This window comes from Nicotiana tabacum, chromosome 22 (genome assembly GCF_000715075.1).
Source record: "Nicotiana tabacum cultivar K326 chromosome 22, ASM71507v2, whole genome shotgun sequence".
NCBI classification, from domain to species: Eukaryota; Viridiplantae; Streptophyta; class Magnoliopsida; order Solanales; family Solanaceae; genus Nicotiana; species Nicotiana tabacum.
In genome coordinates, this window is record NC_134101.1 from 76113506 (window position 1) to 76185594 (window position 72089).

Here is a 72089-nt window from a genome sequence, read left to right on the forward strand (position 1 = left end):
TAATAATAATAATACAATGTATGTCTAGAATGTAAATAAGACAAGATAAAATAAATAGTATGATGGAGACTTGGTGGACTGCGATGCATAGCCTAGACTGTAGCTCACATAAAGTCTCCTCAACAGGTGCGCCTATGCGCCAAGATGATCACCAAATGAACATGTTAGATCCTGCACATTTAGTGCGGAAGTGCAACATAGGTACATAAATCAACGCGTACCCAGTAAGTATCTAGCCTAACCCTGGAGAAGTAGTGACGAGGGGTCAACATCGACACTTACTAGAGGTCCAACAAAGCAATATAATAATTCATAACAGATATAAAGTGCACATCGATAGTGGGGTAAATCTGTAAATTTCATAATCTTCCAAATATTTCTTTTAAAGTTTAAATTTCTCGCTCTTGTATTATACCTTAATAGCTCAGAAAATGCCAAGTGCCAATATTAAATAAATAAGGAATACCATAAAAATGTCGGGCATTAGTGGAAGCTTTATCTCGCGAATATTAGGACTACTAGCGATATAACGCACGATTCTGCCGAGGTCGTTCGGTCCGATCCAGAATAATATGTACACTGTCGGGGGTCGAGCGGCATGAACCATAGATGTATCTATTATACTACTGAGGCATTCGGCCTGCTACACAAGAAAGGAAGGAAGCTACCAAATTACGAGACACGTGTTTACAATACAGTACATGAGCACAAAATAAATATAATCTTTACCGTTTCTCAAATAACTCGCAACAATTCAAAGTGTTAAGGCTCGGCCTATTATACATATATTTATTTCTAAATCAAATTCCGCTATAACTTTAATTAATTAAGCCGGTAGAACGAGTTCAAATAATGCAATTATTACATGATAAAGTCCTAAGTCTACCCGGACATAAACATGCTTTAGCTACGAACGGACTCTCGTCACCTCGTGCGTACGTAGCACCCACAATTTGTTGCACATAACAATAAATATCACCTAGGGGTAGTTTTCCCCTCATAAGGTTAGACAAGAGACTTACCTCCAACGCCACTCAAACACCTCAAATCGATGCCCGTCCCTCCAAAACTAGTCAAAAAAATGTGTAAATCCATAAATATATACTTTATTACCCATAATTTTACAATTTATAAAAATTTCCAACTCCACTCGAAAAGTCAACGGCGGGGCTCACGTCTCGGAATCTGACAAAATTATAAAGTTCGAACATACATTCAACCACGAGTCCAAGCATACCAAAATTAGTCAAATCCAATCACAAGTCGACCTTCAAATCCTAAAATTATAGTTTATGAAGTTTCTATAATTTTTCCCAAATTTCCATCTCAAAATACTAATTAAATGATGAAAACAATGATATATTCATGTATATTAACCAAATCCGAGTTAGAATCACTTACTCCGATGAATTTCTTGAAAAACCCACGAAACATCACCACAAATCGAGCTCCCAAAGTCCAAATGTGAAATAATACTCTAACCCTCATTTATAAAGTACAAAAATCTGACCTTCCATTGTGCTGACCGTACATTTTTTGTGTGGTCCGCACATCCCAAGTCCCGCGACCGCGATCCAAATTGTGCGGTCGCATATCCACAGTGACACTACTACCAGGCTTCAGTACATTTGCCATAACGTTTTGCACAAATATCAAAATGATGAATGGTTTATTTTTCTGGAAACTAGACTCAAAAATTACAACTTTTATTTTTGGATCATCTCCAAATTCCTTATAGATTAAAAACTATAAGCTTTTGAATTCAGACCATCAATCCTGCAGATTCCCCTTTTGGTGGCTGCAAGAAGATTTCTGCTGTCTGCACATTTCCTCTACGGTCCACACATGAGGCTTTGCCTCAGCACTCCAAAATGTGCCCTTCGTAGGTCAACTATTCCCGAACATCAGCAGAGTACCAAAATGCCCAAACTAATTCAAAACTCACCCCGAAATACACTCGAGTCACTCGGGACCCGTCCGAATATACCAACAACTCTCGTAAAATAACACGAACCTACTCGAGGCCTCAAATCACACCTAACAACATCAAAATCATGAATCTCACCTCAAATCGAACTTAATAAATTTTGAATCTTCCGACTTCTAAAACTCGTGCCGAAACGTATCAAATCAATCCGGAATGACTTCAAATTTTGCACACAAGTCATAAATGACATAACGAAGCTACTGAAATTTTCGGAACCGAAATCCAAACTCGATATCATAAAAGTCAATTTCCAGTCAAACTTATGAACATTCCAAACTTCAATTTTCCAATTTTCGTCAATCAGTGCCGAGACCTTCTAGAAATATCCAAATGAAAATTTGGGCATATGCCCAAGTCCGTAATTATCATACGAACCTATTGGATCCTTCAAATCATGATTCCGAGGTCGTTTACTCAAAAGTCAAAACTTAGTGAACTCTTCCAACTTAAAGCTTCTGAATCAACTCCAAACTTCCCAAAAATCCAATTCCGACCACACGTACAAGTCATAATACATGAAATGAAGCTACTCAAGGCCTCAAACCGCCAAACGACGCATTACAGATATAGATATAGATATTCATAGAAGAAAATCTATGAATGGATCAATATATAGATTGGAATAGATATAGATATAGATATATAGAATAGATTTGTCTAAGATCTATTTAGATTATGTCTAATATCTATTTCATTCAACTACTTCCATTAATTATGTTTCATTTATAATTCCTAATTATTAATGTTATCCTAGTAGACATATAAAATTTATTAAGTTTAATCCATACGAAATTTGGATTGAATATTAATTTTATTTGGGTTAAATAATTAATTTGGACTTTACAAATTAAATTAGTCCATTTTATTATTTTCAAGCCCAAGGTCCATTTCATCTTAAGGCCCAGACTCATGCCATGTGTCAAGTGACATGGCATATCCAGTCAAACTCAAAGCCAACAACTTGACGCCATGTGTGAAATGATGTGGGAATCCTAGTCTAAAACAATGACCAATCAAAAGTTGTCAAGTGTCTAAAATGACATGTCTTGGCCAATCAACAGCAAGCTTATCACATACTTTATGTGATAAGTTTGATGACTGACATAAGCTAATAGAAATCAAGCAAGAGAGTTCATATATAGCTGGACTGTCCATCCTCTACCATTATAAATAGAGGGGTTACATAACTCTTTGGAGGACATTCAGAGTTAGAGGAGAGCATTCCTCAAATGGTGAAAGCATCCGCAGATAGAGAGATCAATCATCAAGCGCAAAGTTCTTCAACAAAGGAGTGATCAACAGAGTTTTTCCCGGAGATCAACTAGAAACAATGAAGTGTTGCTCGACGTTCTTGGCGATTAACAACATCACAAGGGGGTTTGCATCATCCTACATTCGATAAAAATATTTCTCAAGACCTCGAATCACGGAGAATTTCAGAGAGGAGAATCCAGGGATACATAGAATTGTATTCACAAATATTCATCAATAAAATCTCTTTTTCTTCATATTATTTTTGTTGCAGTTTATTTTCTGTACTACGGAAATTTGTTGCGAACAAATTTTGGCACGCCCAATGGGACCAACTCTGCCCTTCATCTCTCTTTCTTTCAAGTTGAAAACTACAAACTTCATATCTACTTCTACAATGGCCTTCCGCAAGTGTGATGTTTCATGCAAAGATGCTACTACTGCCACATCCGCTGAGCTCAGTCATGTTGGCCCAATCACTCCAAGAAAGTTCAAGGCTAGTGGCCTGGAAGGATTTAAATACTTCGCCTCCTTGGAAATGGCAAAGAAGAGCAGATCTCACATGACGTCTGCAACCGTAATATTCGTGGGCAACACCCCATTCTCGCTATTTGACAAACTTTCTCAAACAGCCTCCAACCTTGGTGAATTTGAGAATTTGGTGGATTCTCCAGTTTCAACAAAAGTCAACGCCTTAATAACTGATGCAAATAACGTGGAGGAAAAGTTTGCCATGATGAAACAGACTATACAAGTCTTGAAGAAATCTATTAAAGACAAAGACCTTCAAATCACTCAACTGATGAACAAATTGGAGGCCTATGCACCTGGAGAATCGAGCCATGTCCCTCCTCATTCACCTGGCTATACCTCGCAAAAAATGGCTATTGAGGAATTGCTTGCAAAGTTCAACATTCAAAAGGAAAAGCAATCCACTTTAGTTGCGGCGTTATCTATCCAACAATTGCAAGATATGATAACAAACACCATCAGGTCTCAATATGGCGGACCTTTGCAAAGTTCATTGTACTACTCTAAGCCTTATACTAAGAGGATTGATTGTCTGACCAAGCAAAGCAATTATCAACCACCAAAGTTGCATCAATTTGATGGCAAGGGGAACCCAAGGCAACATATTTTCCACTTTGTCGAGACTTCTAGCAATGCTGGAACGCATTTGACTGGTATATTGACTTGGAGACCAAATCCATTGATAGTTGGGAGCAACTTGAGAAGGAATTCCTCAATCATTTTTACAGTACCCTAAGAATTGTAAGCATGATAGAGTTGACAAGCACTAAGCAAAGAAAGGACGAGCCCGTGGTAGATTACATCAATCGTTGGAGAGCATTAAGTTTGGACTGCAAGGATCGCCTTTCGAAAATATCTACTGTGGAGATGTGCATTCAAGGAATGCACTAGGGCCTTTTGTACATCCTATAAGTGATCAAACTACGAACCTTTGAATAACTTTCATCGCGGGCGCACGACATGGAGTTAAGCATCGCAAGTCATGGAAAGGCATCTCCATTTGCTGATCAGAAGGAGTTCAAGAAAAATGTTGCATCAAAGCACCAAACCAAAGAATCTATGGCAGTGAAAGCAACTTCATTGAAAGTCACGACCAAGCAAAAGGTGAAGGAGGATAAGACTTCAAGTCAATATCCCAAAGAGGAGAAACGTCGTCCCACCTTGAAGGAATTAGAGGTGAATGTTTATCCATTTCCAGATTCAGACATACCCACAACCCTTAATGAATTACTGGCTAAGAAAGTCATTGATCTCCTGGAATCAAAAAGGCCTGTGGAAATTGGTAAAGTCGGCAATCCTAAATACTACAAGTTTCATCGCGTCATTAGCCACCCTACAGATAAATGCTTCATCTTGAAGGAGAAAATCATGGCTCTTCTAAGTGAAGGAAAAATCATCATAGACATCGATGAAACAGCAGAAGCAAATCATGCAAGTATCTCGCTCAATTGTCATGACCCAAAATTCATTAGTCGTGATGGCACCAAACCCGACCCATTAGGTTAGCCAATTAACAGTTGACACAATTCTAATAAAATAAATGTGATCAACAAATGATATGACTGGATTCCATATAACATCCCAAGGACTGGTAGTACAAGACATGAGCTACTAAGACTTGATTGCTACAAAAACGGATATGAAATAAATACAACTTCTGTTTGAAACGTACTTAAGTAGAATTCAACTATAGAACTACCCAGGGACAAGTGGTAGCCACATCCGGAAGGCATGAACATCTTCAGAGTCAGCTCCCGTCATCACCCGCAGCTCTGCTCCAAAATCTACATGCAAGGTACAGAAGTGTAGTATGAGTACAACCGACCCCATGTACTCAGTAAGTATCTTGGCTAACCTTGGTGAAGTAGTGACGATGCTTTTTAGTTAAAAGATACTCACTGATATAACCTATGCAGAAGACTAGCAATAGAATAATACTATAACTTAATAGAATAGAGTATAAGGAAACAAATATACAAAGCAGTAAATGATTTCTAGAAGATTCACGATTAATACTCCTCAATATCACGACCAATCTTTTCCTTAGAGTGATAACCAGCAAATCACGGTAATAAATCTATAACTTTCATAGTGTGAGAAATATACTCAAGACATCAAATCGAATGGCACGGCAACACCTTTCGTGCAGCTATCTCATCCTCACCATATATACGTATAACAGTACCATCCGGATGAAAGAAATACCGATAACAGTAATGACAATGTAGGAAATACACAAGTAGCAATGATGAAGGCATAGGAGTGATGATATCAATTAGGAAAGAAGAACATAATTTCACCTAACTAGCATGGTAGAAGGCATAGGTGTAGATATAACAAATAGAAGGGGAAAACAAGATCTTTATAATCTAACAAGTAGAGGCATGAATGATTACCATGGTAGAAGGCTAATACTAAAGTGCAACAAAATAGATACGACATGGTTGTAGACATAACAGTAGGAAGGAAGGTATGATCTTTGCAAGTTAAACATATAGAAGGAATGGACAACACAACAACAATCGAGATAGAGGACAAAGACAGAACAACAATGATAAGTCACGTAGATAACACAGATGCAACATTAACAATTACAGATAATGGCATGAATGTATATACAAGGAAACGATATCACAACGTAATGCATGTCCCCCGTCCTTGTCTGCACGAAAATACCCTTTGTTCCATGAACTCATGATAACATAAAAGCATGGTAATATAAATTAAATGGCACGGCATCACCCTTCGTGCTTTTACTCTCAAATGAAATGGCACGGCATCACACTTCGTGCTTTACACTTTTCTTCACATGATAAAATATATGAAATGGCACAGCATCACCCTTCGGCTTTACACTTTCCCTCACATGATAATATATATGAAATGGCACGGCACCACCCTTCGTGCTTTATACTCTTCCTCACCAAGCATATGTATATCAATGACAAACAAGGTAGGAAGCATAAATAACCTCAAGGAGTGTGGTTAAACAAATATTCCAAATGAACCTCAATCACAACTTTCAAGCCAGCAATAGTTCAATAAACCCTCAAGAACCTTATTGTTCAAGTATTTCAACAATTCTCAAAATGATCTACAATTCAAGTGTAGAATCTAATATCTCAAGAATAACGGTCATGGCAATGCATTAGTGATTAAGAATAATGATGAGCAAATTAGACACATCAATGTTTCTCGACATTTCGTTAAATTTTAATCAAGTTATAATAAACTAAATCTTGGTTTCTAACACTTAATTCCATATTCTTAGTAATCTAGAAGTCAAGTAACACATGAAGCAAGAAGGTCACGTAATTCTACAACGCGCAATTTATAGTATAATTTAACCCCGAGCATGATTAACCCTAGCACATGCATATACACTCGTCACCTCATATATGCATCACCCCTGCATGTAGCAAATGATGACAATTAGTAGAAAAAAATTCCCTCAACAAAGTTAGGCAAGACACTTACCTCAAACAAGCCAAATCGATACACTAGAAGCAACATCTCGCTCAAATCATCCTCTGAACGGTTCGAAACTAGCCAAAAGCAACTCAGAATCATCAAATAATATCGTAGGAAGCAAACCCAATCGGCAAAGGTCGATTCTTTACACATTTACCCAAAGTCAACCAAACGGTCAAACCCGGGGCCGCAACTCAGAACCTGACAAAATTCACAAAATCTGACAACCCATTAAATTACAAGTCCAACCATTCTAATTTCACTCAATCCCGAGTACGAATTAATGTTCAAAACTCAAAAATTCACTTTAGGAAAGTTTGGACAAAACCCCCCCAATTTCTCTTTTAAAATCATCAATCAAATGCCAAAAAATGAAGATGGAATCATAGAATAATATCAAAACCGAGTAGAAAACACATACCCTAGTCCATATGGTGAAAATCGCCTCCAAGATCGTCCAAATCCGAGATCCATAGCTCAAAATATGCTAAAATGTCTGAAACCTTCGAAATAGAGTACTTTATATCACTGCTCCAGCAATACCCCTCACGAACGCGGTCACAACCTCGCTTTATCGAAGCACAAACTCACACTGCCACACTTTACTCTATGTGTTCGCATCAACACCCTCGCGAATGCAATGAAGCACACTACCAGACCTCCGCGATCACGAACAAACCATCACGAATGCGATGAAGAACCCATCAAGACTGACTAACCCGGCTCAACACTACGCGAATGCATAGCCATGGACGCGAACGCGAAGACAAAAAGCTTCAACCCACTGCGAATGCGATCTATAAAGCGCGAACGTGAAGAACAAACAGCTTCACTAACAAAAACACTCATCGCGATCTCGTCCCCTTTCCCGCGATCGCGAAGCACAACTGAAAAGCCAGATAACCAGCAATTCATGCAACTCCGAAGTGGTCCGAAGTCAATCCAAAAGAAAACCGAGCCCCTCGGGACCCCGTACGAACATGCCAACAAGTCCCATAACATAACATGGACTTAATGACACATAACAACATCAAAATCACGAATCGCACCTCGAATCGAACTTAATGAACTTTTGAACTTTCAACTTCCAAATCTCATGCCGAACCATATCAAATCAACTCGGAATAACCTCAAATTTTGTACACAAGTTCCAACTGACATAACAAAGATATTACAATTCCCGGAACAATAATAGGAATCTGATATTATCAAAGTCAACTTCCGGTCAAACATACGAACATTGCAAAACTCCAAATTGCCAACTTTCGCCAATTAATGCCAAAACCATCAAGAAACATCCGAATGCCAATCCGGGCATACGCCCAAGTCCAAAATCACCATCCGGACCTAATGGAACTATCAAAACTCCGATCCATGGTCAAATACATAAAAAGTCAAACTTAGTCAACTATTCCAACTTAAAGCTTCCCAGTTGAGAGTCATTCTTCCAAATCAACTCTAGATCACCTAAAACCAAAACCGACGATTCACATAAGTCAAAATGAATCACATGAAGATACTCAAGACTTCAAACAGCTGAATGGAGTGACAATGTTGAAAACGGCTGATCGGGTTGTTACATTCTACCCCACTTAAACATGTGTTCGTCCTCGAACGTGCCAAGAGTCCTTCCAAGTCCATCAAATCGATGTGTAACCTTATCATGCACATACTATGGAGTGATCCCATATCACCCTAATCTATATAATCCTGACGATACAATATAACTGAAGATCCTTAATTCAACCTTAGCCTGTAAGCCTTAGAACCCAAATTTCCAACAACCGGAATTCCTTACAAGGCCCGAATCTCACATCTACACAGTGTATAAGTCTGAACAAGCTATATTAAGTCATAACCATAACTAAAGATGTAATCACATGATATACCCCATCACTCAAATACTCACAGCAGTAACTGCTGACAACCATGGCTTCCCAAAAACAAATTTGGTACCGGTAGTAAACCGCATATCAATTAAAACCTTCATACACTGCCGATGATGAAAGAAATACACAGAAAGACAAGAACAACTATGGTGCAATAAGCAAGTCAACATCACGAGGGCTAACTTACCCATAATGCCATAAGGCCTAAACGGAATTACAACACGCGTGCGAAGAATTATGTAACTCGTCATAACATAAGAGAGAAACACTTAACATAGACCAAGGTGCGAATAACATCCATTTTACCTGATAATATACCCGTGGTAATAGCTGCACAGGAGCAAGCAAATCCGATCTGAGATAGAATACACATTCTCATTAGGCTCACAAATACTCCCCAAACCAAATTTTGATCATTCCTAAACAGGTAAATTGTAACGACCCGACCGATAATTTTGAGCTCTAGCGCATCATTTAGAGGTTTGAGGCCTTGAGTTTTTTTACTTCAGGCATTATGACTTCTACATGTGGTCGGAATTGAACTTCGGGGAGTTCGGAGTTGGTTTGGAAACAAAATTCTAATTTCGAAAGCTTTAAATTGGAAAAATTTACTAAGGTTTAACTTTTGATCAAAAGACCTCGGAATCAGGATTCAAAGGTTTTGATAGGTTCGTATGATGATTTTGAACTTGGGCGTATGTTCGAGTTGAGTATCAGATCACCCGGGAGCAATTCGGCTTATTGTGGAAACTTGGCATTTAGAAGGCTTTAGAATTTCCTAAGTTTGGTTTGAGTTGGACTTTGGTGTTGTCGATGTCCGTTTGGGATTCCGAGGCTTGGAATAGGTTAGTATTGTGATTTATGACTTGTGCGCAAAGTTTGGCATCATTCCGGAATGTTTTGGTATAGTTCAGACATGTTCGTCGAAGTTTGAAAGTTTGAAAGTTTAAAGAAGGATTTCGATCGCCGATCTATGATTTTGATGTGGTTGGTGTGATTGAAACTCCAATTAGGTACGTGTTATGTTATGGAACTTTTTTGTAAGTTCGGACGGGGTCCCGGGGGCCTCGGGTATGTTCCGGACGAGTTGCGGATGAATTTGGAACTTTGTTGTATTGTTGAAGGGCCTGAGTTCTGGTGCAATCGCACCTGCGAAAAATGGGCCGCAGGTGCGATGCTGCAAAAGTGGCTAGGCAAGCGTAGAAGCGAATCCTGGTTGGGCAGTGCTGGGACTGCACCTGCGGAGTGGGGCAGCGCGAAAGCGTAGGTTGGCCAAAAGGCCTGGGCCACAGAAGCGGGCATAAACGCGCAGGTACACGAGAGTGGAAGCGCTTGAGGCCCGCAGAAGCGGAAGCGCAAATGCGCTACTTGGGGCGCAGATGCGGGGACTGTTGAAATAAGCTGGAGCCACACCTATGATGGATTTTCCGCAGGTGCGGAGCCGTAGAAGCGGCTAATGGACCACAGGTGCAAAGGTCGGGTTGGGCAATGTGTTCTTTTAAAATGGGGGTTTGGCTCAATTCCACTTCACTTCGTCTATGGGAGCCGATTTGGAGTAATTTTGGAGTGCCATATTCATCATTTATTATGGGGCAAGTGATTTCTTCACATTGTGAGTTAAATACATGGTTTATATATGGATTTAAGCATGAGAATTTGTAAAAATTTGGGATTTTGGTAGAAAACCTAGAAATTGGTATTTTTAGATTTTGACCATGATATTGGACATGGAATTTGGAATAACTTATATATTTGCGTTTGTGGTGTTATGGGTAAAGTTTATCTTCGAAAATTCTCAAAATCCGGGCACGTGGGCCGGAGAGTTGATTTTATGGGCTTTTCGAGCGGAGTGGGAAATTTTTATAAATTGTTAAATTGTGAGCGTTGGAGTTTATTTTGATTGAATTACACGTTATCTGACTAGTTTCGAGATGTTTGGCTTTGAGTTGAGGTGTAGAGAAGCATTGTATCCGGTTATGGAACTTCGAAGCGAGGTAAGTCTCCTGTCTAACCTTGTGAAGGGAAAACTACCCCCAGGTGTTATTTGAGAAACGGTAAAGATTATATTCGTTCTGTGCTTATGCACTGTATTGTACACAGGTGTCTCGTAATTCGGTAACTTCCTTCCTTTCTTGTGGAGCGAACCGAACGCCTTGGCAGTAGTATAGATGCATCTATGGTTCGTGGTGCTCGACCCTCAGCAATGTACATACTATTTTGTATCGGGTCGAACAACCTCGGCAGAATTGTGCGTTATATCACTAGTAATCCGAATATTCACGAGATAAACCTTCCACTGATGCCCGACATTTTATGGTATTCCTTATTTATTTGATATTGACACTTGGCATTTTTTGAGCTATTAAAGTAGAATACAAGATCGAGAAATTTATACTTTAAAAGAAATATTTGGAAGGTATGAAATTTACAGATTTATCCCACTATTGTTGTGCACTTCAGATCTATTATGAATTATTATATTATTTTCTTGGACCTCTAGTAAGTGTTGAAGTCGATCCCTTGTCACTACTTCTTCGGAGTTAGGCTAGATACTTATTGGGTATGCATTGATTTACGTACGCATGTTGCACTTCTGCACTAAATGTGCAGGATCTGACAGGTTCATTTGGTGATCATCTGGGCGCGTAGGCGCACCTGTTGACGAGACTTTATGTTAGCTGCAATTCAGGCTACGCATCGCAGTCCACCATCATACTATTTATTTTATCCTGTCGTATTTACATTATGGACAGATGTTACGTTATTATTGTACTCCTTAGAAAATGCTCATGTACTTGTAACACCAGGTTTTGGGGTTTCCTATGGGTTGTTTGTTATTGTAGTTCGTGTAAATATTATCATTTAACTTGTAAATTCTATTTCATACTATTTAATTGAGGAAAATTATGATTTCAAAATACTAAAATGAGTAATTAAGTTGATAAATCACTGTTGGCTTGCCTGGCGGCAGTGTTAGGAGGCATTACCGCCTTTATTGGATTTTGGGTCGTGACAGCTTGGTATCAGAGTGTTAGGTTCACTTAGGTTTCACGAGTCATGAGCAAGTCTAGTAGAGTCTTGCGGATCGGTACGGAGACGTCTGTACTTATCTTTGAGAGGCTACAGGGCTGTTAGGAGCACTTCCTTTCTTGATTCCTCTTTGTGCGATTTGATCCCATTAGAGCTTATGCCTTTATTTCCTTCCTACTCAATCTTATGCAACGTGGATTACTTGTTATCAATTGGGAATTTAGGATTTGTAATGGTACTGCATTTATGGTGCAAGATGTTCTCTTTACGTGTTCGAGTGGGCTATTATTGTCGCCTTGCGGAAGGATGTTCTGTCACTTCAGTTCAGTATCTGTACTTCCTATGGTCTTGAGGCTATGCACAGATTGTTATGGTGTTTATGTGTTGTTATCACACAGTGTTGGTGTAATGGTAGGGTGCTTGTCTATGTGTCGAGGCAGTGAATGACTTAAAAGGAGGATTTCTCGGTGCAGGATTTAGAAGTTCGACATTTAATTCTAGCGGAGGAAAGGCAATCGGACTATGGATGTTCAGGCCTTGGTTGGTGAAGTGACGTGACATGATATTTACAGGCGTGGTGGAATTCTCATTTGTGATGTGGTGTCGCCGTCCTTGTTGGAACGCATTAAGGTTCATCGGTGTTATGGTCTTCTTCGATTTACCTTCGGGGCAGGATGTTGGAAAGTGGTGCCTAAGAAGCGGTTGTCATAGATAGCATAGTGTAGTGGTTTCAGAATCGAATTGGTGTTTCAAGTGTTGATGGCTCCAGAACGAAGATCTTCTAGGAGGTTGGGAGTCGATAGCGTTTTATCAGTTCAGGTGCTACAGGTATGGATTTGATTTGAGGCAACATTTGGGTAGTGACGTATGAGGGAGGACATGGAGGGAGTTGTCTCGCGGTGGTTGAATTACTAGCAGTCAAGTATGAAAAGCAAAGGTCGAGCAATTACTTAAAGAAGATGGTTTAACCGAATTGTGAGTGGCGGAGTAGCATGTAGATTCTGTGTTAGGATAGCCACATGCCTTGATAAAGTTCAGAGCGATTTGGGAGTCATAGTGGAAAGTGACTAGGTCTACTGACCTTATTTGAAATAGTGTCTACTGCATTGAGGAAGATCGAATATGGAAGAAAGGAGTTGCTGGAAATGAAGAGGGGTGTGAAAACTTGATTATCGTTGGGATGCATTATGACTTCGATTTTGGAATGTATTTTCGGACTTTTAGTTGATGTCAATAGGGAATGAACAGACTTGTACATCTGGTGGATGAATACGGGCTCAGGAGGGTTTTATTGATTTCGTGGAAGTGGTACCCAGTGCAACGTCATTGGGATATGTCGGTATGGAATTTCACAGGTGGGCTATCACCTGTGGACAGGTGTGCGGTTGTATGATTTTGATGAAGTTTCTACGAAGATTTCTACTTACTATCCAGCAGAAGGTCGAATAGGCAATTGTGGCTGATAATTCGGGATGTTTTATGAAAGGTCTAACATAAGGTTTCGAGAATTTAGTGGGTTAACGATGCGAGATCATGGCGATTGAGAAGAAGGAATCTTTGTGGGTTCTAGATTTTTATGATTGTACCTTAAAGCTAAGTGGGGGATCCCACCGTCTACAATTAGATCGCGTAGTTGTCTGCTTGTACGGTTTCTGGTTATCGGTGTATTGGTGGGTTATTATGACTAAGGAAAGAAAACACCAGGGGTAGTTCAAGCAAAGAAATTGATAAATGTGTGATACACTTCGCCTTATCGATTCATGTGCAGTTTTGAGAAGACACAGAGTTTATGCTTCTTGTGGATGTGATGTACAAGGAAAAGAATTCAGCCGGTTGTTTTTGTTTTTTGAGAGGGTGTTCATGTGCTAGCAGCGCGTTGGAGTTTGATTATATTCAGGACCAGATCAAAGTGGGTGACTCTCAACAACGGTTTTAGTGGGTTCAAGAATTAAAGTGCAGTGCCTAAAAATTTCGGGTTCGTTGTGTGGTTAAGGAGTGAGTTTTCACAGTGGATGACGAACGGGACTTGGAGTGTTTTAAGTTATCATCGGATATGCGGTGCAGTATTAAGGAAAAGAGAGAAATAGCTTCATATTCGCGGAAGGTCTTGCAGAGTGGGCGTACTAGTTGGAAATGATATTGTGCGCTTGAAAAGGGTATGAGATGATTCATGGGTATTGAGACGATATGGTATCGCGATTTGAGTCACTTTGGATGAGTGCGGATTGAGTTCGTTATGTTGTGAATGGAGCTACTATTATTTCTAAGACAAGTCAAGAGTAAATTGAAAGAAGTTGGGTCGGTTAGTAATGGTTGAATCGGCATGATTGTGGCAATGATCAGTTCCTTCAGTGTGTGAAGTTATACATGTGGTTTGTGGTTGTACGTGCGGGCTTGACAGCCACCATAACTTGATTGATTTGGGAGGTTTTTAATTTAAATGGCCTTGTTGTGTAAATGGATTCCGGAAGAGTCATGGAAGTTTAGATCACGACTTGAGTTTTGTATTTTCTACGGTTTGGGAATTCAATTGCGTGTTGCATTGGTTCTTCTGAAATAAGCTAAGTGAAATGTTTCTAGCCAATGAAGTGTTTATTCTACTAGTAGCTCAAGGGTTATGGTGAATACTTGTATTATGGCATAGCGGCATGATAGGTGCAGTGAGCGGCATGAGAATTTGAAAATTGAGGATCAAGGTTGTGGTTTGGTGTTGTCAAGAATGTCATGAGCTCGGATGAGCCGGGAAGAATTCAGATGTTCAGAGTAAGCTGGCATTTTCTTTTGTGTCACCTGAGAACGGCGTTATATGTAAGAGGCTTTGTGTATTTATTTGTGGATTCTTGATTTGCTTTACAGAATTAGTACGGTTGGTGGTATGGATGTGCGGACTTTGCTACCTGGGCGGAAGGTCGTGGGAGCGTACCCCCCAGGGAAATTTGTATGAGTGTGACATGTTAGCCACCTGATTGTTAAAGATTGAAACCAAGTAAGGATATTTTTGGTACTATCGTTAATGTGAGAATTTATGCCTGGAAGGCACTCTATTCTATTGGTTGTGAACTGTGGGAGTTGGCCCGGAGTGGACGGCTGCTCGTGTGTGTCATGAATGGGGCCATTGTGGATCCTTAGAAGGTTATTGGCCCAGTATGTTATGATCAGAATCGGTTTGAGGTCCGTTCGTGGGTTTAATGTGAAGATGTGCTCTACGTCAGGTCAGATGTGTTCATTCGTCATAGCATTGCTTACGGAGGAGTCATCGAGAATTGGATGTTATTCCTGTCGTCATATATTTCATGTAAATCTCTATTATGCCATATGGGTTGTGAGATGGATTGATTATTCGCACATGTGTTAGGGTCCCATGTAGCTTGTGGTGTTATATGAGCAGGAAGGCTCTCAAGATGCAGGTCATTTATTGCACCTTAGTTGTGTTTGGGTTTCGTAGCGTATGGTGCTATCTGTCTCCCCATGACTTGTATTATGCATTTGGCGTGCTTGTGGTCGATATTCGGGTATTTAGTAAGTATAAGCATTACAGCTTGATGTGCATTTTCTTCTTGATTGATATGTGTGGATTGGTTGGCACGCCGCCACGGGTATATTGTTAGGATTGGGTGGCACGCCGCCACGGGCATGTTGTATAGATTGGGTTGCACACTGCAACAGTGTCATATTGGATCGGGTTCAACACCGCAACAGTGAGATGTTGAGCATAGTTTCTTACACTTATTTCGTGTGTCTTATTTTTCATCCCTGAGGTAGGTTCATAGCATCTATTCGGTCGGTTTCTTCATTACGTAGGCTGGGTAACTCCCTGTCAGAGTTTGTTCTTCCTTATGAGTTTTATTCGAGTGGTGGCTTTTTGGCGCTTTGATGGTGCTGCATAAGATATTGGTCAGTGTTTGAGGTGACTCATTGCCTGAGCAGTTTGTACTGGGTGAGACGAGCTTATTGGACCTGGAATTAGTGTAATCAGATTTATATAAGGTATATTAAAGAGAAAATATCGTTATTCAGTTCAGAATGAGGTAGTGGTTTTTGTTAGGAGGAGAGACTCCATGATTTATTGATTCGACGGGTGGTTATGAGTTTCTACACGTCTCTTTCATCATGGCAATATTGCGAGAATTGGAACAGCATATTGCGGGCATCGGATTCGTGAGATTTCAGTTGTTGTGGTCGGAGGATGTATTATAGGCATGTGAACTATGCAGTTCATGGTGTGAATTCAGTAAAGGTGTACGATCATGTTTTGGTACAGTGTGTAGTGATTGATAGTGTTTGTATGTCAGAATCAGGCTTTGTAGAGAAATTTGGAGATTGGAATTTGGTTCTAAGGCTTTTCGACTAAATAAAAAGGGAGGATCTTCAGTCTGGCTCGGGCTAATGAGTTCAATTGGGTTGTGGTGGCATGGGTAGGTGAACAAGGTGTTAAACAGTGATTTTGGACAACTCCGGGGCAGTCCTTAACACATTCGAGGACGAACGTATGCTTAAGTGGGGGAGAATGTAATGACCCGACCGGTTGTTTTGAGCTCTAGCGCATCGTTCGGCGGTTTGAGGCCTTGAGTAGCTTCACTTCAGGTATTATGACTTGTACGTGTACTCAGAATTGCACTTCGGAAAGTTCAAAGTTGGTTTGGAAATAAAATTCTAATTTCGGAAGCTTTAAGTTGGAAAAATTGACTAACGTTTGACTTTTGAGAAAAAGACCTCGGAATTAGGATTTGAAGGTTCCAATAGGTTTGTATGATGAGTTCGGACTTGGGCGTATGTTCGGGTTGAGTATCGAATCACCCCGGAGCAATTCGGCGCCTATTGTGGAAAGTTGCCATTTGGAAGGCTTTAGAATTTCCTAGTTTGGTTTGAGGTGGACTTTGGTGTTATCGATATCCGTTTGGGATTTCGAACCTTGGAATAGTTTCGTATTGTGATTTATGACTTGTGCGCAAAGTTTGGCGTCATTCCGGAATGTTTTGGTATAGTTCGGATGTGTTCGTCGAAGTTTGAAAGTTTAAAGAAGGATTACGATCATCGATTCGTTCTTTTAATGTGGTTGGTGTGATTAAGACTCCGAGTACATTCGTGTTATGTTATGGAACTTGTTGTTAAGTTCGGACGGGGTCCCGGGGGCCTCGGGAGTGATCTGGATGAGTCGTGGATCAATTTGGAACTTTGTTGTATTGCTGAAGGGACTGAGTTCTGGTGCAATCGCACCTGCGGAAAATGGGCTGCAGGTGCGACACCGCAAAAGCGGCCAGGCAAGCGCAGGAACGGATCATGGTTGGGTAGTGGTAGGACAGCATCTGCGGTCATTTCACTGCAAATACGGGACCGGGTGTTGGGCAGCGGAAAAAAGGCCTGGGCCGCAGAAGCGGGCATAAACGTGCATGTGCACGAGCGCAGAAGTGCCTGAGGCCCGCAGAAGCGGAAGCGCAAATGCAATACTTGGGGCGCAGATGCGGGGACTGTTGTGTTGAGCGGGAGCCGCACCTGCGATGGATTTTCTGCAGGTGCGGAGCCGCAGAAGCAGCTAATGGACCGCAGGTACGAAGGTCGGGCTGGCAGTGTGTTCTTTTAAAACGGGGGTTTGGCTAAAATTCCACTTCATTTCGTCCATGGGAGCCGATTTTGGAGCAATTTTGGAGTGTCGTCTTTATCATCTATTATGGGATAAGTAATTTCTTCACATTGTGAGTTAAATACATGGTTTATATATAGATTTAAGCATGAGAATTTGTAGAAATTTGGGATTTTGGTAGAAAACCTAAAAATTAGTATTTTTAGATTTTGACCACGAAATTGGACATGGAATTTGGAATAACTTATATATTTGAGTTCGTGGTGTTGTGGGTAAAGTTTATCTTCAAATATTCTTGGAATCCGGGCAGTGAGCCCGAGGGTTGATTTTATGGATTTTTCGAGCGGAGTTGGAAATTTTTATAAATTCTTAAATTGTGAGCATTGGAGTATATTTTGATTGAATTGCACGTTGTTTGACTAGTTTTGAGATATTTGGCTTTGAGTTGAGGTGTAGAGAGGCGTTGGAGCCGGTTATGGAACTTCAGAGCGAGGTAAGTCTTTTGTCTAACCTTGTGAGGGAGAAACTACCCCCTAGGTGATATTTATTGTTATGTTCAACTAGTTGTGGGTGTTACGTACGCACGAGGTGACGAGAGTCCGTACGTAGCTAAAGCATGTTTATGTCCAGGTAGACTTAGGACTTTATCATGTAATAATTAAATTATTTGAACTCGTTATGCTTGATTAATTAATTTAAGTCATAACTTAATTTGATTTAGAAATAAATATATGTATAATAGGTCCAGTCTTAATACTTTGAATTGTGGGAGAGTTATTTGAGAAACAGTAAAGATTATATTCGTTCTGTGCTCATGTACTGTATTGTAAACACGTGTCTCGTAATTCGGTAACTTCCTTCCTTTCTTGTGGAGCGGGCCGAATTCCTAGGCAGTAGTATAGATGCATCTATGATTCGTGGCGCTCGACCCTCGGCAGTGTACATACTATTCTGGATCGGGCCGAACAACCTCGGCAGAATTGTGCATTGTATTGCTAGTAGTCTAAATATTCACGAGATAAACCTTCCACTGATGCCCGGCATTTTATGGTATTCCTTATTTATTTGATATTGACACTTGGCATTTTCTGAGCTATTAAGGTAGAATACAAGATCGAGAAATTTATACTTTAAAAAACTATTTGTAAGATTATGATATTTACAAATTTACCCCACTATTTTTGTGCACTTCATATCTGTTATGAATTATTATATTATTTTATTAGACCTCTAGTAACTGTCGATGTCGACCCCTCGTCACTACTTCTCCGGGGTTAGGCTAGATACTTACTGGGTACACGTTGATTTACGTACTCATGCTGCACTTCTACACTAAATGTGCAGGATATGACAGGTACATTTGGTGATCATCTAGGCGCGTAGGCGCACTTGTTGAGGAGACTTTATATGAGCTGCAATTCAGGCTAGGCATCGCAGTCCACTGAGTCTCCTTCGTACTATTTATTTTATCCTATCTTATTTACATTCTGGACAGATCTTGTATTATTATTGTACTCCTTAGAAAATGCTCATGTACTTGTGACACCGGGTTTTGGGGGTTCCTACGGGTTGTTCGTTATTGTAGTTCGTGTAAATATTATCATTTACCCTGTAAATTCTATTTCATACTATTTAATTAAGGAAAATTATGATTTCAAAGTACTAAAATGAGTAAATAAGTTGATCAATCACTGTTGGCTTGCATAACGGCAATGTTAGGCGCCATCACGACCTTTAATGGATTTTGGGTCATGACATAAATAACCTTCCAAAAGTCCATAGAAACCTTTCCATAACACACGCCATCAATCACTCAATCCTCAACATTTCTTCATAATTCGCAATCAAGAAATAGTCTGCCAACAAGAACATCCAGTCTCTCAAACCTCATGTATCTAGAATTTCCATATCCGATCTCAACGCCGCTACTCAAATGGATGATACGTCACTCATACTCCATCATGTTACAGAAAAATACCCACAAGTCAAAACACAATGCACCTTCCAACAGGCGAACTCTCCTCCGGCGAAAACAAATAGTGCCCGCATAATCTTAAACACCTGAAATCATCCGTGTCATCAAGAACTCATATCCTTCCCTCCAAAACTAAACCGCAACCTTGTAAATGCAACTTTTCAACCCCACACGGCGCATCGCCTCCAACATACTAACTCGTGAAACTACAAAAATTTCATAATCAACTCTAAACCATGAGCAAATTGAACATCTCATCAACTGCAAACCTTCCATTTAACTCAATCCAGGAGAAAATCACCACACATAATATAGCTTCTATACCTGTAGCAAACACCAACTTCGGCCATGGTCATAACCATGATGAATTCTTCGGAACTCATTAACACATAATCGATTCATCAGAACCGATCGCTTCTAACCCAACCGAGTCACACTGACTGCCAACCCGAAACTAACTCAATCCAATATGCTCGCTCTGATGAAACCTTCTGCGAATCCGAAGTCGTTTCTTGCATCTCTCCAATATTTCCATGTAGATTCATTCTTGACATAGAACTACAGTAGATTCGATCACCATTCGCTACCGATCCCAACCCTACCCGTACACAAATTCAAAAGTCCTTAAATGCTACATAAGACCTGGAACTCGTCAGAACCTTCTCGATAGCCACTCACCTTACTCTGATCTTCAATACACAACTAATATGCATCAAGAAACCCGTACTTCACCAGCACATGACTATTCCAAGAAACAACCAATCAATCTCTCATTTCGAAAACTGATACAATGCACGATCTTACAAATTGATCGTCATTAGCAGACTCCCCCACTTAGCCCGAAGCCATAGAACACATCATCGGCAATCTAAAGTACCATATCTTCATACATGCCCCGATTCGGCACGGCTATTTAGCTGAATAAACTCATGCAATACCGGTCATAGAACACTCTAAGACTCTGCCAAGCGTTGACCCATCATTGTAATAGTCAAGCAAACTTCCACAAATGCTCTGAAATGATCATATATGCATTCCACCGAATGGAAACCTCATACGAAACACAAGATCCAAACCCATCACGCCAAAGATGGCCTACTGACTGTACTCAAATCGACACCTTACCATGAACCCACCTTAATCACAACAGCTAGGACACCAGCCAGTCTTCCTAAGTTTGTGCTTACCAACCAAATATAAGAACCCGCCTGGTACCATAAATGAACGATTAGAAGATTTAACATTACATCTCCTCCCAATATATAAGACTAGACAGCACATCGCGATGATAATCAAGCATCCATAGCCCTTCGTAATCCATCTGCAGAATCATATATCATTGGTGCATAGCAAATACTGAGCGCGCCACATCACATATGAACGAATAAAAAGAATCAAAATCGTAGGTTTCAAGCTGAAACAAGGTCACACGATAAGGGAAAAAAAGGAAATTTTCCTAAATGCCCTAAAGCCTCTCGAAGATAGGTATGGACGTCATCATACCGATCCGCAAGACTCTACTAGACACTTTCTCGTGACTCGTAGAACCTACGAACCTAGTACTCTGATACCAACTTGTCACGACCCAAAATTCACTAGTCGTGATGGCACCTAACCCGACCCGTTAGGTCATCTAATTAATAGTTGACACGATTCTAATAAAATAAATGTGATCAACAAATGATATGACTGGATTCCATACAACATCCCAGGACTAGTAGTACAAGACATGAGCTACTAAGACTAGATTGTTGCAAAAATAGATATGAAATAAATACAACTTCTGTTTGAAATGTACTTAAATAGAATTCAACTCTAGAACTACCCAGGGACAAGTAGTAGCCACATCCGGAAGGCATGAACATCTTCAGAGTCAGCCCCCGTCATCACCCGCAGTTCCGCTCCAAAATCTGCACGCAAAGTGCAGAATTGTAGTATGAGTACAACCGACTACATGTATTCAGTAAGTATCTTGACTAATCTCTGTGAAGTAGTGACAATATTTTTTAGTTAAAAGATACTCACTGATATAAACTGTGCAGAAGACTAGCAATAGAACAATACTAGAACATAACAAAATAGAGTATAAGGAAACAAATATGTGAATCAGTAAATGATTTCTAGAAGATCCACGATTAATATTCCTCAATATCACGACAAATATTTTCCTTAGACCGATAACCAGCAAATCACGGTAATAAATCCATAACTTTCATAGTGTGAGAAATATACTCAAGACATCAAATAAAATAGCACGGCAACACCCTTCATGCATTTATCTCATCCTCGCCATATATACGTGTAACAGTACCAACCGAGTGAAAGAAATACCGATAACAGTAATGACAAGGTAGGAAATACACAAGTAGCAATGATGAACAAGGCAGTACATATGGACAACAATAATAGACTAGGTAGGAGGCATATGAGTGATGATATCCATTAGGAAAGAAGAACATAATTTCACCTAACTAGCATGGTAGAAGGCATAGATGTAGATATAACACATAAGAGGGGAAACCATGATCTTTATAATCTAACAAGTAGAGGCATAAATGGCTACCATGGTAGAAGGCTTATACTAAAGTGCAACAAAATAGATACGACATGGATGTAGATATAACACCAGGAAGGAAAGTATGATCTTTCAAGTTAAACATATAGAAGGTATAGACAACACAACAACAATCAAGATAGAGGACAAAGACAGAACAATAATGACAAGTCACATAGATAACATAGGTGCAACGGTAACAATTCCAGGTAATGGAATGAATGTATACACAAGGAAAGATATCACAATGTAATGCATGTCCCTCGTCCTCGCCTGCACGGAAACACCCTTCGTTTCATGAACTCATGATAACATAAATGCATGGTAATATAAATGAAATAGCACGGCATCACCCTTCGTGCTTTACACTCTCCCTCGCATGATAATATAAATGAGATCAGGATAATATAAATGAAATGGCACGGCATCAACCTTCGTGCTTTTACTCTCAAATGAAATGGCACGGCATCACCCTTCATGCATTAAATTTTTCTTCACATGATAAAATATATGAAATGGCACAGCATTAACCTTCGTGCTTTACACTCTCCCTCGCATGATAATATATACAAAATGGTATGGCACCTCCCTTCGTGCTTTACACTCTTCCTCACCAAGAATATGTATATCAATGACAAGAAAGGTAGGAGGCATAAATAACCTCAAGGAGAGTGGTTAAATGAATATTCCAAATAAACCTTAATTAGAACTTTCAAGCCAGCAATAGTTCAATAAACCCTCAAGAACCTTATTTTTCAAGTATTTCAACAATTCTCAAAATGATCTACAACTCAAGTATAGAATCTAATATATCAAGAACAATGGTCATGGCAATGTATTAGTGATTAAGCATAATGATGACCGGAATAGACACTTCAATGTTTCACGACATTCTGTCAAATTTTAATCAAGTTATAGTAAACTAAATCTTGGTTTCCAACATTGAATTTCATATTCTTAGTAATCTAGAAGTCAAGTAAGACATGAAGCAAGAAGGTCACGTAATTCTACAAGGCACAATTTATAGTATAATTACCCCCGAGCATGATTAACCCTGGCACATGCATAAACACTCGTCACCTCATATATATATATATCACCACCACATGTAGCAAATAATGAGAATTAGTGGAAAAAATTTCCTCAACAAAGTTAAGCAAGACACTTACCTCAAACAAGCCAAATCGATACACTAGAAGCGCCATCCCGCTCAAATCATCCTCCAAATGACTCAAAACTAGCCAAAAGCAGCTCAAAATCATAAAATAATGTCGTAGGAAGCAAACCCAATCGACAAACGTCGATTCTTTACACATTTACTCAAAGTCAACCAAAAGTTCAAACCCGGGCCCGCACCTCAGAACCCGACACACAAAATCCGACATCCAATTCAATTACTAGTCCAACCATACTAATTTTACTCAATCCCAACTCCAAATCGATGTTCAAAACTAAAAAATTCACTTTAGGAAAGTTTTGGACAAAACACCCTCAATTTCTCTTTTGAAATCATCAATCAAATGCCAAAAAAGAAGATGGAATCACGGAATATAAACAAAACCTAGTAGAAAACACTTATCCCAATCCATGTGGTGAAAATCGCCTCCAAGATCGTCCAAATCCTAGCTACATAGCTCAAAATATGCTAAAATATCTCAAACCTTCGAAATAGAGTACTTTATATCACTGCTCCAGCAATACCCTGCGTGAACACGGTCATAGCCTCGCGTTCGCGAAGCACAAACTCACACTGTCACACTTTACTCTACGCGTTCGCGGCAACACCCTCACAAACGCGATGAAGCACACTACCAGACCTCCGCGATCGCGGACAATTCATCGCGAATGCGATGAAGAACCCATCAAGACTGACCAACCCCGCTCAACACTATGCGAACGCATAGCCATAGACGCGAACACGAAAACTAAAAGCTTCAACCCAGTGCGAACGCGATCTCTGAAGTACGAATGTGAAGAACAAACAGCTTGACTGACAAAAATACCTATCGTGATCGCGTCCCCTCTCCTGCAATCGTGAAGCACAACTGAAAAACTAGAAAACCAGCAATCTCATGCAACTCTGAAATGGTCCGAAGTCAATTCGAAACAAAACCGAGCCCTTCGGGACCCCATTCGAATACGCAAACAAGTCCCATAACATAACACTGACTTACCTGAGGCTTCAAATCACACATAAAAACATCAAAATCACGAATCGCACCTCGAATCGAACTTAATGAACTTTTGAACTTTCAACTTCCAAATCTCGTGCCGAACCATATCAAATCGACTCGGAATAACCTCAAATTTTTCACACAAGTTCCAACTGACATAACGAAGCTGTTCCAATTCCTGGAACCACAATCCAAACCCGATATCATCAAAGTCAACTTTTAGTTAAACTTATGAACATTCCAAAACTCCAAATTGCCAACGTTCGCCAATTAACGCCAAAACCTTCAAGAAATATCCAAATGCCAATCCGGGCATACGCCCAAGTGCAAAATCACCATCCGAACCTAATGGAACCATCAAAACTCCGATCTAGGATCAAATACACAAAAAGTCAAACTTAGTCAACTATTCCAACTTAGAGCTTCCTAGTTGAGAGTCATTCTTCCAAATCTACCTGGATCACCTGAAAACCAAAATCGACGATTCACACAAGTAAAAATGAAGCACATGAAGCTACTCAAGACTTTAAACAGCTGAATGGAGTGCCAATGTTGAAAACAATCGGTCGGGCTGTTACATCCTCCCCCACTTAAACATACATTCATTCTTGAATGTGCCAAGATTCATTCCAAGGCCATCAAATCGCCGTGTAACCTTACCATGCACATACTCGGGGGTGATCCCATATCATCCTAATCCATATAAGCCTAACGATACAACATAACTGAATTTGAGGTTACGACTTCATAAGCCAAAAGCAAAAATAAGCAATGTGGATAAGCTACAACCATCAAGAATTATCAAATCTTGTATTAGCAAGAAGATTAACGGTGCCTTATCGCCGAAGTTCTGAAAGCCCATCACATTGAATGAATTATTTCCTGGAAAATTCCTTCATGGAGGTCACGTTGGTGCAACTCATGTAGTTTCTAGTACTGATGAAACAAAGGAAAGCAATGATGAGCTTGCTCCAATGAAAACACAAGTCACATGTTGTGCAACAATTTCCTTCACATATGATGACTTGCTGTTGGGGTCTAAGCCATATAACAGACCTTTGTTCATTGTATGGGCCATTCGGGAACAACATCTCAATCGCGTACTTGTTGATGATGGTTCGTCTATCAACATCATGCCAAGGATGGTGCTAAAAATGCTTGGGATCTCTATCGATGAGCTATCCTAAAGTAACCTAACAATCCAAGGTTTGAACCAAGGAGGACAACGAGCCATAGGTATGATCCGCGTGGGATTATCCATTGGTGAGATGAAGTCAAACACCCTAATTCACGTCATAGATACTAAAACATCATACAACTTGCTGCTTGGGCGTCCTTGGATTCATGAGAATGGGGTGGTATAATTTACTTTGCATCAATGTCTGAAGTACAGAAAAGATGGAGAGATAGTCAAAATTGATGCAGACATCAATCTTTTCACTGTGACAAAGTCATACTTTGCAGATGTAAAATTCTATCTAGGTTCTTGTGAACCGAGTGTGAAGAAACCGTCATCAGTTGACAAAGTCAATATCAATTCAAAATCAAAAAATAAGGCTCAATGGACTGGTGTCAGGAAAACGGAAGAAATCTCCATTAAGCTATCATCATCTAAAAGTTACATACAGACGAAGATTGATAAGGAGCATCTGGTTTTCCGCTATGTGCCACGTGAGCGTCAAAAGAAAGGACAACATTTGTTAGAAGAATGTACTACAAAGAAGAAAATGAGTCACATAGCGATATAAGATCTAAAGGAGCATATGACTGTCCCAGTTGCACAAATACCATCCGTGACTTGTGAGTCTGCTAAAGGCAATCTCTAAGATGATAAATAAAATGGTACTTTGATCCTAAGGCCTTCATACTGCTGGAAAAGTCTGGTTATGACTTCTCCAATCCATCAAGACTAGGAGAACTCAAATACGAAGTCACTGGTGAAAAGATACATGGGCTCAATGAGTCCCAAATGAAGTTGAGAAAGCAAGGGCACTACGTCGCCACTCCAAAGTTTGGGTTGGGATTCAGTTTGGCAGAGCCTCTTTGCATTTCAGCTAAGAGAAGTAAAAATATAACTTCATCACAACACACCTCGGTAGAGGAGATGAAGGAAGTTAAGGGCAAGAAAATAAAACAACGGGATTCAATGTTTGATCGCATTGGAGGCTCAACCCCTTGGGTCTCGGTGTTTGAAAGGCTAAGTCACAAAGGTGAACGTGTATCTTCCAAAAATCTAAAGGAAGTTTCCTCTACCTCAAAGACCTCCGTATTTTGTTACCTAGGAACCACAAAGAAGTCACCATCTGGAAAGATACTGTCAATACAGAAGGAGCAAGCCCATGAGGAGCGGGGTCATTTTGAAGTTGTTGCTGAGAAAGAAATCTGTAGTGCTTTCCCATCACGTATGAAGAGAAAGTCTATTTTGTCAATATCCACAGATGGTCCACTGAAGGTGAAAAGGAGAACAATTGTTTACACTTGCCAAACTCGTAAAGAAGCAGATAAAGAGAAAGAAGGCATGCCGACCATCCAAGGAAGTCAAAGAGAAAAGTCAGACTTTGTGGAAACATCCTATCACATAACTGTGGAAGATATTCCATGCCTTGACATTGGTGATGAAGTACAAAAGTATCCCCCTCAACTAGAAGATGGCGGGCAATCAACTATGGATGAGCTTAAGGAACTCAATTTAGGCACTCCGAAAGATCCATGCCTCACCTTCATTAGTGCGCTTCTAACACCTCAAGAGAAGGAGGAATACTCCAAGTTATTAACCAAGTACAAAGATGTCTTCTCTTGGTCGTATAAAGAAATGCTTGGTCTTAGTCCAAAGGTAGTTGTTCATCATTTAGGGATCAAAAGTGGAGTGCGCCCTGTGAAGCAGTCACAACGCATGTTTCGACCCGAGCTAGTACTACAAATTGAAGTCAAAGTCAACAAGCTCATCGAGGCGGGATTTATTTGAGAGGTGAAGTATACATCATGGATATCGAATATTGTACCTGTCAAGAAGAAGAATGGTCAAATATGTGTTTGTGTTGACTTTCGAGACCTAAACAAGGCATGTCTAAAAGATGACTTTCCGCTACCAATTATTGAACTCATGGTTGATGCTACAACAGGGCATGAAGTTATGTCATTCATGGATGGGTCCTTCGAATACAATCAAATCAGAATGTCTCCAAAAGATGAAGAGTGTACTGCTTTTCGAACTACAAAAGGGATATGCTGCTACAAAGTGATGCCTTTCGGTTTGAAGAATGCTGGTGCCACCTACCAATGACCAATGCAAAACATCATTGATGACATGCTTCACAAGTGGGTTGAGTGCTATGTCGATGACTTGGTGTTGAAGACGAAGAGTAGGCGTTACCACCTTGAAGACCTTCGAATTGTTTTTGAAAGGTTAAGAAATTTTGACCTCAAGATGAATCCACTAAAATTTGCATTTAGCGTTACCTCGGGAAAGTTTCTTGGCTTCATTGTGCATCATCATGGAATCAAAGTTGATCCCGCAAAGATTGATGCCATTCAATAAATGCCCGAGCCAAAGAACTTGAGGGAGCTTCGAAGCCTCCAAGGAAACATAGCATTCATCCGGAGGTTCATCTCTAATCTGATCGGACGGTGTCAACCCTTCAATCATCTACTGAGGAAGGATATCCCTTTTTATTGGGGTCAGTTATGTCAAAATGCTTTTGAAAGCATCAAAAGATACTTGCTAAATCCGCTAGTGTTAGGGGCACCAATGCTTGGGAAGGCATTGATACTCTACATCGCGGCACATGAATGTTCACTTGGGGCACTACTTTCTCAAGAGAATGAGGATGGAAAGGAACAAGCCTTTTACTACCTCAGTTGAACTCTAATAGGAGCTGAGTTGAACTATACGCCTATTGAAAAAATATTCTTAGCGTTACTTTATGCGATAAAGAAGTTAAGGCATTATTTTGAAGCATACACCATCAAACTCATCTCCCGAGCAGATCCCGTGAAGTTCGTGATGACTCGACCTGTTCTTTCTGGATGCCTAGAAAGATGGTCCATATTGTTTAACCAATATGAGATCACATACACACCTCAAAAAGCTATGAAAGGACAAGCACTAGCCAATTTTCTAGCTGATCACCCTCTTCCGGCGGAATGGGAGCTTTCTGATGAGTTTCCAGATGAAGATGTTTTGTTCATTGAAGAATCGCCACCATGGACAATGTTCTTTGATGGATCTGCACGTCGTAACGGTGCGGGGTCAGGTGTTGTATTGATCTCTCCAGAAAGACAAGTCTTTCAATTCTCCTTTGTTTTAGGCGAAACATGCTCCAACAATGCCGCAGAATACCAAGCTTTGTTCGTCTGTCTCGAAATGGCATTAGACATAAAGATTCTACAGTTGGAGATCTACTGCGACTCTAAGCTAATCATCAACCAACTTTTGGGGAGTTACGAGGTAAAGAAGGAAGATCTCTTGCCATACCATTGATATGCTTCTGGTTTACTTGGAAGTTTCGACCAAGTGTTCTTAAACCACGTCCCAAAAGAAGAAAATTTCATGGTTGATGCTTTGGCTAACTTGGCCATGACGATGGCACGTGGAGAGAATGAGTCAACAAAGGTACATGTGTGTCATCGATGGGCCATTCCTAGACTTCTTGATCATCAAATCAACGAAAGTCATCATACGTCCGTTCAGGTGATTGAAGAAGAATATTAGAGGCAACCATTGATAGAGTACCTTGAACATGGAAAGTTACCTTAGGATCCGCGACAAAGAACAAACATCAAGCGAAGGGCACCACGATTCATTTCTATAAGGGGACATTATTTCGCCGCTCTTTTGAAGGACTATTCTTGCGACGTATTGACAAAGAAGAAGCCCGCCAAGCGATGGAGGAAGCACATTCTGTCTCATGTGGAGCACACCAATCTGATCCTAAACTCCATTTTCGCATCAAGAAGATGGGCTACTACTGGCCGATAATGGTGAAGGATTGCATGGAACATGCCAAAATATGTCAAGTATGTCAATTCCACGCCAACTATATCCACTAACCTCTAGAGCCTTTTCATCCAACTGTAGCTTCATGGCCTTTTAATGCATGGGGACTTGACATTGTTGGACCGCTTCCAAAGTCATCAAAGGGACAAATGTACATATTGGCTAACACATACTACTTCTCTAGATGGGCTGAAGTTGTTCCACTCAAGGAAGTAAAAAAGGTAATTATTGCCGATTTTATCAAGTCAAATATAATTTTTAGGTATGGCATACCAAGATGCATAATCACTGAAACGCCATTTGACAACAAGCTCGTAAGGAGTCTATGCGAGAAAATTGGTTTCAAGCAACATAAGTCTTTAATGTATAATGCACCCGTCAATGGCCTTGCTGAAGCTATTAACAAGACGCTTGGTGACTTTTTGAAGAAAGTTGTTGCAAAGAACAAGAGAGACTGGCATGAGAAAACCGGTGAAGCTTTGTGGGCATACCGGACAACCTTCAGAACTGCTACACAAGCAACTCCTTACTCTTTGGTGTATGGCGTAAAAGCAGTCCTTCCACTAGAGCAACAAATTCCATCATTGCGGATTGCAATCCAAGAAAGACTCACGTCCGAAGAGAATGCGCAACTTCGCCTAACAAAGTTAGAGGCATTGGATGAGAAAAGATTGGAAGCACAACAAAAATTGGAGTGTTATCAAGCTCGATTAGCTAGAGCCTTCAACAATAAATTGCGACCATGATCATTCCAAGTGGGACTTGGTCCTAGCTGTTCGAAGACCTATAATCCTCAATAAATGCATAGGCGACAAGTTTACTTCAAAATAGGATGGGTCATATCTTGTGAAAGAAGCATATTCAAGTGGCGCATAAAACATCGTTGATAAGGATGGTCTCAGAGTTGGTCCAATCAACGGCAAATTTCTGAAGCAGCACTTCCAATGAAAGTCATCTATGCTCTTCGATGCACGAGCCTAAACTATAATTCATGAAGCTCCTTGACGCATGAGCTTAAACTGCAAGTTGTTTCTCTCCTTGATGCATGATCCTAAACTGCATGTTGATGCGCTCCTTGACACATGAACCTACACTGCATGTTGCTACACTCCTGGCCCGCATGAGTTTAAATTGTATACGGCCAAAAAAAAGAGTATGCAAGGTTGAAAACCTCGAAAGAGGCGGCCTAGGCAAAAGTTAAGACCAAAAATAAAAGTCTGCTAGGTTGAAAACCTCGCGAGAGGCGGCCTAGGAAAAAATTAGGACATTAAAATAAAATAAAAAAAATTACCCCTCTGAACTACGTTATGACTTGATCTTCTTCACTGAGGTACCCAGGCAACTTAGAGTTTCATTCTAAGTTCAGTTGCATGAGTTTAAAAAAAAGGGTTTGGCTTATGGGATCATCACATTAACTCTTTCAAGTAGAGAGGCATATATAAATACGAAAAATAAGACAATTTTCATTGAAGTGTAAAAGATATTTTATTGCTTCAATGTTACAAAGTTGATACATCCAAAAATGTGGAGGCGAAAGGGATCAGACATTATCCTATACAAAAGCCTAAGCAATGAAAATGAACATCAACTAGGCTTTGTTGTTGACGCGTCTTAAATGTTTTTCCAAGTCTATATGACGTCTCCACATTTAATACGACATTCTGAATGTACGTCTCTCGCCTTCAGTAGTTGTGATGATCTCTTGACCACGTATCTTATTATTAATCCTCGAGCATGATAGTTTGCTTCTCTTGTACAAGTGTTGGTTAAAGGTCCCATATATGAGAGTCGTCTCTCTTGAAAAACCTTCAATCACCATGGGAGCCGCCATTGATGAACTTCAAGATTATCAAAAAATCAAGTACAACGGTTGGTGAAGGGGTGGCTCTGCATCTTGTATGACACCTCAGTCCGATATCTTGACCCTTTGAGTTTCTTTGCAGGTCTGCAAAAGAAATAAATGAAGAGATAAGATTTGTGAATCATGATAGCTAAAGTTACTACACGCAAGACTGTAGATTCAATTTCAAGAAGGAAAAAAAAACATTTGTAGGACAACTCAGTGAGCATAGAGCTGGAAAGCAAGCTCAACGGACGACGAAAAATTACTGCGGTCCATCTAAAGACGTTCTGCCCCTAACATTTTATATTTTATATATTTGGATATCTAATTTTCAACAACACAGACCGTTTGCAATTTGGAGGCTCCTAGCTCAAGATACGATTCTTTTTGCCGGAACTACACGAATCTGAAAGTTTACTACAACTAGGTCGCAATTTGAGAATTTTCTATTTCTATCCCCAAAGGATTTCTGCCATGATCATATGTTATGCATCTCTATGAGTTTACTTTCTAACAGCTCAAACGGATCAAAATTTAGAGATTCCTAGCTCGAGATATGAATTTTTCCACTGGAGCGCGCAAAGCTGAAAAGCAACAAGGCAGACGTCTAGATCAATTTCAAGAAGTTGCTACGGCCAATCTGGAAGGAATACTTCTGTGATATTTTGAAATTTTTCTTATCTCAGAGTCTTCTTTCCAGTGGGGCAAACGTCTTGTGATTTCGACACTCCTAGCCCAAGATATAATTTTTTTTATCTAGAGTGCGCAAATCTGGAAATCAAGTGCAGCAGATGTATGCAGCAACTTCAAAATATTATGGCAGACATTCTGAAAGGATTTTTGCCATGGTATTTACAGATATTGTGAGTTTCGGGGTTTTCTTTCCAACACTATAGATGGCTCGCAATTCGGACACTCGAAACACGAGATATGAATTTCTCTATGAGAGTGCACAAATCTGAAACGCAGCAAGGTAGACATCAGGAGAGAATAAAAAATAATGTTGCTTCCAATCTAAAAGGATTCATGCCACGATATTTTCAGGTGTTGCAGGTCTCGTAATTTTCTTTCCTATGGCATAGACGGCTCATGATTTGGACGTTCCTAGTTTGAGATGTGTAATTTCCAATGATAAAGTGCAGTGCTGTGAAGTTGAAATGACAGACTTGTGGATCGCCTTCAAAAGTTCATTCCAACTTGTCCTGATGGAATTTGGCCCTAAATTTTGGATATGTCGCTGTGGTAAAAGTTTTGATTCTGTAAAACCAAGTTGATTGAAGTTTGGACATTCCTAGGTCTAGATATGATTTTTTTCAATTACAGCATGAAATGTTATGAAGTTAAAGCAGCACAGACGCGCCAAGTGCTTGCTCGCCGAAGTTGGAAAGGCCTACTCCAGTTGTCATCCTCGCCATCCTGTAATGATGCAATATGGTACATGTCGCGCTCGCCACTGATGAAATATGGTTGCTCCAAACCTCCAAGAGTAGGGATTTTGTCGCCGAGGGTGAAAGGACACTTCATATGTCTCTCTCGCCAAGCCGCAACAAAGAGACGAGTGGTTCGCTAGCAATGCATCTTCCTAGGGGTATCAAGACCATTCGCACTCCTCCATAAATATGCAAAAAGAAGAAGAAAATTATGGATTTCACGGTGCCAATGGTACGATGCTTCAATTCAGCATGGATAATAGAGATGCCATAGGAATAGCGCTCCAACTCGTCATGGTGAATTTTGTGTCACTTCAACGAGGCTTACTGATGCGTTTCTTTTTTTTTTTTTTTTGGCAGCTTTGTCTTCATTGAAAATTGAGTTAGCAATAATCTCAAGCCTATTAATGATGAAGCATTTGAGTTTGAAGCCCTTAACTCCTCTGTAATCATTGTTGTTGTTGATGGCTTGGCCATGGACTGAATAAATTTGCTACTCCATTGTGTAGTTGATGGTAGGCTAGAAACTCGTGTTCTAGCCGTAGTATTGCACTCTAATTACTGCATTTTATGTGTTTGAGCTTAAATGGTAGTGAATTACACCTATTACATATTTTATGCCTTGCAAGAAATGATTCCGAGCTATTAAGGTAATTTGGAGCTAAATCGAACAAGTTAAAGCTTTGAAGTCTGAGTAGAAGCCCGAGAAATTAAATCGAGATCACGTTCGGGGGGTTGAGAACTAAGTCTGGATGTCAAAAAATGGATGGATGAATTTACTCTGATAAAAAAGCACAGCCGCGCAGCATGGGGCACCATGAGGCACGGCGCGGCAGTGCAAAATAGGTCTAACAGACTTTTGGGAAGTTCTCTGGATTTCCCCACAAGCGCGGCGTGGCGTGGTGCAGGTGTGCAAAAATGTTAGAGTGATCTCCTAGTTCAGCTAGGAAAGGGTAGTTTCGTCCGGGCTTGTTTTTACATGGTATAAATATAAAGAAATTACAATTTTGAGGGGACTTTTGACATACGAAAGATTGGAGAATGAACCAAGGCAAGAAGACTCAAGAATTCATCAATATTTAAACCTACAATCGGTGCAATACGGGAGTTTGTATCGAATCATTAGAATTGATGTTTTCTTTGTTTTTGAACCTTATTGAGATGTCTTACTCCATTGCTATGGAGTAATTTCCATTAGGGAGTTGACAGACACGGTGTTTTGATAACTTGATTAGGGATTTGATTCTTGATAATTGTTAGAACTAATTGATGGAGCTTTAATTTGTGTTGTGGAGTTATTTATTATTTTGCTTAATCGAAAGATGAGTTTGATATTGAATTTCTTCACATATTTTCCTCTATTTTAAATTCGTGATTCAAATATGTAATCGAAAGAGCCTCTTGAATTGTTAATCTAACTAGAAAATAGGGGAATATTCATGATAAGTTACCCTTTAGATCATAACCATCGTTTTAATGTTGCAATTATTTACCATGCTTCAATTGGATTAATTACTAAAATTAACATTTAATCGAAAGAGTAACATTAACTTCAAGTATAATCTGATTATCAGTTGAATTCATGAGAATCAACCGTATTAGAGAGTGAATTAACTCATGAATTGGATCCCGAGTCAGTTATCTTGCACCTATCTAGTCAAATACCCTTATTCCTCTCATTGATATTTCTCTGTTGCTCATCTGCTGTCTTTTGTGATCAATTGTTATTTGTTTAATTTTTAGTAGTTAATCATAGTTATAGTCATCAAATCAAGTGTTAATTTTCCTGGATAGTAATCCACTGGAGATTATTTGAATACTATTTAAATTCAGTCCCTATGAAGACGATAATTAATCTATACTATCTTTTATTAGCGAAATAATTTTGTGTTGTATTTTGCGCTCGTCAAATTTTGGTGATGTTGCCAGGGATTGGCAATCAATAGTGTTTAAAATAGTTTTTAGTGCTAATTTAGGAACCAATTTTTACTTTAGTTTATTCATGTTTTCTCACTTGTGTGCAGGATACAAGTTTGGTTTATCTGGTGAATGACTCGATCCTCTTCAAAGGAAGTGATACCCTACGAACCAGAGTTGGAGAAACACCTGCGACAACTGAGAAAAGAAAGAGAATTAACAGAAAATTTCTTAGGTCAAACTTCGACTCAAGATACCATGGAAAACAAAAAGAATGATGGAGTAAACTTAGCTGCAAGAGAGGAAGCACAACAAGAAGCTACACGAATAGCAGCTGAAACAGCCAGGAAAATTGCTAATGAGACTGTCAAAGATAATGGGGGTCGAAGATTCAATCTAAACCGGCCCTTGGTTGAAGATTAGTTCGAGAATGCATCACCCAGGCCTGGACGATCATTGGGTGACTATGCTAGGTCAGTCTACAATCAAGGACTGTCAAGTGTCAGAACTCCACTCATAGAAGAAAACAACTTCGAATTTAAGCAAGGTTTGCCTCAAACTATCCAAAACAACTGCATTTTTAGAGGGAAGGTGAACGAATATCCCATCACTCACTTGATGGACTTTGAAGAAATCATGAACACCTTCCAATACAATGGAGTATCAAAGGATGCAGTCTACTTAAGGGCATTCCCCTTTTCATTGAAAGATGACGTGAAGCAATGGCTTCGGAGCTTACCCACATGTTCGATCAGGACATGGGAAGATATGACCAAGAAGTTTCTTGACAAGAACTTCTCAGTTGCAAAAACAGGGAAGTTCAAAAGGGAAATCCACAATTTCTGCCAGAAGGAGACAGAAACGATTTTCAAAGCTTGGGAAAATTCAAAAAGATAGTCAGAAAGTGTCAGCACAATGGAATTGATTTGTGGATGCAACTCCTAAAATTTTGGGATGGACTAACACCGTCCTCGCATTGAACTCTGAATACTACGTGTGGAGGTCCACTAATGAAGAAAACGTCGGAGGAAGTTGTCTTAATCCTTGATGAATTATCTGAGGATGCTAATCAGTGGACGGCTGAGAGTAATGACAGAAGAAAATCAGTTGGGGTTCACCAGGTAGACTCTAACACATCCATGCAAGCCCAGCTAGACACCATGGCCAAGGAGATAAGAAAGCTGACATTGGCCAAGGTACAGAGTGAGCCACAAGCAGCATGTGACTTTTGTGGAATGGGACACCCTACACATGAGTGTCAAGCATCAGCTGAGGAAGTCAACACAGTGGGGAACTTTAATAGAGGAAACTACTAAGGTGGGAACAATTATAATGTTATGGGTCAAAGACATCCAGGTTTTTCGTGGATTTCACCTACTAGGAGCTTGAACTCATGGCAGCAAAATAATCCTAGACCCCACGGTCAAGGACCACCAGGTTTTCAAAAATAGCAGAGGTAGCATTACCAGCCACAACAACCAAATCAGTCTAGTATGGAAGATCTCATGAATGCATTCATCAACAAATCAGATGAAATATTTGCGACTCAGGGCACATCCATCCGAGAGTAGGGCACGTCCATTCAGAATTTAGAAAGACAATTGGGACAGATTGCAAATTTGTTATCTGAGAGGGCTCCTGGGACTTTACCCTCCGACACTTAAAAGAACCCAAAGGAAACAATCAAAGTTGTATCTCTAAGAAATGGAAGAACATTGGTTGACCTAGTGGTGAAAGCAAGACCAGAGGTGGTGAACAGACAGACCAATATACTGGAAGAGAAAAAGAATGAAGATCAGAAAAGCTAGAGTAGCGGAATATAAAAGGAGATTGAAGAAAGTAGACATATGCCAGCTCTACCATTCCCACAAAATATGAAGCGGGAAAAACTTGACAAATATTTTGAGCGATTAGAGATGCTCGAGCAACTTTATGTGAAAATTCCCTTCACAGAGGTACTCACTCAGATGCCTGCTTATGCAAAGTTATTGAAGGAAATCATGTCTAGTAAGAGAAAATTAGAGGAGACAACAGTGGTCAAGTTAAATGCCCATTGTAGTGCCATATTACAAAACAAAATTCCCCAAAAGTATGGGGACCCAGGAAGCTTCATCGTACCATACTCGTTGGGGAGTGAGAAATTCGACAAGGCCCTCTGTGATTCTGGTGCATCTATAAATATAATGCATCTATTTGTGTTCAGGAAACTGGAAGGTGAGCTTGGAGTGAGCAAATCAATACCAGTGTCCCTAGAATTGGCTGACCAGACCACCATTTTACCTGAGGGAATCATTGATGATATTCCAGTATGGGTGGAAAAGTTTGTGTTCTCCGTAGACTTTATTGTGGTGGATATGGAGGTGAACAAGGAGGTGTCTCTAATTCTAGGGAGGCCATTTTTATGTACAGACAGATCTATCCTTGATATCTATGAGGGACAGCTTATGCTCAGAGTGGGCAATGAAAAAGTGGTATTCCAGATGAAGGGGATGATGAAATATCCCAGTGATGAGGTGTCTGCCTACTCGTGCTTCAAGCTAGATGTTGTTGGGAAATTGGCTGAAAAATACAAGTTTGACAAGCTTGTGGGGGATACTCTATAAAGGTGTATTACTCAGTCTAGCACAGTGGAGGATGAAGATCCTGAAATAAAGAAAGAGGATGACGCTCTTGAAACTGAGAATCAAGTGGTTGATGAGAAGAAACTAAAAGAGAAGGCTTTTAAGCCTAATGTGGAATTGAAAGTCCTACCCACTCACTTGAAATATGCTTTTCTTGAAACTAATAATTTTTCTATGATTATTTCTGCTGACTTGACAGTTACACAGGAGCAAAAGCTGGAGGAGCTACTGAAAAAGCACAAGAAGGCCATTGGCTGGAGTATAGCTGATATTCAAGGAATCAGTCCAGCCATTTGCATGCACAAAATTCTGTTGGAAGAAAATAGCAAGCCAGTGGTGCAGCCCCAACGCAAGTTGAACAAAAACTTGGAGAAGGTAGTGCACAAGGAGATCGTCAAATTGCTAGATGCGGGAGTAATTTTTCCCATCTCTGATAGCTAGTGGATTAGTCCAGTGCAGGTTGTACCTAATAAGGGGGCATGACAGTGGTGAAGAATGAAGACAATGAATTGATCCCCGCAAGAACAGTCACTGGGTAGAGAATGTGCATTGATTATAGAAGGTTGAATTATGCAACAAGAAAGAACCACTTCCCACTTCCCTTTATTGATCAAATGCTCGAGAAAGTGGCTGGACATGGATGCTACTGCTTCTTGGATGGGTACTCAGGCTACAATCAGATACCCATTGCCCCAGAAGATGTTGAGAAGATCACATTCACTTGCCCGTCAGGTATTTTTGCTTACAGGAGGATGCCATTTGGGTTGTGTAATGCACCTGCCACTTTTAAGAGGTGCATGATATCTATATTCTCTTATTTAAATGGGAAGTGTCTAGAAGTATTCATGGATGATTTCACCCTCTTTAGTGATGACTTTTGTTACATCCCGCATTTCGTACGTTAAAGTTTCATCGTAAGTTAATCGACGTAGACTTGGGAATGGGATTATTTTGAGATTATAAGCATTATGCTATTTCAAACAAGTGATGAGTAAATTCGTGAAGGTGAGAGGGGAAGCAAGTCAAAAAAAATGAATTTTCGTCCAAGTTTGACATATTGGGATAAAATACGGGCCGAGCGATAATACCCGATATTTATGGACTAGTACCGTACAAGGTACCATATGACCAGGATAGTAGGATGTATAAAGTGTATTAAAAATAAGTAGAATTTTAAGTAATTTGAGATAATTCTTAATTATGCGGGTAATTGGTTAATTACCGAATAGTGAAATATTAATTAATTCAATTAATTGATTGTCAAAATCCCCTCCCCACCCCCACCCCCACGTGGCAGCAAGCCACTAAACCAAACAAATGATCTTAGTCATTTTTTGTTAGGTGGCAAAGTAAGGTATTAAGTGCAAGACACTTCATTTCTCATTTTGAATACAAAGACTTGTAAAAGTAGTGTGTTATATACAAAACACTTCATTTCTCATATTTGGATACAAAGACACTACAGAACGTTAGCAATTCTTTCTAGTTTTCAACAAGACTTCTTGCAACCAAACGATTCCAACAAGAATTATTAGAACCTTAGCACCGTAAAGTTTTGTGGTTCTAAAGGAGTACGGTGCAACCTTATCCAAGAATATCATACGTATTTATCCCTACTCCAGGTATGTTAAGTCTAATCTCTTCCTACATTTTGGCATGATCTCGTAATTAATCGAGTTTGATAACGAGGCATAAAGAGAAATTCATATTCCGGAATTTACGTATATTTTTCGAGTCTTGTAAGTTACAATATTCTCCTTATCGGGACTTCATATTTAATTGAGTATTTCCTTTTTCCAGTCAAGAGAGCAGAGAGTCTATATATACAGTAATACAGTATTTTCATTACCATCGAGCTATAATCGATAGGTAGGCCCCTATTGGGCAACCTCTGATCAGATGGTAAGTTATATACCGAGCCTACTGTGGCCGAGCGCCTATGAGCGAGCCCAGTTGGCTGAGATACAGAGCCTAGTATGGCCGAGCGCCTATGACCGAGCCTACTATGGCAGAGCAGTTATATATATACCGAGCCTTATAAGGCCAGACAGCTATTTTACTTACTATATTGAGAGAGTTGAGTTAGTATCAGCAGGTAAGCATATCTTCAAATTATCATTGACTTCCAGTTTTTTTCAGTTATTATATTATCAGTTCAGTTTCAGTATAGTGCCTTACATACTCGGTACATTATTTTGTACTGACGTCCCTTTTCTGGGGGCGCTACATTTCATGCATGCAGGTTCAGACAGACAGACGGGTAGACCTCCTTATTAGGTGTTGCCCAAGTTCAGCTTGATCGGTAAGCTCCATACCCTTTGGAGTTGCCGGGTCTAGAGCTTTACGTACATCTTTGTATATATATATATATATATATATATATATATATATATATATATTGACTTAGTACATTCTTTTGTATAGACGTCCCTTTTCTGGGGGCGCTGCATTTCATGCGTGTAGATTCAGACAGACAGACGGGTAGACCTCCTTATTAGGTGTTGCCCAAGTTTAGCTTGATTGGTAAGCTCCATACCCTTCAGAATTGCTAGGTCTAGAGCTTTATGTACATCTTTGTGTGTATATATATATATGTGTGTGTGTGTGTGTTATGAGTAGGCTGGAGCCTTGTTCCTATCACAGTATATCCATCAGTAGAGGCTTGTAGACATATCCTGTCAGTTAATGCAGTATGTTGGGCTTGTAGGCCTTTTATGTACATTTTGTTGGATTGTCAGTTGTAGTAGTTATGACGGCCTTGTCGGCCCAATTTTTTATTAATATATAGTCAGTATTCGCAATTGTCTTGCAATGTAGCCCATGGCCAAAGTATGACATTATATGTTCAGAGTCCCTTAGTCGCAAGTTGGTACGTGAGGATAGGTGAGGCACTGAGTGCCATTCTCGCCCCTAGGTTTGGGGCGTGATAAAAGTGGTATCAGAGCAGTTCTATCCTAGGGAGTTTACAAGCCGTGTCTAGTAGAGTCATGTTTATGGGTGTGTCGTGCACCACACTTATAAGCAGGAGGCTATAGGGCATTTAAGACTGTCACTCTTTCTTCTTACTCTAGATCGTGTGGTAGAGCTCACTTATAAGAATTCAAGTCCCGAGCTTCTATTTTTATTCGTAATAAGACGATACCTACATCCTGAAAGATGGTTGGTAGAGATATAGTTGTGGAAGAGTTGAGTTAGAGAAACTCGAGTTTGCATCATTCCTATGATGGATAAATGTGAGGTCTTCAGCAGAACATATGTGTAACTTACATGTAAGCTTCTTGATAAGGAGCCTTAAGGCAAGAATATCTATCCACATCTATGGTGAAAGGCAATGAGAGGTTCAGAAGATAGATACAAGCTTCAACAAGTAAAAGGAGCAAGATGAGAAGGGTACGAGGTACCCAGTTAATAAAGATTACAGGTATTTTCAAATCCAGCAGAAAAGTATAAGCATTGTGACTTACCTTCAATAGTAACGGTCATATGTAGAATTGGCCACACCCATCTCAGTTATACCTTATTGGGGGCTAACATGTGTAGTTTAAGAAAAGGACAGGATATTAGGATCCGGCTGGGTTAGAGTAACCCAAAATGGTAAATGTATTGTTTGTGTTAGTTGGCATTTTTGAAGGATATTACAAAGGTGCTAATAGATCTCCTTGTGAGGCACCTAGAGGGTGCACTCTAGAATATTACAATTAGATGTGAATAATGCAAAAAAAAAAAATCAGAAGAGCGATAAATATTACCTTAGTGTGGCTCGCGTCTATAAGGGATAAATATTACCTTAGTGTGGTTCGCGTCCCTAGTAGAGCGAGAACGTTAAGCAACCCCAAGAGCCACTGGATAGAGCAAGGGAGCTAAAAGCAAAAGAATGTCTTGTTCGAGTTTTCAGAATAAAGTGATAGACATAAATGTTAGCGGGAAATAAGAAAAGAGTTAATGAAGTATTATGAGTAATATATGATACATGGATGACAACGGTGTATCAAAAAGATGACAGTATTATAGAGTATATAGTCAATTGAAGGAAAAGACGAGAGGTGACAGGCCTTGAGACAACAAAAGAGTATAGGCCATAAAGTCATATCCTCATTTCAAGAAATAAGTTCGTAACTCCAACGCGACTACCGGAAGGAAACGTTAGACTCCAGAAACAATAGAAATCGGTATGGGCTGGTGAACAAGATAAACTAAACATGAATTAGGGACTGAGTGATTGGATAATAGTCAGCATCATGAGAATTTCAGATTTCGTTCCGGCGATAATAGAGTGGATAACAGAAGAAGATTCATGAGAAATTCATAGAATGGTCATTCAGGAAAACGCTTCCCTAAAGCAAGCAAGGTGAGTAAAGTTAAGCTTAAGGGACTGTATGTGCCAGTTACACTAAGTGTCACCCTCGCGAGTGAGGAATTTCATTATCCTTGGTACTGAAAGATTACCGCGAGGCGAGTAAGGATCATCGATGATGTGAAAAGATGCCAAAGATGAGAGGGTAAAACATCGATACGTAGATCATCGTAGCACTAAATCTTAGTACTCCCCTAAAGGGGGGAATATGGTGTGATGTGGCATTAGGTCAGAATTAAGTGGTTCTAGTAACTATGGAGATGGTAAAGGAAGAATGTGATAAGAATCAGAAAGGGATAAAATTGTACTATTCGGGTCCTGCAGATACGCTACGATTCCAGAACATTATGCAAACACGACGTCAAGGAGAGGAGGTAAGGATTCCTACCTGAGATGTTATTGATAGATAAGGAGCCAGTGCGGGACGTAAGTTAAGATAAAGGAAATGACCCATGAAAGATTACGCAAAATAGTGATATGAGAATGAGCCAATGAGTAGTTAGTAGTTGATTCAGGAAGAGCCTAGTTATGGCTAGACAAGAGGATACAGACAAATCAATAGATCATGCAAGATAAATGGAGTGAACCCCAACATGGGGAATTCAGTCTCGCAGACATGACATCGTGACCTTGAGAAATATTCGGATAGGAGTTGGGGTAGTTAAAGATACCGTATGAGTGTTAAGGGAAGACAGTCAAAACTTCAGTTCGGGAGCAACCGTACAAGCATATAAGTATGGAGGTAAGTAACTAAGGAATTTTATATGTGAGTACGAACATCAAAAATTCCGTCAAGTATACGATGTAATAAGCTCGCAGCTTTGCAAGAATCAGAGGGTCCTCCCTAAGTACTACAATGAAAGACTAGCGGAGGAAATAAGGAAGAAGGCTTTAACCAAGCACAGTCACCTAAAGAGGAAATGGTCATGTAACAAGAGTCTCACAACAACATTGTATGCACTCCATCAGCAGGTGGCACCTATCGTGGCTAATGAACGGGAAGAAGAAAAAATATATATATATATCAAAATCAAAAGGTGATATTCAAGATCATATGGGTTGTAAATCAAAAGGTGATATTCAAGATCATATGGGTTGTATGGAATTCCAATATGTGTGAGCACTAAAATAAGCTAAGTATGCACGCAACAAGGAGGCAGAACGACCAGGAAAAGTAATTGCTTGCATTTAAAGAAGGTTGAAAAAGAATGAAAGGAATTATTCAATCAAGGATCCAAAGATAATTACATAATGAATGTACCTAAGATTTTGGAGTATTATCCATGCGGCATATATGTTGACAATCATACAGCCGTAGAAGATTCCGGTATAGGTTAAAAGAAAGAATTGAGCCCAGGTCATAGACAAAAGATTGAACTGTTATAAGATTGTATCATGGATATTCCGTAGCGTCCATGAAGGGCTAAAGTAATAACTACTGCCTTGAGCCGTAGATCGGAAGATAGCTTAAGCCTACATAAAGGTTGATCACAAGGAAGAGGAAACTAAAGAGTTACAACAACGAAGTAAATCAGGAGTCTGATTATTGGACCTAGAAAATTATAGAAATTGCGCTTGAGAACATGGCAGAATCACTCTTAATATCATAGGTGCAAGAGATATAATGCAACAACCATATTCTATAATGGCTCTATAAGGAATCCAGTTAGAAGAAGTACCAACCTCATAAGAAGTCGGTATGAAGCTCTCACCGAATTGTGTATACACTAGAGGTGCAAGAATTATAATAGAGCTTTAAGTTGTGAATATGAATTATACCTACGTGGAAAGGAGGTCATGAAAGAGATAAAAAATGTGATGCGAGTTTTTAAGGTAAGTAAGGTAAAAGTGAACAACATACGAGATACTCAGATGCAGAAGGTTGGGAATAGTCCATACTTCGGATAGAAGGCTAGAACCGCAGGGATTCAATATCCAGGAATGATAGCGGCATCGTCAGTGGCATATCTTATAACCTATGGTTTCTAGGTATCGAGAGGTCTAGTTAAGAAAGTAAAAGAAGAGTTAGAGACGATGTGATGTCTCATTTGATGTTCCAGAATAACACAAGGAAATCTATGGTGCAAGGAAGTTGAAGGAAGGCTGCGAATAGCATAAATGGATATGTATGGGTCGTAAGCTAAAGTATGGTAGAGCGACAAGATTGTAGGAAGATAGGAGTAAGGATAAGAAAGTGCAAGTGAGAATTTGACGATAATGGATAAGCCATCGGGATTAAACCCACAAAAATGAGAGAGAGCTGATGGGTGCCTGAATAAGCTCAAAGGAGTCTATGACTAGTAGCATTTAGAAGAGATGGAATGTTTCCCTGGTAGTGAAATAAAGGTGTGATTGCGATAGATAAAGGATGTCGTTTAGGCCTTCGAGTGAGTAATGATTTGAAGAGGATTTCAGGGATTGTACGAGATTAAAATACCCACGTAAGTGAATCACATTAGGATGCTATAAAATATGGTCATTGAAGTACAGTATCACCCCTAAGTGGATTAGGAAAGTCACTTCAGACGTTCTCCGATGAGACGTGAGCCCTAGCGGTAGTGTTACATAAGAGGCCAAGTTATCGGTATTAAGATGAATCAATAATGGATGGACAAAGGTCACAAAGTATGAGATGAGATTAGGCCGTCATTATTAAGATGAATAGTAATGATGGGGCATTAAAGGACTTAGTTTATTGCATATAGGATAAGCAACGAAAGTAACCTGGAGTTCGGTAGCAGCCCTCAATAATGATAAATCAAAGTAAGAGTTATGGCAGTAAAGTCATACGGATGGATAAATGAATCTATGCCAGAAGGTTGCAACAGTTACGAGATTAGAATGATTTTGACTACAAGTCATGGTGTGAGAAAGAAGCTTAAAGAGGGGAATGCCCTGGCCCTTAGAATTATTCACAGATTAGTTGCTTAGATGGCAAGAAAAGTACTAAAGTATTCAGAGGACATAAGTTATGAAAATGATAAGTATATTAGTCAACATTCAAGGACGAATGTTCCAAAGGGGGGAATGATATTACATCCCGCATTTCGTACGTTAAAGTTTCGTCGTAAGTTAATCGACATAGACTCGGGAATGGGATTATTTTGAGATTATAAGCATTATGCTATTTCAAACAAGTGATGAGTAAATTCGTGAAGGTGAGAGGGGAAGCAAGTCAAAGAAAATGAATTTTCGTCCAAGTTTGACATATTGGGATAAAATACGGGCCGAGCGATAATACCCGATATTTATGGACTAGTACCGTACAAGTTACCATATGACCAGGATAGTAGGATGTATAAAGTGTATTAAAAATAAGTAGAATTTTAAGTAATTTGAGACAATTATTAATTATGCGGGTAATTAGTTAATTACGGGTAGCGGAATATTACCTAATTAATTATTGGATAAGATTAAAATTCCCACCCACCCCCACCCCCACCCCCCCCCCCACGTGGCAGCAAGCCACTAAACCAAACAAATGACTCTTAGTCATTTTTGGTTAGGTGGCAAAGTAAAGTATTAAGTGCAAGACACTTCATTTCTCATTTTGAATACAAAGACTTGTAAAAGTAGTGTGTTATATACAAAACACTTCATTTCTCATATTTGGATACAAAGACACTACAGAACGTTAGCAATTCTTTCTAGTTTTCAACAAGACTTCTTGCAATCAAACGATTCCAACAAGAATTATTAGAACCTTAGCACCGTAAACTTTTGTAGTTCTAAAGGAATACGGTGCAACCTTATCCAAGAATATCATACGTATTTATCCTACTCCAGGTATGTTAAGTCTAATCCCTTCCTACATTTTGGCATGATCTCATAATTACACGAGTTTGATAATGAGGCATAAAGAGAAATTCATATTCCGGAATTTACGTATATTTTCCTAGTCTTGTAAGTTACAATATTCTCCTTATCGGGACTTCATATTCAATTGAGTATTTTCTTTTTCCAGTCAAGAGAGCGGAGAGTCTATATATACAGTAATAAAGTATTTTCACTACCATCGAGCTATAATCGATAGGCAAGCCCTTATTGGGCAACCTCTGATCAGATGGTAAGTTATATACCGAGCCTACTGTGGCCGAGCGCCTATGAGCGAGCCCAGTTGGCCGAGATACAGAGCCTAGTATGGCCGAGCGCCTATGAGCGAGCCTACTATGGTAGAGCAGTTATATATATACCGAGCCTTATAAGGCTAGACAGCTATTTTACTTACTATATTGAGAGAGTTGAGTCAGTATAAGCAGGTAAGCATATCTTCACATTATCATTGACTTCCAGTTGCTTTCAGTTATTATATTATCAGTTCAGTTTCAGTATAGTGCCTTACATACTCGGTACATTATTTTGTACTGACGTCCCTTTTCTGGGGGCGCTACATTTCATGCATGCAGGTTCAGACAGACAGACGGGTAGACCTCCTTATTAGGTGTTGCCCAAGTTCAGCTTGATCGGTAAGCTCCATACCCTTCGGAGTTGCCGGGTCTAGAGCTTTACGTACATCTTTGTGTATATATATATATATATATATGTTATAAGTAGGTCGGAGCCTTGTTCTGATCACAGTACATCCATCAGTATATATATATACATATTATGAGTAGGTCGGAGCCTTGTTCCGATCATAGTATATCCATCAGTAGAGGCTTGTAGACATATCCTGTCAGTTAATGCAGTATGTTGGGCTTGCAGGCCTTTTATGTACATTTTGTTGGATTGTCAGTTGTAGTAGTTATGCCGGCCTTGTCGGCCCAGCTTTTTATTGATATATAGTCAGTATTCGCAATTGTCTTGCAATGTGTCCCATGGCCAAAGTATGATATTATATGTTCAGAGTCCTTTAGTCACAAGTTGGTAGGTGAGGATAGGTGAGGCACCGAGTCCCAGTCTCGCCCCCAGGTTTGGGGCGTGACAACTTTGAGGATTACTTGAAGAATTTGGAGCTTGTGCTTAAGAGTTGTGAAGCCACTCACTTGGTTCTTAACTGGGAGAAGTGCCACTTCATGGTGAGAGAGGGAATTATCCTGGGCCACAAAGTGACTGCACATGGCATTAAAGTTGATAGAGCTAAGATTGATGTAGTTTCTAGGCTCCCTCCACCAAGTTCTGTGAAGAGCATAAGGAGTGTTTTGGGACATGCTTGGTTCTATAGGAGGTTCATCAAAAACTTTTCTAGCATTACCAATCCGCTGGCTGCATTGCTAGCGAAGGATGTCAAGTTTGTTTCCAATGTGGAGTGCTTTAGAGCATTCGAATTGATAAAGGAGAAGCTTGTGAGTGCTCCTATTATGGTGACACCTTATTGGAGCCAGCCATTTGAGATAATGTGTGATGCCAGTGATGTAGTTGTGGGGGCATATCTAGGGCAAAGAAAAGATAAGATGCTTAGGTCCATATACTATGCAAGCAGGACGTTGAATGATGCGCATGTCTACTATGCCACCACTGAGAAAGAGTTCTTTGCTGTGGTCTTTGCTTTTGACAAGTTTAGATCATATCTGATGGGGAGTAAAGTAATTGTGCACACTGATCACTCAGCCTTAAAATACATGTTGAGTAAGAAGGATTCCAAGCCGTGTCTGATGCGATGGGTGTTGTTGCTCCAAGAGTTTGACTTGGAGATCAAAGATAGGAAGGGCATAGAAAATTAAGTCACAGATCATCTATCTCGACTTGAGAGATCTTCGGTTAAAAACAGTTGAAATAAGGGAAAAGTTCCCTGATAAGCAGATTTTCTCCATTGTCGCAGTCTCCGAAAGGCCGCCTTGGTATGCTGATGTAGCCAACTTTTTGGCTAGTGGATGGTTGCCTCGTGACCTCTCTCATGATCAGAGGAAGAAGCTTCAAGGCGAGGTAAAAAGTTATTTTTAGAATGACCCTTTCTTATTTAAACTGTGTGCAGATGGTGTGATTCGAAGGTGTGTGTCTGAAGGAGAGATGGCAAGCATTATTTCTCATTTCCATGATGGAGCAGCTAGAGGACACTATGGTGGAAATCGCACTGCAGCAAAGGTCATGGAAGTCAGTTTCTATTGGCCTACTTTGTACAAAGACACACGGGTGTATATAGCTGCATGTGATAAGTGTCAAAGGGAAGGTAACATTAGCAAGAGGGATGAGATGCCACCAAACTCCATTCTGGTATGTGAAATTTTTGACGTTTGGGGCATTGACTTCATAGCCCCGTTCCCATCATCTCATTCATATGAGTATATCCTAGTAGCCATTGATTACGTCTCTAAATGGGTTGAAGCAATCCCTTCTAGTACTAATGATGTTCGGGTAGTGTGTGAGTTATTACTGAAGAACATCTTTACCTGCTTTGGGACACCTCGAGTGATTATCAGTGACAATGAGTCGCACTTTTTGAACAAGCAGTTCGCTGCATTGTTGTCTAAGTATGGGGTCACACACAAAACATGAACCACGTACCATGCCCAAACTAGTGGGCAAGTTAAAGTAGCAAACCGTGAACTTAAATGAATTCTTGAAAATACAGTTAGTGCTTCTCGTAAGGATTAGTCCGTAAAGCTGGATGAAGCTCTATGGGCATACAAAACTGCGTTCAAAACAACCATAGGGACTTCACCATTCAAGCTAGTGTATGTAAAATCATGTCACTTACCTATTAAGATAGAACATAAAGCTTATTAGGCAATTAAGATGCTTAATCTTGATATTAGTCTTGTAGGTGGACACAGGTTGGCGCAAATAAACGAATTGGAGGAGTTTAGACTGGACACGTATGAAAATGTGCGAATTTTCAAGGAAAAGACAAAAATGTGGCATGATCGTCTGATTAAGCCAAAGGAGTTTCATGAAGGGGAAAAGGTCTTACTATACAATAGTAGACTTAGGTTATTCCCCGAAAAAATCAAATCAAGATGGACAGGTCTATATGTGATGAAACATGTCTCACCGTATGGTGCCATTGAAATTCAGGATGAAGAAGGGAATGAAAGCTTTAAGGTGAATGGGCACAGGTTGAAACCGTACCTTATTGGAGGATTTGACAAGCAATCCTCTAACATCGTGATCAAATGAGCCAACGTGACGGAGTCAAGCTGACGACTATAACTCAGAACTACTTCTATCCTTTTTTCCTACTTTTGTAGAATAGTATAGATAATTGTAGATTATGATGATTAGAGTTTAGGAGTTTTGGTACTCGTTTGGACAGGTATAATCATGAACTGAACACAAAATAAATACATAATAGAGTCCGAGTGCAAGCCGTGGGCTAAAAAGCAAAAATTGCCAGAACTCTCAGAAATGTGGCCTAGCGCACCACATGGGGCACCGCATAGGGCACCGCGCTAGGCCAAACAGGCCCCTCTGACAGAAATTGAGCCTTTGAATTTTCCCACTACCGCGACGCGACAGTGCAAAAATACGGCCAAAATTTATTTAATTGATAAACAAAATCTGGAAAGCTTAAAAAACTATACGGATTTTCCCCTCCCCTTCTACCATATCTCTTATTCTCTCTCTCAAGTCTCTCCTCTCTAACTCACCCCCAAATCCCCTATTTATCTTCTTCTTCAAATTTCTTCCAACTCTCCACTTTCACCATTCATCAAGGTATGTATTCTTTTCTCATCTCTTCTCTTTTAGTAGTAATTCTAGGTATTTTAGTTCATACATCTAACCCTAGGTAGTGTTTTAATTTCATTTGTTAATACTCATGTTTTGGCCGAAAATTGTGCATAAATTTGTGGGGTTTTCATTGTTCTGTTGATTTTGGGTGATTTTTTGTATATTTTGATGGTATTGGATGAATTGTGTGGTGAACTATGGTTGGGGTTCCAATATGGCCGAAAGTTGAAGGGTGTTTTGTGAAAAATTGGACCACTTTGTGCTATTGTTACATTGTGGTTGTGGTCAGGTGGGTTGTTGATTACTTGTGGCGTGCTTTCAATGGGGTAGTCTGAGTCCCCGATATATATTGTACTTCTGAACATGACAATAACATAAGTGTGGGGTGGTTACCCCGTTTTGTCTTGTTTTTGTTTTAAGTGTTGTGGCTAATGTTGTTCGACTTGTGCAGGTACAATGTCTTGCCGCCCTAGCAAACGTTCTAACACATGTTCCTCAAATATTGCCTCTAGTAGCCGTCGAGGAGGTAGGCGGGCACCTCCCCCCGCCCCAGTAGAGGATGAAGAGGAGTGCAATGATCCCGATGCGGATGTAGTGCTAGGCTGTAAGTATGGCATTCAGGTTGTGCCAACTAATGCTAGAATATGGTACCAGACCTTTATTCAGGCGTTGAGTCCCGACCCGGAAGTTGGTATTGATGATGGTAAGCTAGCCAGGAAATACTCGGGGATTTACAACAACATCAGATACCTGGGCTTTGAAAGCTTGTTTCGTCCCGCTGAGTCAGTGAACGTGAACATGGTCAAGGAATTCTATGCTAACTGGCAACCTGAGGCCAATTTAGATGCGGTGTATGAAGTGGAGGTGCGAGGCAAAATGATTCCTTTTTCTTTCCCGGGTAATAAATCAAATCATGGGGTAAATAGAGCACTCGCATAAGTTGTTCCTGAGGTTGCTGCGTCGGCCCCCCTATCTTGATATTAGATGCCAGCTGTGTGGCACGGGGTCTCTTGCCACATGGACGCGAGACGCTAATGTGTTCCACAAAGACATGAAGAAGTGCCATACCCAGCGTCTCGCTAGAGTCATTCTCCGGTTGATTAATGCAAAGATCATGGTTACCCAGAACGACACTGATGTCTCCCGGTTGAAGGTGTGTCTCATTTATGCTATCTTGACTCGGACGAAGTTTGATCTGGGTAAGATTATGCTTGAGCACATGTCTCGAGTACGACCACTTGGGGACCACCGTCTATATTTCCTGAGTATGATCATATGACTTCTGAGGATCCACCATGTGAAGGAGGAGTTTCATTATGATCGGTAGATTCTGGTTTTGTAGCCTCTTAAGCCTTTTGATGTCACAACTGTGACGGGCCCTCCCCCCCTCCCTCGATGTTGTTGTTCCTGTAGATTAGAGATTTATTCATATTGAAAAGACATTGTAGTTGCTATTTGCTGATACGCGCCTTCGCGCTGCTCGGGGGGAGATTGACTTGGCAGAGCTGCAGGAGGACCATCCCCTCTCCGTGGTCACTCGACATAGGTTGGGCGTAGCCGAGGGAGCACAGATTCCACCGGATGAGGACGCAAACTCTATTCCCTCTTATGATGAAGAGTACATGCGCACCTTTGAGTGTGTTGATGAGGAGTAGGCCACGGTACTCGGAGAGTTACCTTTTTACTCTTGTTTTACTGTTTTTGCAATGGGGACAATGCAGTTTCTTAAGTGTGGGTGGGGTGCTCCTATTTGATTGTATTTGTACTTGTTTTCTATTTGCCACTTGGTTTTGTTTGATTTGTTTCTTGCTTTCTTAGACAATATGGTTTGTAATCATAACTCTGAATTCTATCAACCTGTAATAGTTAGTAATTAATTGTAGTTTCGACTCTTCCCGACAATGAATTTCGTTGATTGGCTTCTTGAGAGATTTGAAGTCGAACGAGAAAAATTCAAAAAAATTAAAAAAAATTAAAAAATTAAAAATCCAAAAATATGTCTTTTATTCTATTTTATTTTACTTTCTTAGGTAGTGTAGTAATTCCCCTTAATTTTTTTTTGTGCCGCGGTTCTTTTTCATGGGTTTTACTTGAACCGGATATAGTTAGTTTTTTGTTTTATAGGAATAAAGAATCTTGAGTCTTAGTGCTAATTTGATGTAATTTTCCTTGACTGCATATGCCTTAAGAGTGGTGAGTGCCTTAGTTGTGAAGCCTAGGCTCAGTTCTTGACTCTTAGATAAGTACCTTAAATTGGTTGATTGTAACTTTGCTTAACTGCTTTGACTAGAGAGTCGGGAAAGATCCGATCCTAAGTGAGTTATGTACCAATGTGCGAATGAGGTTTTTGTTGATATTATGTGCATTTCAGTGATGTCTAGAACTTGCCCCGTGTCTTTGCAAGGCGAAATAGTAGTCTTGTTCAGTCTAGAAAGTGATATATGCATTTCTTTGTTGAGTCAATTATATGTATGTGAACTGCCTAATTATGGTGTATCCTAGTTAGCCTTTTTGAGCCTGTAATCCTATTTTCTTTGGCAACCACACTACAAGTCTGACCCCTTTATTTGAATTGACTATTTGTTTGAACTGTTTACCTCTCTTGAGCACTTGATATATTTATGAGCTTGTTAAAAGCTAAGTGGAGGTATGGTTGGCTTTTTAAGTGGAACTATAGAAAAAGATAAAGTGTGCACTGTTTGAAAAAAATTGTTGTAAGAGCCACTTATAGGGAATCGAAAAAAAAGAAGAGAAAATCAGAATCTAGAAAAAGAAAAAAAAGTTGGTGTGTAAATATTATAAAGAAAATTATTCCTTGCTAGTGGTAAATCTTGCTTTGTCTGTGCTTAAAGAAATTGGGAGCTTGGTGTTAATATAATATGAAGGTTGGGATTTGGTTCAAAATAAGTATGGGGTTTAATTTATGAAATTGTAAGTATTAAAGTGCTCAGGGGGGTGTAGCCACTATATCCATATGTATCATACCCGTCCCGCAGCCTACATTACAACCAAAATAAAGTCCTGCTTGATCCTTGACTGAATGAGCTCAATTAGTAGAGTATTACACTAAGGGCAAGCTTATGGTACAGTTTCTGTGGCGTATGAATTTTATTTCTGAGAGTGAGATAATTCTTTCTATTTAGAGTTCCTATTGTTCTTGAATTTTGTGTGTAGAACTAATCTCTATTGTTTGTGTGAGGGCACATGACTTGTGAAGGTAAGGTAAAGTCTTTGACCTTTGTATTAGAGTAAGTGAACAGGTTGTGAAAAACGCATGGTGCTTTTGAGTCGAATCTTGAGGATAGGATGTTATGACATGGTGCATGATGTGTTAGGGAGGTTGTTTGATGAAAAGGTCGCCCCTATGTGAAGTGTAGTTTGATTGCTCGAGGACGAGCAATGGTCTAAGTGTGGGGTGTTGATGATAGGCTAGAAACCCGTATTTTAGCCATAGTATTGCACTCTAATTACTGCATTTTACGTGGTTTGAGCCTAAATGATAGTGAATTACACTTATTACGTGTTTTATACCTTGCAGAAAACGATTCTGAGCTATGAAGGTAATTGGTGCTAAATCGAACAAGTTGGAGCTTTGACGTTTGAGTAGAAGCCCAAGAAATTATGTCGGGATTACGTTCGGGGGTCGAATACCAAGTCTGGATGTCAAAAAATGGATGAACAAATTTACTTTAAGAAAAAAGCACAACCGCGCCGCATGGGGCACCGCGAGGCGTGGCGCTGCAGTGCAAAATGGGTCTGGCAGACTTTTGGCAAGCTCTCTGGATTTACGCGGCGCGGGTGTGCAAAAATTTCAAAGTGATCTCCTAGTTCGATTAGGAAAGGGTAGTTTCATTCGGGCTTGTTTTTACATGGTATAAATACACCAAAAATACAATTTTGAGGGGACTTTTGACCTACAAAATATTGGATAATGAACCAAGGCAAGAAGACTCAAGAACTCATCAATATTTCAACCTGTAATCGGTGCAATACGGGAGTTTGTATCAAATCAGTAGATTGATATTTTCTTTGTTTTTGAACCTTATTGAGATGTCTTACTCCATTGCTATGGAGTAATTTCCATTAGGGAGTTAACAGATACGATGTTTCGATAACTTGATTAGGGATTCGATTCTTAATAATTATTAGAATTAATTGATGGAGCTTTAATTTATATTGTGGAGTTATTTATTATGTTGCTTAATAGAAAGAGGAGTTTGATATTGAATTTCTTCACATCTTATGCTCTAGTTTGAATTTGTGATTCAAATAGGTAATCGAAAGAGCCTCTTGAATTGTTAATCGAACTAAAAAATAGGAGAATATTCGTGAGAAGTTACTATTTAGATCATAACCATCATTTTATTGTTGTAATTGTTTACTATGCTTTAATTGAATTAATTACTGAAATTAATATTTAATCGAAAGAGAAATATTAACTTCAAGTGTAATCTAATTATCTGTTGAATTCATGAGAATCAACCGTAATATAGAGTGAATTAACTCAAGAATTGGATCTCGAATCAGTTATCTTGCACCTATCTAGTTAAATACCCTTATTCCTCTCATTGATATTTCTTCGTTGCTCATCTACTGTCTTTTATGATCAATTGTTATTTGCTTAATTTTTAGTAGTTAATCGTAGTAATAGTCATCAAATCAAGTGTTAATTTTCCTGGATAGTAATCAACTGGAGATTATTCGAACACTGTTTAAATTCAATCTCTGTGGAGACGATAATTAATTTGTATTATCTTTGATTAACGAGCAATAATTTTGTGTTGTGTTTTACGCTCGTCAGTAGTAGTAAAAGCCTACAAGAAAAGAAAAATGTATTATGGGAAGAAAGCATGAGAAAGAAAAGAATTACAAATGCGAAAGAGTGTCGTATATTTTCTATAAGTGTTGGCCGGACTATTCCATATTTGCAAAGTTGGTCTTCTTGATAGATGTGATGTAATGACCTGGACTGTCGTTTTGAGTATTTTAGCCTCGATCCTCTATTTATTGCCTCATCTATTTTGTACTATAGTTATAGGGGTATTTGGTTTTGGTTTCGGGTGAGTTTCGGATTGAAATGGGACACATAGTCCCTAAGTTGGAGGTTTAAGTTGAGAAAGTTGATCGTAGTTTGGCTTTTGTGTAGACGACTCTGGAATGGAGTTTTGATGGTTCCAATAGTTCCGTATGGTGATTTTAGACTTAGGAGCGTGTCCGGATGTGGATTTGGAGGTTCGTAGGTCGTTTCGGAGTGAATTGGCGAAAGTTAGAAAAATATTAAGGTTTGGAAGATTTGAAAAGTTTGATTGGGAGTTGACTTTATAGATATCGGAGTCAGATCCTGATTCCAGAAGTTGGAATAGGTCTGTAATGTCATTTATGACTTGTGTGCAAAATTTGAAGTCAATCGGAGTTATTTTGGTATGAATCGACATTGGTTTCGAAATTCGGAATTCAGAAGTTTAGAGTTCATTGGCTTGAATTTGGGTTGTGATTCGTAGAATCGATGTTGTTTGATGTGATTTTTAGCCTCGAGTACGTCAGTTATCTATTTTGGAACTTGTTGGTATATTCGGACGGGATCCCAGGGCCCCCAAGTGTGAAACGGATTAAATACGGATCAATTTTTGGACTTATGCAATTGCTAAAGTTTTCCAGCATCTGGTGTCATCGCACCTGCGGAGGGACTGGCCACAGGTGCGGACTCGCAAAAGCGAGCAGTGGTTCGTAGAAGCGAATCTGGCCTTGCCCAGCTGGGGTCGTAGAAGCGGGACGGTCTCTGCAAAAGCAAAATCGCTTCTGCGAAGGAAGGAAGCGCAGGCGCAGGCTGGATCGCAGGTGCGACTTGTTCGCCGCAGGTGCGCATGCACAGATGTGGCTTATTTTCTCGCAGAATAGGAAGTCGCTGGGTTAAGTCATGACCGCACCTGCGATGGACATTTCGCAAGTGCGGAACCGCAGATGCGGCAGATGGTTCGCAGGTACGAGTTCGCTGGGCAAAGAAAGTCTTGTTCAAGGGTTTAATTTTCATAATCCATTATTGGACTTAGAGAGATCGGTGTGAGGCGATGTTTCAGGAGATTTTTAAGGGAAACATTGGGGTAAGAATTCCTGGTCAGTTTTGGTTAAATTACACGAATCTATTGTTGTTTTTATCATTTAATTAGTGTTTTGAGTTGAAAATTCGGGAAAAATTTGTGAAACTTCTTAGGCTAAATTTTGAGGATTTGGAAGGTGATATGAGGTTGGATTTGAGTAATTCTTGTATGGTTGGACTCGTTATCGAATGGGTGTTCAAATTTTGTAATTTTGGTCGGGTTCTGAGACGTGGGCTTGGGTTGACGTTTTAAGTTGAATTTTTATTTCTTTGTAAAGATCATAATTTTATTGTTCGAATTAGTTTCCTATAGTTTATATTTATAGTATGAAGTTATTTTTGCTAGATTCGAGTCGTTCGGAGTTGAATAATCGAGGAAAAGGCCTACTAGTGGATTAAGTTAGCGTGATTTGAGGTAAGTGTCTTGTCTAACCTTGCGTGGGGGAATTTTCCCTTAGGATTGGTGTTTTTTGTGATAAATGTGTTGTGTGAAAACTGTGTACGCAAGGTGACAAGTGTGTACACGTCACGGGCTAAATGTGGAAATTACCAATTTTATCTATGTAGATTCTTTTCATGCCCTAATTGAGTTATCTTATCATTATAAAGGTCGTGATTCACATTGAGGAAAAGTGTTAAGTTGTGAAATACTATTCTGTTAAGTCATTCACTTCTGGTTTTTATTGTTGAGACTTTGTGTACGTTGTGGTTGAGCCGTGGGCTCCTTATTGTGAAAATATTGTTATTGTTTATTTCTTTGGCGAGTTGTGATATTGGGCACTTGAGGTGCGATTTGTGATACGTTATAATATTGATACGCATGCGGTGGTATAAGGTTTTGGGGTTGAAACGCATGCGGTGAGATATGGTGGGCTTGATACGCGTGGCTCTAGTAGAGGAACTACTAGAATCCATGCGGTGTGATAAGGTGGGCTAAAATGCGGGATGCTATTTCAGGAAAATAATTTTTAAAACGAAATGCAAGGTTCCCACGGTGATATTAGGAAATGTTGTGATTTATTCTTGTAATTTGAGACTACGAGGCGGTACCTCGGTAGTGACTCTTGTTGATATTTCTCTTTGGCTGCACTTATCTTTGGTTGTTTTGTTTGCTTAACATATCATCTCTTGTTTTCTTCCGTGATGTATTATTTGCCTTGATTCTATGTAGTTAAATTTTGGCATACTCCATTACTTGTTTCATTTCCATTATCTTTATTATTTTATTGTTAAATCTTTCGTCATGTTTCTTATTAATTCCAGTAGGTCCTTGACCTGACCTCATTACTACTCTACCGAGGTTAGGCTTAGCATTTACTAGGTGTCGTTGTGGTGTACTCATGCTACGCTTCTGCACATTTTTTGTGCAGATTCAGGTACCTCCTATCAGTCCCGGCACTAGTGAGCTGAGTTCATATTTGGAGACTTCAAGGTACATTTGCGCGCGTCCGGAGGCCTCGGAGTCACCTTCTATCCATTTTCGTATTTTTTTCTTTACTAGATACAGTTGTATAGGGATGACTTTGATACTGTTGTAGAGCTTGTGACTCGATATCGCCAGGTTTTGGAGAAATTGTAAACACTGAGTGTAGAGTTTCTTTATGTTAATTGTTGAGTATTTGAGAGATAATTGTCATTTCATTTATATTTCGCATGCTTGCTAGGCTTACCTAATTTTAGAGAATAGGTGTTATCACTGACATGCTATCGAGAAAAATTGGGCTTATGACACTTGATGAGTATAGAAGAACAACTATTCTCCTTTTATAGAGATTGAAGGGCCGTGGACATTCTTTCCGTAAGAGGAGTTCTAAAAGGTCACAAATCCTAGTTCCTTTAGAGGTAATGAATTTTACTTCTCCTACAATTACATATATATTTGCTTGGTGAAGTTCTAGTGGATAAGGAGTATCCAAGATTTTTATTTTAAAATAATATAACACAATTAGATATCTCCTATAATTTCTCAAATGAAATTATGAGAGCAAAGTCCAGGAAAAAGCCAAAAAAAGGGAAGGAATGGCTTAAAGCCACGTAACCACTGCGTTGTTAGTGACTTACTGTGTGGAGAGTTGTAATGTGTACTAAATATAATGATTTGTTCTTAAAATCAAATGGATCCAAATTCTCTTACTTAGAAGTTCCAAGCATTCCCTAATAAAGTCCCTACAAATAATCATAAAAGTGGCATCTGGACGTTCATCAATTTGCACATCGTTGGACTTGCCAATTTGATGAATCATTTAATTGTGTGCAATATAAATTGTCACTCATTATTTTTACATGACATGTGCAATTTGATTCCTGTGAGAGATGGAGCCAATGGCTCTATTGTGTGATGACTCAAAAGGTCATCTTATGTTTTAGAACTCGAATCTGTGCTCTTAAGCCTTAAAAATCTCATTTTTACCTTTCTTGATTTGCGTGCGCAGTCCGGGCAGATTTTCGAAAAGCTTTTATGTTGAAAACTAATAAAAATAAGAATTTTTGCCTTAAAAGTTGATTTTAGTTGACTTCGGTCAATATTTTCGGTAAACGGGTCCGGATTCGTGCTTTGACGGTCCTGATAGGTCCGTATCGAATTATGGGACCTGAGCGTATGCCCGGAATCGAATTCGGAGGTTCCTAGCTCAAGTTATGAATTTTTGATGAAAATTAAAAGTCTGAAAATTTATTATTTTTAAGAATTGATTGATGTTTGGCATTGTTAGTACCGGGTTCGTATTTTGGTTTCGGAGCTCGGTATAGGTTCATTATGATATTTAAGACATGTCTGTAAAATTTGGTGAGAAATGGAGTTGATTTGACGTGATTCGGACGTACAGTTGAGAAATTAGAAGTTTTAAAGTGTTCTTGAGAATTTCATTTGATTTGGTACTAAATTTAGAGTTCTAGGTGTTATTTTGGTGATTTGATCACGCGAGCAAGTTCGTATGATATTTTTAGACTTGTGTGCATATTTGGTTTGGAGCCCTAAGGGCTCGGGTAAGTTTCGGATAGGCCACGGGATGTATTGGACTTGGGAAAAATCTGATTTTCTGCAGATTATGGTATCTGTCATTTCCTTCTTCGCGTTCGCGACAGTCCTCTCGCGAACGCGAAGAGTAATCTGATGAGGCTGAGACTTCTTCTTTGCGAATGCGAAGGCCTGGTCGTGAATGCGAAGTAATGAGGGATTTACCCTTCGCGAACGAGACCGGCTCAACGAGAACGCGAAGCATGAGGGGACCCGGGGGGTGGGGCCCAGCACCGGTGTTATGCTTTCCCAATCAGGCTTGAGGCTGAGTCATATGACGCTGTTATCACAGGTACTGTTTCAGTTTGCAGTAGAGATGCTTCAGTTCTATTTGATCCGGGATCTACTTACTCCTATGTGTCATCCTATTTTGCTTCCTATTTGGTTGTGCCCCGTGATTCCTTGAGTGCTCCTGTGTATGTGTCCACACCAGTGGAAGATGCTATTGTTGTAGATCGTGTTTATCGTTTGTGTGTGGTCACCATTGGGAGTCTTGAGACTCGTGTAGATCTTCTACTTATCGACATGGTTGATTTTGATGTCATACTGGGTATGGATTGGCTGTCACCTTATCATGCTATATTAGATTGTTACTCCAAGATGGTGACCTTAGCCTTGCAGGGGTTGCCTCGATTAGAGTGGAGAGGGAATCTTGGCCATTCTGCCGGCAGGGTTATCTCTTATGTGAAGGCTCGGCATATAGTCGAGAAAGGGTGTCTAGCTTATTTGGCTTATGCCCGCGATTCTATTGCGGAGGTTCCTTCCATGGATTCAGTACCGGTTGTTCGTGAGTTTCCAGAGGTATTTCCTGTAGACCTGCCGGGGATGCCACCCGACAGGGATATTGATTTCTGCATTGATTTAGCTCCGGGCACTCAGCCCATTTCCATTCCGCCATACCGCATGGCCCCGCCAGAGTTGAAAGAATTGAAGGAGTAGTTGCAAGATTTGCTTGATAAGGGCTTCATTAGACCTAGTGTCTCGCCCTGGGGTGCACCTATGTTGTTTGTGAAGAAGAAAGATGGATCGATGAGGATGTGTATAGACTATCGGCAGTTGAACAAAGTCACCGTCAAGAATAAGTATCCATTGCCGAGGATTGATGATTTATTTGATCAGCTTCAGGGTACCAAGGTGTTTTCAAAGATTGATTTGAGATCTGGCAACCAACAATTGAGGATTAGGGCATCTGATGTTCTAAGACAGCTTTTCGGACTAGGTATGGGCATTATGAGTTTCTAGTGATGTCATTTGGGCTGACAAATGCCCCCACAGCATTCATGGATTTGATGAACCGGGTGTTCAAACCCTACCTGGATTCCTTTATGGTTGTGTTTGATCTACTCCCACAGTCGAGAGGAGCATGAGCAGCACCTTCGGATCGTTCTTCAGACTCTGAAAGACAGGCAGTTATATGCTAAGTTCTCAAAATGCGAGTTTTGGTTGAGTTCAGTTGCTTTCTTGGGTCACGTTGTATCAGCAGAGGGTATTTAGGTGGATCCTAAGAAGATTGAGGCAATCCAGAATTGGCCTAGACCCACATCAGCTACAGAGATCCGTAGTTTCCTGGGTTTGGCGGGCTATAACCGTCGATTTGTGGAGGGATTTTCATCCATAGCGGCCCCGTTGACCAGATTGACCCAGAAGGGTGCCCCGTTCAGGTGGTCAGACGAGTGTGAAGCGAGCTTTCAGAAGCTCAAGACAGCTTTGACTACGGCACCGGTATTGGTGTTACCCACAGGTTCAGGATCTTATACAGTATATTATAATGCATCTCGTATTAGTCTGGGTGCGGTATTGATACAGGGTGGCAAGGTTATTGCATATGCTTCACGGCAGCTGAAGGTTCACGAGAAGAATTACCATGTTCATGATCTAGAGCTAGCAGCCATTATTCACGCGCTGAAGATTTAGAGGCACTATCTTTACGGCGTGCCATGTGAGGTATTCACTGATCATCGGAGCTTGCAGTATTTGTTCAAGAAGAAGGAACTCAATTTGAGGTAGAGGAGGTGGTGGTCGATGATATCACCACCTTGAAAGACTATGATATCACCATATTGTATCATCCCGGAAAGGCCAATGTGGTGGTCGATGCTTTGAGTAGAAAGTCAGTCAGTATGGGTAGCCTTGCATATATTCCAGTCGGTGAGAGACCGCTTGCATTGGATGTTCAGGCCTTGGCTAACCAGTTCGTAAAGTTAGATGTTTCTGAGCCCAGCCGTATTCTAGCTTGTTCAGTTGCTCGGTCTTCTTTATTTGAGCGCATCAGAGATCGGCAGGATGACAATCCTCATTTACTTATCCTTAGAGACATAGTGCGGCATGGTGGTGCCAAGCAAGTTACTGTTGGAGATGACGGAGTTTTGAGGATGCAGGGTCGTATTTGTGTGCCTAATGTGGATGGACTTCGTGAGTTGATCCTTGAGGGGTCCCACAGTTCCCGGTATTCTATTCATTCGGGCGCCGCCAAGATGTATCAGGACTTGAGGCAGCATTATTGGTGGAGGCGAATAAAGAAGGACATAGTTGCCTATGTAGCTCGGTGCCTAAATTGCCAGCAGGTAAAGTGTGAGCATCAGAGACCTGGTGGTTTACTTCAGAGGTTAGATATTCCTGAGTGGAAGTGGGAGCGTATCACTGTGGACTTTGTTATTGGACTCCCACGGACTCAGAGGAAGTTCTATGCAGTTTGGGTCATTGTGGACAGGCTGACTAAGTCAGCACATTTCATTCCTGTGGCAGTTACTTATTCCTCGGAGCGGTTGGCAGAGATTTATATTCGTGAGATCGTCCGTCTTCACGGTGTGCCCGTGTCTATCATTTCTGATCGAGGTACGCAGTTTACCTCTCACTTTTGGAGGGCAGTTCAGCGTGAGTTGGGTATGCGGGTTGAGTTGAGCACAGCATTTCATCCTCAGACGGACGGGGCAGTCCGAGCGTACTATTCAGATCTTGGAGGATATGCTTCGCGCCTGTGTTATTAACTTTGGAGGTTCTTGGGCTCAGTTTTTGCCGTTAGCGGAGTTTGCCTACAATAACAGCTACCAGTCGAGCATTTAGATGGCTCCCTATGAGGCATTATATGGTAGACGGTGCAGGTCGCCAGTTGGGTGGTTCGAGCCGGGGGAGGCTCGGCTATTGGGTACAGATTTAGTTCTGGAGGCCTTGGATAAGGTCAATATTATACAGGATCGACTTCATGCAGCTCAGTCCATGCAAAAGAGTTATGCTGATTGTAAAGTTCATGATATTGCATTTATGGTTGGAGAAAGAATATTGCTTCAGGTATCGCCCATGAAGGGTGTTATGAGATTTGGGAAGAAGGGAAAGTTGAGCCCTAGGTATATCAGGCCATTTGAGATCCTCGAGATAGTGGGGGAGGTAGCTTATAGACTTACGTTGCCTCCAGGGCTATCCTCAGTTCATCCGGTATTCCATGTGTCTATGCTCCGAAAATATCATGGTGACCCGTCCCACGTGTTAGATTTCAGCTTTGTCCTGTTGGACAAGGATTTGACTTACGAGGAGGAGCCTGTGGCCATTCTAGACCGGCAGGTTCGTCAGTTGAGGTCAAAGAGTTACCCTTCAGTTCGAGTGCAGTGGAGAGGTCAGCCTATTGAGGCAGCTATTTGGGAGTCCGAGTCCAATATGCGGAGTAGATATCCCCACCTTGTCACCAGCTCAGGTATTTTTCTATGTCCGTTCGAGGACGAACGGTTATTTTAGAGGTGGAGGATATGATGACCCAAAAGGTCATCTTATGTTTTAGAACTCGAATCTGTGCTCTTAAGCCTTAAAAATCTTATTTTTACCCTTCTCGATTTGCGTGCACAGTCCGGGCAGGTTTCCGGAAAGCTTTTATGTTGAAAACTAATAAAAATAAGAATTTTTGCCTTAAAAGTTGATTTTAGTTGACTTCGGTCAACATTTTTGGTAAACGGTCCCGGTAGGTCCGTACCGAATTATGGGACATGGGCGTATGCCCGGAATCAAATTCGGAGGTCCCTATCTCAAGTTATGAATTTTTGATGAAAATTAAAAGTCTGAAAATTAATTATTTTTAAGAATTGATTGATGTTTGGCATTGTTAGTACCGGGTCCGTATTTTGGTTTCGGATCCAGGTACAGGTTCATTATGATATTTAAGACATGTCTGTGAAATTTGGTGAGAAATGGAGTTGATTTGACGTGATTCGGACGTCCAGTTGAGAAATTAGAAGTTTTAAAGTGTTCTTGAGAATTTCATTTGATTTGGTGCTAAATTTAGAGTTCTAGGTGTTATTTTGGCAATTTGATCACGCGAGCAAGTTTGTATGATGTTTTTGAACTTGTGTGCATGTTTGGTTTGGAGCCCCGAGGGCTCGGGTGAGTATCGGATAGGCCACGGGGTGTTTTGGACTTGGGAAAAATCTGGTGTTCTGCAGATTCTGGTGTCTGTCATATCCTTCTTCGCGTTCGCACAGTCCTCTCGCGAACGCGAAGAGTAATCTGATGAGGCCGAGACTTCTTCTTCGCGAACGCGAAGGCTTGGTCGTGAACGCAAAGTGATGGGGGATTTACCCTTCGCGAACGTGACCGGCTCAACGCGAACGCGAAGCATGAGGGGACCTAGGGGGTTTTGGTCGTTCCTTCAGCGCGAACGCGAGACATTCCTCGCGAACGCGAAGGCCAGAGGGGAGTAATCATCGCGAACGCAAACTGGGACTCGCGAACGCAAAGCCAACAAGATGACGCCACGTGTGAAATGATGTAGCAATCCCAATCTAAAACAGTGACCAATCAAGATTTGTCAAGTGTCTAAAATGACATGTCTTGGCCAATCACAAGCAAGCTTATCACATAACTTATGTGATAAGTTTGATGACTCGCATGAGCCAATCAGAATCAAGCAAGAGAGTTCATATGTAGCTGGACTGTCCATCATCTACCATTATAAATAGAGGGGTTACATAACTCTCTGGAGGACATTCAGAGTTGGAGGAGAGCATTCCGCAAATGGTGAAAGCATCCGCAAACAGAGAGATCAATCATCAAGCGCAAAGTTCTTCAACATAGAAGTGATCAACTGAATTCTTCCCGGAGATCAACTAGAAACAACGAAGTGTTGCTCGATGTTCTTGGCGATTAACTACATCACAAGGAGGTCTGCATCATCCTACATTCGAGAAAGACGCTTCTCAAGCCCTCGAATCACGGAGAATCAAAGGATACATAGAATTGTACTCATAAATATTCATCAATAAAATATCTTTTTCTTCGTATTAGTTTTGTTGCAGTTTATTTTTTGTATCACAAATAATTCGTTGCAAATAGTCCTAAAGTTGCCAAGTGTCTTCTTTTTAGCTTGTCACTTGGCTTAACCACAATGCGAGTAATTTTCATGGGTGGTCATTTAACTTTGTGTTTATTACCCAAAAGTCACTTTTCTTTCTTTTGTTAAGTAAAAGTCATTAAATTTTGTGTTTATTACCCAAAAATCACTTTTTCTTTCTTTTGTTATACAAAAATTATTTTACTATGCTCTAGTTATCACAATAATCACTTTAACTAGATTTTACAAACCATTCACTTGAAAAGTCGATTATGCCCTTGACATTATAGATGCTCCCATTTATGTAATACCTTCTATATTATATGCTATATAATATACTTTTACCCAAGTATTTTACTTATAATTAAAATAACTTAATATTATTTTATTTATTATTTTATAAAATATTTGTACATTTAAATTTTTTCTTAACATTAATTTTCAAGATATATAAATAACATTATTAAATTTGTCAGTCACATTACCGTGAATAAATCTCATGTTCATGTTCTTAACCATGCTTAATAAAATATTTTAAATGAAAATTATAAAAACAAAGCCCACTGATTTGTCAGCCAGCCATACTCATTAATCCAATAAATAAAATACTTACATTTAGCACAATGACACATCGGATTAATACTTTTAAATAAATAATATTAATAAATAAAGCTTTAAAAAACTTAATTAAACACAAATATCTTTGAAACTTTTTTTAAAATTCTTATTAACTATAAAACACTATCATTTGTTAAACAAATCTATTTTTCTTATTTCAAATAAATATTAAAAAATAAATATTTTTATTATTTTTATATTTAAAATATATTCATGTTTGAATATGATTAAACAAATTAAGTGCCATGAAAAAATTTAATGTATGAATACATTATAAAAGTAATAAATAAAATAATATAAAGTTATTTAATTATAAGTAAAATACCTATGTAAAAATATATTATATAGTATATAATATACAGAAGGTGTTACATAAATGAAAAGATTTATAATGTCAAGGGCATAATAGACTTTTTAAGTAAAAATATTATAAAATCTGGCCAATATGACTTTTGCGATAAATAGAGCAAAGTAAAATGATTTTTGTGTAACAAAAGAAAGAAAAATGACTTTTGAGTAATGAATACAAAATTGAATGATTTTAACATAATAAAAATAACTTTTTCGTAATGAACACAAAATTGAATGACAAAATTACTCATACTATCCTCCTTTTAATATAATATAGAATTTATATGTTGTACGAAAAATAGATGTCTGCATGTTGATAATCAACTCGATGCTATAAGAATATTCGTTGTCTATTTTAAAACGGTAAAGGGCCAAATATACCTCTCTACTTTCGAAAATGATCTAAGAATATCCCTCGTTATATTATTGGGTTATCTATACCCCTGCAGTCATACTTTAGGTTCAAATATACCCCTCATTTAAACGGAGGGACATGTGTCATCGTCGTGTTGGTCAATTCTAAATATCTCCTAATTAATTAAAAAGACACATTATCCATACCCGAATTTCTTTTTTCTTTTTTGTAAAAACTGGAAAAAACTAAAATGTTTTTTTACTAAAATCTGAAAAAAAAAAATATTTTTTTTTTCCAGTTTTTTAAAAAAAACTGCTTTAAAAAAACTGAAAAATATTTTCGAAAATAATATTTTTGTAAAAACTGAAAAAAATGAAAAGCAATTAAAAACTGGAAAAACTGAAATATTTTTAACTAAAAACTGAAAAAGCAGAAAATATTTGTTTTTTCAGTTTTTACAAAAATATTGCTTTAGAAAATTGCTTTTCAGTTTTTTTTCAGTTTTTAGTAAAAAATAATTCAGTTTTTTCCAGTTTTTTACAAAAAACATTGCTTTAGAAAATTGATTTTTAACTTTTTGTTTTTTCAGTTTTTACAAAAATATTGTTTTAGAAAATATTTTTCCGTTTTTTCTAAAACAGTTTTTTTGTTAAAACTGAAAAAAAATATTTTCGTTTTTTTCAGTTTTTAGCAAAAAACAAAATTAGTTTTTTTCAGTTTTTACAACCAAAAAAAAATTCGGGTATGGATAATGAGTCTTTTTAATTAATTAGGAGATATTTAAAATTGACCAACAGGACGATGACACGTGTCCCTCCGTTTAAATGAGGGGTATATTTGAACCCAAAGTATGACTGCGGGGTATGAATAACCCAATAGTATAACGAGGGGTATTGTTAGACCATTTTCGAAAGCAGAAAGGTATATTTGGACCTTTACCCATTTTAAAATCGAATCTGAGTGATTTCCCTTTGAAAGCACTTTTGGATGGTACTGAATTTATGAGGATCGTGGAAATCAATGTAGGCCCTGTGGCTTAGGATTAAGTTAACATTGATTGATAAGGCCATGTACTACAAGTAAATTGACACATGGTTGAGAATATGGTCCCAGTAAAGCCATGGTTTCCGTTTAAATATAAAATCTAAGCCACTCAGTATGATGTGTGTTCAAGTGTCGACACTTAATTTTATAATTGCAAAGTTAATCTTTTGTACCACTTGTTTCATATGCATTTGGAGTGAAGATCTTGTCTGTTTCAGAAGAAACTATGCATATGCACTACAATATTCGGCTTTCACTTGTAAAATTTTAAATGTGTTACTTTTTTTTTTGGTTATATTATCCTACTAACAGCAGGTCTGCAATAAAATGTGTTGCGTTTAGAATATGTATTTCCTTCTTCATTCATAAAAAGCATTTACCACATTTGTGTGATAGCATAAGATGATTGAGATTCTTTAATCCTTAATACAAAAATTCCGGATTCAAACTATGGAAAAAAAAAAGAGTATTTCATGGAAGGTTTTTCATCCTTTCTGACTCTACTAGAATTCAGATTACTAAAGTCCACTGAATTTCTAATACTAAATGGTTAAACAAAATTAGAATAAAATAGAAAAAATATACAGTGAGTTAAACAAGATGTATTTTGTACTCTAAAAAGAATTGGGGTCACGGATAAGTCTTCGGTGAGAGTAGGTTGGCGGATACGGGGAATTTATAAAAACACTTGTTTCATTCTCCTGTTTTTCTTTCTTTTATATTTTGGATGCCTAGTAACAGAGAGAAATACATCCCAAAATAAAATTTCTATTTCAACTCCAATCTTGTTTTTCGTGTTAAGATGATGTTTATTTTCTTATAAGACTTACGCTTTAATTATTTATAATCTATAATAAGTTATGTGAATGCATATGTATTCTTTATATCCAAAAGATCTCATATCGCCTAATGTTCTAACGGTTAAGAAACTAAGCTCAAAATAACAATATAAAATAAGAAAATAAACAAGAAATATAGAGGGAAAAGAGAGAATTTTCTTGTTTCATCAAGTATTTTTCAAGTGTTTACAATATTAATTCGCATCCTCTATTTATAGTATTACATAGAGGTATATTAAAGATTGCCATAAATATGGCATTAAGTATTTGAGATCATGGAGGAGATAATGGAGATGGAGGTATGGGAGTTATAACAATAAGTGTTGGAATAGTGGGAGTTACGGAGATAATGGTGAAGAGTAGTAGGTACTACTCCCATAGGAGTTATGGACATCCACCATAATCAAGTATTTCATAACACTCCCACTTGGATGGCCAAAGATAATATGCCTCGTTAAAACCTTACTAGGAAAAAATCTATGGGAAAAAAATCTCAGTGAATGAAAAAGAGTTCACATATCATGTAATACGCATTGTTTGGTGCCTCATTAAAAACCTTGCCAAGAAAACTCAGTGGGAAAAAATTATAGCTAAGAAAAAAAAAGTACAACACATATTTGCCTCCCCCTGATAAAAACATCACTTTATTTCTCGAAGAGGATGCATTCCAATTTTGCATCTCAACTTCTCAAACGGTAAGGTTGGTAATAATTCATTAAATTGATCTACCAAATTATCAAGCAAATAAATTTGTTGAACATCTATTTTACTATTCTGTTGAATATTATGTTTGATAAAGAACTTTCGTGAAATATATTTTATTTAGTTTTCTTTCAACATATCCTTCTTTCAATTGAGATAAGCAAACAATATCATCTTCAATATCATTGGAATCTTCTCTTCAGAGAAAAGTCACATGTCTTGTGTGTTGAGTCACTTGCTTTATCAGTTGCTACTATTTTGGCATGACTTGAATAAGTATCAATAATTAACTGCCTTGTAGAATAATAAAATGACAATAACCTCACATGCAAATAGATTGTTTGAAGAACGAACTTCAGGAATAACCAACAAAATCTTGATAGTATTTGTTATAATAAACAAATCTATATGAAGGAATCCTTTTGCAATATAACATTAATCGTATTTCAATATATTCACATAGGAGTAAAACTATATCTCGCTACCATATTGCATACTTATTGTTTCAAGATACATTAGTGCACCAATTGCACTAGACACAAAAATAAATTATGTACGCCATGATTGCTCTAATCCACATAAGGATTTGCTGAAACTTTATTTAATAAATTTCTTGAAAACCTTAAATATGCTTGATTTTCATTATACGCATATCAAATATATTGTTAGACCAAAACCTGAAGTGACTGCATCCACCACAGGAGACCATGTCTACATATAATCAATGCCAGGAAATTTATAAATCTTCTTGTGCCACAAGTCGTCTTTATGTATATAGACTGGATTTTTATTTAACTTTTCGTACAAGAATACATTTATACCTCCACTGGCTTTATACTTTCAGGTACTGGGACTATCCGTTCAACTTTATGTTTTTCAGGTGAAGTCAATCTTTATTGCATATTTTTCATTTGGTCATTCATTTATCTGTCCACATTCCATGACAGATTTGAGCTCAAGATCCTCGTGATCGCTACTGTATATCAACAATATCGTCGACGATCATTTTATAGCGGCTCCATCGCTATCCAATAAAGACATAACTTATTGAGATCTCATTATTTTCAAGTACCCGAGCCTCTCCCATGAGGTCTTATGAAGTGTTATGTCATGGTACTCTTCTAGAGCACTTGCCTCCTTATTATGACCATCTTGATGATTTGCTCCTCTTATTCTTCAAAGAGTTTTATCTTTGGAACCGATTACTCTATTACGTTTTATGCGTGCCATAGACTCTGTCCATCATGGATTTTATTCTATTTGGGGCATTAGCAATTGAAATATGTGTCACGTCCCAAAATCCCAAGTGTCATGATGTCGCCTATCATGATACTAGGCAAGCCGACAACTCACACATACCAATATCTTGAAATTTAAATTATACGGAAATAAGCTTAAGTAAGTAAAAGTCTCATAAAACTGAATAAAAACGTCACAGCTCAATACATAATTTTTCAAAAATCGAGTGTCACTGAGTATATGAGCATATATACAAATACATAGTCTGATACACTGCCTAAGAAAGTAGAACTGAATAAGTAAAACTGGAGATAGGGGAGGAGAATCAAGGTCTGCGGACGCCAAGGCAGCTACCTCGATAATCTCCGAACGGATGAAACTCTGAGATCAACAACAACCGTGCCCGAAAATACCTGGATCTGCATATGAAGTGCAGGGTATAGTGTGGGTATAACCAACTCAATAAGTAACAAGTCTAACCTTTGGACTAAAAGCATTAACGAGTCCAAATAATATGATCCAAATACTTAATTAAACAGTACGGAAATTTACAGAACATATGACGGTAATATCTCAGAGAAACTCATAATTTGCAGGTACCAGTACAGGAATGTAGACATGCTTCTAGGTTTAACAATTAAACTCAGAACAGATAAAATATGTCAAGTCTGAATGATATGAGAAATATGACATCTCTATATCTACATGTCAATATGCATATCATATGTGATGCAACATAATGAAAGTCTCGCGTACTCACACTCTTGGAGTACTCAACCTAACTATCTTAATTCTCACTCATCACACTTAATCACTCAGCACTGTACAAGACAGATCCAACTCAAATGCAAATAAATTCTGTTGCGGCGCGCAGCCAGATCCTATCGTGAATTAATAGCAATTGCGCTCACTGTGGGTGTGCAAACTCCGGAGGGGCAGATCTAGCCCAAGTGCTATAATAAGCCAATCATGACATGAATCAATAAAATCTGCTATGGCGTGCATCCCGATCCCATGAATATCACTCACAAACAAGCCCTCGGCCTCACTCATTCATAAATCTCTACAGTCTCTCGGGCTCACAACACTCATGCTAAGAAGCCCAAATCAATAATACATGATGTGACAATATACGATAACAGAGACTGAGATATGACGTGCAATGATGAATGCTACTGCGTACATAACTATAATTAAGCAACTAACTCAACGGCAAAGAACGACCATTGTAGGTCCTAGTAGTACTAGCACATAGTCTAAACATGATTTCTAGCATAAATCACAGCTCAAGTGCTCTAACACATAGAGTACAATAATAATATTCAGATAAGATAGCTACAGAGTTCCATGGAATCAACAAAATCACAATTACTACAGTTCACGCCTACACGCCGTCACTTAACATGCGCGTCACCTCAACACCAATCACATAGCATAAAATTTCTAGGATTCATACCCTCAGAACCAAGTTTAGAAGTGTTACTTACCTCAAACCGTGTAAATCTCTACTCCAACAAGCCCTTGCCTCGTGAATCGGCCTCTGAATGCCTCGAATCTAGCCACAAATAATTCGATACAATCAACTCAAGTTATATGAATCAATTCCATATGAAAATGCTAAGTTCCAAATCAGAAGTCAAAAAGTCAACTTAAAAGTCAATCCCCGGGCCCACGTCTCGGAATTCAATAAAAATTATAAAATCCGAAAGTCCATTCAACCACGAGTCCAACCATACTAAGTTACCAAATTCTAACACCAAATCGCTACTCAAATCCCCAAATTAAACTCTCCAATCCCTAGCCTAAAACTCCCAACATTCCACCTAGAAAACACACAAACTAGGTAAAAAATTCAACAGGGAAATAATATTATTGAATAAAAATTATCAAGAGTGACTTACCTCAAGAAATCCCTCGAAATCCCTCTCAGAAATCGCCTTAGTTCGAGTTTGCAAAGTCCAAAATAATTAAAATCATGAAACCCTCGAATTTTAAACACTGCCGAGGCATTTCCGCACCTACGGAGCCTGGGCTCACACCTGCGCTTCCTCTTTTGCGGAGAAAAACTCGCTTCTGCGAAACTCACTTAACAGCCGACCAAGCGCACCTGTGGTCCCAGCTTCACACATGCGGGACCGCATCTGCAATCATTTCCTCACTTCTGCGACTCCCAAGTTGCGTGTCCAATTCCGCTTCTGCGGTCGACCTCGCGCAGATGCGCATTCGCATATGCGGAAACTTTTTCGTGCCTACGACCCCTAGTGACCTTTCTCCTCTTTGAAGCTGCGCAAGCTTAGCCGCTTCTGCGGCTCCACACTTGTGGCCAATCCCACTACAGGTGCGATGACACTAGATCTGCAGCACCTCAGCATAACACTTAAGCCAATTTCGATCCGCTAACCATCTGAAACCAACCCGAGACCCCCGTAACCTCAACCAAATAAACCAACAAGTCCTAAAACATGATACGTACTTGGACGAGGCCTCAAATCACATCAAACAACATCAAAAATACGAATCACACCCCAATTCAAGCCTAATGAAAACTATGAAATTCCAACTTTTACAATTGATGTCGAAACCTATCAAATCAACTCCGATTAACCTCAAATTTTGCACAAGTCATAAATGACACAACGAACCTATTCCAACTTCTGGAACCAAAATATGAGCCCGGTAACCACAAAGTCAACTCTCGGTCATGCTTCTCAATTTTCAAACTTCTAATTTTTCAACTTTCGCCATTTCAAGACAAAATCAACTACGGACCTCCAAATCACTATCCGGACACACTCCTAAGTCCAAAATCACCATACAGAGCTATCGGAACCATAGAAACTCTATTCCGGAGTCGTTTATATATAAGTCAATATCCGGTCAATCTTTTCAACTTAAGCTTCTAACCTTGAGACTAAGTGCCTCAACTCATTCCGAAACATCCCCGGAACTAACACAACAACCTCGGTAAGTCACATAACGATAATTGAGCATAAAATAAGCAGTAAATGGGGGGGGTACAAGGCTACAACAAAATGACCAATCGGGTCTTTACAATATAATATTTAGTTTTGGGTCAGGAAATGCACCTGACAATATTTTACAAATGAATTATCACTTGAACTTCAAGTTTACATTTTCTTTTACGAGGATCTAGATGTACTCATAAGAATTTATTCCATGTATTACTTTTTCAGCTGCTCATTTTCTCCCCCTAATGTTGGGATCACCAACACGTATCACCAACCTTCTTTGGGGACCCATCTTTGTGCATTGTGGTGGAATAATTAAATTATATAGCACAA

General features: G+C 39.3%; 1 protein-coding gene across 1 annotated transcript; it reads left to right on the plus strand.

Annotated features, from left to right (window-relative positions):
• Positions 1-36503: 36503 nt before the first annotated feature.
• Positions 36504-37691, plus strand: LOC142175939 (uncharacterized). Its single transcript, XM_075242950.1, has 2 exons — positions 36504-37142; positions 37248-37691. Exons 1-2 carry the CDS (start codon positions 36504-36506, stop codon positions 37689-37691), a joined length of 1083 nt encoding a protein of 360 aa, XP_075099051.1.
• The last annotated feature ends 34398 nt before the right edge of the window (positions 37692-72089 follow it).

What these genes read in the sequence shown, in the direction of transcription:
- LOC142175939 (XM_075242950.1), top strand. Translation starts at nt 36,504, where the DNA reads ATGAAGCGGGAAAAACTTGACAAATATTTTGAGCGATTAGAGATGCTC. An exon ending in TGAAATATCCCAGTGATGAG is followed by an intron (nt 37,143 to 37,247) that starts GTGTCTGCCTAC and finishes TGTATTACTCAG; the next exon opens with TCTAGCACAGTGGAGGATGA.